Source organism: Nipponia nippon, unplaced genomic scaffold (genome assembly GCF_047370975.1).
Source record: "Nipponia nippon isolate SJK-2023a ecotype South Korea unplaced genomic scaffold, ASM4737097v1 scaffold_6, whole genome shotgun sequence".
Lineage (NCBI taxonomy): Eukaryota > Metazoa > Chordata > Aves > Pelecaniformes > Threskiornithidae > Nipponia > Nipponia nippon.
The window spans coordinates 38,743,943-38,816,031 of record NW_028262380.1 but is presented as its reverse complement, the minus strand read 5'-3'; positions in this window follow the sequence as shown (position 1 = coordinate 38,816,031).

Sequence of the window (72,089 nt, the reverse complement as noted above, 5' to 3'; positions counted from 1 at the left end):
ATTAATGTGCCTTTGTGTATCAGATTTGCAAGAATGCAAATATTGCAGTTTTTGGTCGGCTGGTTTAGAGATTAATTTCAAACAAATAACTTTTTCTCCTTAAGGAAATGGGCTAATAATAGACAGGTCGTAAGTATGCAAACAGGGCTGACTCTGCCATAAAAGCAGAATAGGTTGCCAACTAGAGCAGCAAAATATTGAGGGCAGCAAAATTAATTGTGAACATGGTTTGTGGGTCTGCAGATCTTTTTCTGCATTATCTTGCATAACTGTAAGTCTTTTGGACTTGTGTGCAACTGTATAGGTCAACCAGTAGATCCAGTGAATTTTATTTAATTGGTGTTTTAAAACTACAGAGGTATATCTAAAAAAACTTAGTATTATCATAAAATTACTATCAGCAATGTAACTTTCTTTTAAAATTATCATTACCTAACATACTACTACATTTTCCTAAATTTTTGCCTAAAGGAAGAATGTCAAACACAAGATTTTCTTTCTTCTTTAAAAGAAGACCTCAGAAGTTTTGCAGACCAGATTAAAAGAAACAAAATGAAACAAAAACACTCCCCAACAACAAAACAGATGATTTGATAGTTTCATCTTTGGGTGTCTGTCTTCAAACATCCAAAAGGACTCAAGCTATCAAACCTTTGACTGATAATATCTTGTCTTGATCCAAGTGCATTAGTTTATATCCACCATTTACTGCTTAGCATTATGAGTTTATTCTGCAACTCTTTGGAATTAGTTTTAGTTTTAGCTGTCCTGAATAATTTGGTATTCCCAATAAACTTTGTTATCCCTAACTTTTCCTCCTTTCTAGAATGTATCTGTTGAACCTTAAACTGACATGTGCAGTGTGAGTCTGAGTAGTGCAAACCCTTCTTTATGATGCGGGACTTTAGTGTTTGAGTAGGAATCTCAGTGTAGGAAATACTGCACTGGTACAGTTCAGACCATCAGAAAGGAGCATAAAAAGCAAAATGATATAGAAAGGTACCATATGGCATGAGTTAAGGTACCGGCATCCAGATTTCCATTGTCTAAACTGAGGATACAACAGAAGGCCAAGCTTAGACTGGAAATGGATTCCAGATCTATGCATAAACAGCACTGTGCTTTAGGCACAGAAATATCACCCTTTCCTTGTAGTTACAGTATTTCATTTTAAGCTGTTGACATGAGTTGATGACAAAATGTTGATGTTGGAATTCCACGTGCACTAAGCCCAGCGGCACAGCTGATGTAAAAGAAAGAAAAAAGTCACAAATTCAAATAAATTAACTGGACTTGAAATGAAAAACTATAGTATTGCCAATTAATTACTAGAAACTCTAAGATCACTACCAGCTCACACCACTAGCCTTTTCTATTTGTGTGTTCTCTGACTCAGCCTTTCATAGGATGAGACATATTTGTACCTTTGCAAACTGACCTGATAAGCCTAAGGTTTACGTGATTTAAGGATACACATTCTACAAAACAATAGGAGCTGTCTTCTAAACTGCTATTGTAGAGCACTCCAGCAGTACTGAAAATCTTTGAAAAGAACCTTTATGAAATGTGAAGGAGAATAGCTGTAAGTTGTAAGGATACGCATTTTTAGCTTGCTTGCAAAAACCAAAAGATGGAAGGGAGAGAGGAGGGAGGGAAGGACTGGAAGAAGGAAGGAAGGAAGGACTGGAAGAAGGAAGGAAGGAAGGAAGGAAGGAAGGAAGGAAGGAAGGAAGGAAGGAAGGAAGGAAGGAAGGAAGGAAGGAAGGAAGGAAGGAAGGAAGGAAGGGAGGGATTTAGTTTTGTATAGAAGGATTCACTTCATACACGAGGTATGAAACAGAAAATGATGCCTGGTTGAAGAAAGCAACATCCCTGCCTCCCGGACAGAAACGATGAGGGGACTGCAGAATGAAAGAAAAAGAAACTGCAGAGCTATGTTTTAAAGAATTCTAGTGTTTTCAGTTGTTACTGTGAGGTTTAAGTTGGCAGTGACATATTATTTTGGCACATTCTCATTTTTACTTTCATTATGGTTGAGACTCAGCAGAGAGGTTATATCAATGCTGTAAGGGACTATGTTTATTAAAGGAACTTCAAGAGCACATTGTAGTGCTGCTGTATAGCACCATTTATAAAAGCATTTACATCCATCAGTGTCATCTGGGGTTGCTATAAAACACAAGTTCCAAGATTTGGTCAGTTTGGCACTGTATGGATATAATACACCAGTCATGATATGGCAATAGTAATTTGCTAATTAATCAGGCTGAGAAACTTTTTACTTACTTAAATAGCAACTGTAGCTGCTCTAGGTTGTAATCACCTTTCCAGACTGTCCTTAGATGCACATTGTATTCCCAATTTTATATGTAACTAAAATAAACCAAAAAATGTTGCATTTTCAAAGCCTATTTCACCTTTACATATCCACATATAATTTTCAGTCTCACACAGCATGAGCATTCAAAATAAAAAAGACTCCTAAAATCCATGTGAATATACATTTACAGCAGCTGCACAATCAAAAGTATTTTTAACTTCTAGCCTTCTTTTATAAGATGTAGACCACAACATTTGTAAAGAAGAATATTTGGACATTTATTCCTGGCTTTGAGCAACTTGTGGCAGAGGTTTTTTTGTCTGAGAAGAACCACAGTGGCACACATGTCAATACACTAATGGTTATTAATTCTCACAGCTTAGTATTTCACTCAATGCCATTCTAAATATATGTGTGTGTAGAAAAGAATATATATTTCCCTATAGGTAAAAAAATCCTCATACTTGGTTTACATTTTACTATGTAATAGACTACATCTTTCTAATAAAATAGGAATTAATGGTATTTTAAAAGAAAAAAAAGTTAATTTTTTTCCTGTTGTTTTTAATTTTCATATAAGCTTGCTTTTACTTTTGTCATCCAAGATTGGAAATAAAATTGCCAGAGTACTGTAGGAAAGACATTTTCCAGACAGTCTCTAACACAATTTCAATCTTTTATCCCACAGTAATAACAATTCACTTGATAGATGAAGCACATGACTGATACCAGTAAATAAATGCCAATATAGTGTTTGGACCCTTTAGGAATTGTTATTGACTAAGCAACATGAGTAAAACATGTATGTTAAATCATCAGCTTCTAAGAGGAACTAAAACTACGTCTCCTTTAGCAAGTTTTATTTACTGACCCTTTCCCATGCAAAGGAGAAGATCTTGTAGTCTATCAAACTATTACTAATCATTATATCTTCATTTCCATACCAACAACTTCATGCCTTGCCTATGAAGAAGTTGTGTATCCACTTTCCACCCTCTGGACAATTTGGATAAAAATTATCAGAGCTTGTTCACTGGCTGATCATTGTGTTTCTTGGGACTGAGCTGTTACTCCATGACCTCTGATGCCTATTTTAGATTTGTGTGTGCCATACAAAAATTTGTCTTCCCAATCAGAGAAGAAATTATTGCAATATTGTTGTTTTGTATAGCTGTTGGGAGCAGTACATAGCTCAGTTTATAGCAATGTAAAATGGCCACACAAGTGCCAGAGGAGTTCATCACAACAGTGACTCAAGTGTTACTGTAGTGGGACAGATCTGAGAGCCCATGTGTGATTTAGAGAGACCTGGAAGGTTAAAGAACAAAGTTCACTGCTCTGAAAAAAAAGAAAACAATCAGTGTGGAAGCAGATATAATTGATTTGGATGACATGATGCATGCTGCAATTTGTTGCCCTGTATTGAGGCAGAATGGTGGCAGAAGTTCTGTAATTGAAAACCAAGTGGTGAGAAAATTGAAGGGTTTTCTCTAGTGCAGCAGTGGTTGCTATCACTTTGGGAACTGACTATCCCAGGCTTTTATAGTTTGATATTCCAGACTAACTGTCAGAGACAACTGGTGATATTCTTGTGATGCTATTTACCTCAATATCTCAAATGCATCTGAACTTATAGCTGATTTTCATTGATTTGAGTTTCCAAATTGTGTTAAGAACATTGATGTCTATAAGCTCACTTCCAGCCCTTGGTCTGTTGCTGAAAAGCTTACAGAAAAAAAACATATACAAAAAGGCAAGTTATATAAAAGCTGGTTTTCTCCTACCAGTGTGTGAAATAACTAATGGAAAAAGCTTTTCTTTCATATAAGGTTGTTATGACAATGATGTGAATCACATGATTATCAGATAGTGCTGATGTACGTGCTGATGTACATGATAATGTACATGGGTGTACAATTTCCCACAGCATTCTCCTGGAGAAACTAACTGCACATAGCTTGGACGGGCATACTCTTCACTGGGTAAAAAACTGACTGGATGGCTGGGCCCAAAGAGTTGTGGTGAATGGAGTTAAATCCCGTTGGCAACTGGTTACAAGTCGTGTTCCCCAGGGCTCAGTACTGGGGTTAGTTCTGTTTAATATCTTGATCAATGATCTGGACGAGGTGATTGAGTGCAAAAAACCAGGCTCAGCCATTGGAGAACTTTATCAAACTTGCAAACATGAACAATGATTAACAAGAACGTGGTCAGATCTGCAAGCTGCAAACAACATATAAATGAGAGGTTTTAAACAGCAGAACAATTTGCAATCCAAACTAGCTAAAGCTCTTCATCAGTCTAAAATTAGAACATACTTTAAAAAACACTAAACATGTAAAGGTAGAATGCAGTTAGAACCAGAGATAGCAACATCTGCTGCTTAGCTAAGTTTTCTTCTCTTTTCAATTCTATCACGTATGGTGTTACACAACAGTAATCTCGAGTGAGACACCTAGCTGGCACCTACCACTCTCTAAAGTTCTCGGCTCGGAAAGGGCAAATGCCATTTCAGCTTTCTGCTGCCTGCTTTGCAGCTCACTGCTGAGTTCAGGAGAGGCTGGAGGAGCTAAGTCCCGCTGCCTTACTGGAGCTACTCCCTTACTAAAGGAGGATTTACATGTGCTGGACCTTGGCGATATACTACTTCACAGTGCTTGCATAGGCATTGTAAGTATTTTTTAACTCTGCCTAAGGGTATATCTTTACCCAGCCTTTCCTACAAGTGCTTGCACTTACATTGCGGACTGCATGAACTCATAGTATTCTCTGATCTTGATCCTCCCACTTATGTGCTCTATGCAGAAAGAATTGAGTACAGTATATCTAGGTGCTGTAAATGTTCTTTTTGTGCCTTTCCACTGATTTGGGGCATATGTGGGAAGTTTAAGGGCAGTTTTGTCTGTGGTGGTGTTGTTCTTTGTACACTATAAGAAACTCTCCCAATTATAGACTGTAACCTGTCTTAAGGTGTAAGACAGAGGTATTGTGACTGGACTGACTGACCTCACAAGAATATGTAAGCACAGACCTGTCTATTGTGCAAGTATGAAAAAAATGTAAATTATGGGACAGTGATAGAAGGTGTGGCTGGAAGGCACCTGAGGGGCAGCCTGATAAATCTGTTTGCAAACTGGTATTGGTCAACAGGATTTTTTTACCTCAGGAGTTTTCACAGGAATGAATAAATGAAGACAATTTAGGCTTTCAGTAACTTCCCATATTAGCAGATGTCAGGCAGCAGAACAGCCCAAATAATTTGTAGACAAATTAATAATCTCATTTTAGTGAAAAACGTTATTTACTTTTCTAATACACAGTGGTTACATGGGTCATAAAAATGTGTAAGGAGGGAGTGGTATGATTACCTGATGCCAATCAGAATGATAAAGTCAATATTACATGATGTTTATTAATGAACTTGAGATGCAAAAAATATTTTCAAAATGCCTTTTAATTGGTGACCAGTTGTCAAGAATGTGTGACGATATGGGAGTAAGGAACAGGTTGGTGTGAGCATCTTAAGCTGAAATAATATTGAGAGAGAAGCAAAAATCTAAAATCATTCTCCATACCTGTCCCAAAGGAGCAAGTCTGAGCTGCCCTCTCTTTAAGTCATTTCACACATAACAATCACTTTAAATGCACCCTCTGTGAACTTTGTCCTCGTGTTCCTATGCTTCTCTCTATGTCAAATAGTACCAACAACACTCACTTCAGTAAAGCTGTTTGAATTCCCCCAATGAAAACTCACGTGCATCATGAATGTCTGTGGTGGAATCCAGTTGCATCCCATTTGATGTTCCCTCTGTCTGTTCTTACCAGTAAGACAGAAAAATAAACAGAAAGAACAGTGTACAATTTCTCCTTAATCATATCTTCCAACATAATACATTACATTTGTTTTGAATTTTACCGTTATGTTGCATCATTTTTTCAAACCTTATGTTCCCCTTGATCCTCTTTACTTCCTTTTTGTCCCTATCTACAGCACCTCAAGAATAAAATTTTCATACACGCATAATTTGGAAGTGCCGTCTACAAAAGACAGTGGTTCAAGTACAGCAGAAATTTGCACATGAACTTTCTTCTTTCACTTCTCAGTGGAAAAAAGAAAGAAGAACCAATTGGAAATTCACACCAGGTTTTCTATTTCCAAAATGTCTCCCTCTGATTTAACCATCTATAGAAATAATAGTGTCCCTCTAGAAAGACCCAATAGGTTTTAAAGTTTCTTTCAAATCTTCTTGCCATAGAAAAAAATTATGATATTACAAAGAGAAGTTCCACACAGGAGAGCTTTGGTGCTGCCACTGTTCTTGTAATGCCAGATTGAATTCACTTCAGGAATTGCTCTAATCTATCTTTTTTTGCAAAAAAATGTTGATCTTTCTAAAGGATTTTTTTTTTTAGTACTTTTTCTCATTATTGTATCATCCATTCATTCACAATAGGTTGTCTTATTCATGTACTGGTTTAAAGTGTGTGGTGGCATAATTCTTATATAGAAATAAAATACCAGTTTTTACTACAGTTGAGAGCTTTCAGGTAGAATGAGTGCTCCACTGAATAAATGAAATCATTCAAGATGAATTCATCTTACCATAGTTTGCCCCTTTTCTTCTTTGATGACCATAAATAGATATATCTATGTAGATGAAAAAAAAAAGAAACCACAACATGTAGTATGATCTATGTGCAGAACCTGAAAAGGTACACAAGCAGCTTTTTTTCCTTATGTCCTCCACACAGTTAATTAGTACACCAGAAAACAACTTTTCCTCTTTGCAATTAAGAAGAAAAAGTCACTAAAAAGAAATGGGAATCTTAGATGAATCACCTCGCTCTTTCCTGCTTGGGTTGGAGCACTGAGAAAACAAAAGTTGCGAAGCAAAGAATCTTAGATGTCTGTTAAATATAGTTTCTTTGCCATTTTTTAGGGTCTCCACTTTAACAACATTGAATAAAAATGATCCAATTATATTTGCCTATGTAAACAGATGTAACGAGGTTTGGTTCTTCTCCAGGTGACTCGTGTACAGAAATGGGTGGCTCACATTCTGACCTGAAGTGGGACAGGTACACATTCAAATAGTCTTGAGTGGTATCAACAGAAACTGTGCTGAATCAGAATTATTTATTGGAAAGCTAGGTAAAATCAATCATGAATGTTAAAATAGATTGATGGTATCATTTTTGGGGTATGCTTGGTGCTGACTGCACACAGATATGCTCGCTTATACACTCACAGGAACTTAAAATACTACTATATGAATGAAGCACAACACCCTGTTGTCTGTCTTTCTGAGCCAAACTTAGATGTTTGGCTCAGTTCAAAGACTGAATGGAAAGTAGTTCAGTGACAGCCAGGAGATTTTTGAGGAACTTGGCTTAGGTTTTGTTTTTTTCATTTTCTGAAGTTATGTGCTATTTAGTGATAATGATAACTGAAAATGTTCTTTAGCCTGTTAAACTCCACAGTGTTCCATGCTTCAATAATTAAAATGGAAGCGATTTAGTTACTGTTATGGAAGACCTGTTACTTCTGTTGAGTATGTTGGAGGAAGAGTGAAAAGGTCCACAAACGAGTAATTAAAGAAAAAAAAATACAGAAAACAGCTTTACATGTACTAAATACATCTTGAGCAAACCACGGTGACCAGAACAGTCTTCTTTCTTTCTCTTGTGATTAAGGTGTCAAAGAAGCATGTGGTAAAGAAGGCCATACAGCAGTTAAGTACTCTTGTTATCACAGCAAAATTTTAAGCAATATTTTCATATATTACAGTGTAAAATAAACAATAATTCAGGTTCCATTGATCTAGTAAAAAACATTATTAGTTTGCATTTTTTAAGAAGCATGTCACAAAATTATCAGCTTGTCATGAATTGTGAGGACTGGTGGTATACCTCAGAAACCTACAATGAACTGAATGTATATGTTGCACTTGCTTATATTTTTGGACTCGTAAAGAAGTTTTTGTAGTTTGAAGACAAAAACAGTGGACAGAAATTTGGGGAAGACATGGAAGTGGCTGTAAGATGAAAGAATGAGAGCAAAGATCCCTGCAAATACCTGAGGTCTGTTATCTATTTCTGCTTTACTCCACACTCTCCCTTCAGGTTTTAGGTACCTGTTTGTAGATACTTGAAAGAGAGTTATCTTTAAGCAGAAACATTAAAAAAACATTTAAGGTATATAAAAATGACAAAATAATTATTTATATTAAAACCTGTCACAACCCATCAAAATGTTAGCATTTATCTCTACTTTGCATAGACACACTTCAGACAAATCTATGAAGCATTATGTATGTTGACATTTTTCTCTGCCAAACAGTTATTTCTTCCCTGACTTATCAGAAACATCATCGGTATTTGCTTTGGGGAAGAAAGAAATAAGTATTATTTCTGGTAATGCACTGTAGCACCAGGACTCAACTTTTTTTGACAGCTCCTCTTTTAGCGGTGTTTTGCTCTCTCCCTCAATTCTTCCTTTCTCTTGCATCCCTGAAATCCTTAGATACCTTAAATCTCTACATCCCTAACTCATAACCTGGAAGACAATAATGTACTGACCTCACCTTCCCCACTCCCCATCAAAAAAAGAGAGAGAAGGAACCCCCACACACACATACACACACAAAAAATTCCATTAAACCCATTCCGGATCCTGAAGGGACCCAGCCACACACATCCACACAAACTTCTGAACTCTGGATTTCAGCAAGGACTCCTTCCCTGTCCATGCTCATTCCCCGCTTTGGCAGGGCTGGCTCAGAGGAGGCCCCATTCCCCCAGATGTTCCCATCTTTCTCCCAGCCTATCCCAGCCCTGCTTCTCTGCCCTGCCCTAGCCTAGACAACTGGGTTCTTCACACCATCTCAAAGTCATGGCTTAGACAGCCACCCTGATGTGCCATACCCACACAGCCTAGCTTGCTTTGCAGGGGTAAGGGAAGGTGTGAGGAGGTGGTAGACCTCTTCCCAACATTTTGTGTACATGCAGCCCTCAGCAGCCTGTGCCTTTAGTCCCCTTGCCTCTGTTCCCCACAAGCTTCAAGCAAATATCTTCCGGGCTGCCAAAGAAGCCAAAACTTTCAGAGAAATTGGAAATGGGGGAAACAGAGAGGAAAACTGGGGAGGGAGAAGGCAAAGGCTTTGGCTGATTTTCTTTCACTCTCTTAAGATTCCTTTTACATTTCCCAGAGGGCTCAAATTTAGTCTGAAAACTGCTGTGTAATAGTATGTCTGCTGCTTTCTACAGGTCAGTGACACAGTATTAGCACTCAGATAAAAAAATTTCCAACCTAATAGCTTTGTCAAATGAATTGCAAACAAGGGTTGTAGGAAACTAATGATACCTGGTAGATTTATTATTTTTAAAACAAAAGGGATTTTCATTGAAACAGGAAACATTCTAAACCTGTTTATGTCATAACCTTACTATAAGCATATTATAACAGCAAAGTGACAGCTGTTTCGTCAGCATTTATACTTAATACTCTTTTTAATGTTTCTGTTAAAAGATAGGTATTTTAACCAAATTGCCACAGAATGCCACAGAACTGCCACATATGGTACCATTCTGTATTCTGACCAAAATTGTTAGCCAAAGTTTGGAGCCATGTAGATGAAAACATTCAAAAAATGGCAGTTTCCTCAAAGGAGGCATCAAAAAGCAAAAAATGTTTTCTGCTCACAGCTCCATTTCCTATTAGGAAAAAAACTCGATTTCCACCTGGCCTAAATCTCTTCTTTGCCTTTTTTTCTAGTATGTTCCCAATGATTGCTCATGTTATACCTGGTGTCATCTCTTCTCTTCAGTTCTGATCTACTGTACAGTTTGCAGTTCCACAGGATTTCCCCAAAAGAACTAGTGAAATAATTTTCCCCACACATGCCTTGCCTGTACTTCGGATCTGCTTTTCTTCAAACCAGAGCCTTCAGTGGTTTCAGCTACTTGGTGTCTGAAGGAGGTTAATAAACATCTATTAGGTTTAAATGGAGCTTTGGCACTGTAGGCATGGTTTCACTGAAAAACGCTACTTCATTGAACCCCAGAATTCTTGGTTTTGACAGCCTTTTCATGAGCTGGCCAGAAGGTTAATGTGGTAACCAGGCTGCCTCCTCTACAGCTCAGGGACGGGCTTTCCGGGATGTCACAGCTCCAAAGCAAGCTCCATAGTCCACTAGAGATTCCTCCATTTCCAGAACCTCAATATAATTGATGGCTCATCTGATTCAGATCCCTGACACTGCACACTTACCAAAGCTGCTCAAGAACTGCAAGCCCCAGAGATACCATGATTACTTCATACAACTATCTTACAGAATTTTGTCCGCGGCTCCCCTTCCTACTTGCTGTTCACTTCTCTGTGACTATCAGAAAGGTTTCAACCAGTCTAATAGCATATCCTTCAAATAAAAGCAGGTTGGCCCAGATGTTGCCACTGCAGATGCTGGTGTAAATCCAAATTTGATTATGTCAGTAGATACCTTTTATGTGCACTGCTGTGCTAGTGAAGATTAGGTTTGAACACTCTCTAACAAAGACAATTCATTTGTGCTTTTGAACATTTTCATTTCTAAATCCTTGCCATATTGCCTAATTCTAATTCTTCTGTGGACATGCATGTTGCATTTCTGCCACCCAGCTTTGATTGCAATTTTTCTTATCATTTGCCAAGTACAGCTCTGATTTCTGCATACAACCTTGCTTGGTCAGGACATTCAAGCCTGTTATTATTTCCATTTCAAAGCACCTTCAGCAAAGTAGCAGCAGCAGCAGCAATTCATCTCTTCACAGGGTGCCATCTCTGTCTGTAATGACTGTTTCATCAATGTCCAGGACAGAACATCTATAACCCTGATCAGTGTTTTTCTTTCCTTCTTCCTTCACTTTCTCCTGATCTTGATTTTTTTAGTTCTCACCTGAATTCATATTAAAGATATGGTTTTATTCTAAATATCTTTGGTAAGCTACAGAAACTTGCTTGTTTTAATTTGGCTTTCAATCATGTAAGGATGTTACATATTACAATGTTTGGTACCAGTATGTTTCTTTTTATCTGCTAAATGACCAAACAAATGTTACTGGTTTTAGAATAATTTTTCCCTACAAAAGGTATGGACACTGACACCTCAAGCTGATAATACCACTAACCAGGTACAAGCAAAAATTTCTAGTTCACTAAATATAATATGTAATTATTATTTTTTTTGCTTTTAGCAGCTTGACCATTTTCCTTGTAATACCCTTTATTAAAATATGATCATATTGTGTTCATGTTGTGATGTTGTGTTGATATTACGCTGTGATTGTATACAATCATTACAGTTTTTATTTATATATATATTTACACATAACATTTCTAATTTAATCAATACAGATTTTGCATTATATATATATATGCACTGAAATATTGTTTTAAATGCTATAACCACCATTAATTTGTACTTATTTGGGGAAAAAAGTGCATTCATTGCTTCTGTCTTTGCAAAAGTGATATAACCGTTGAGATTTTTTTAAAGGTGCTCCATTGAATATTAATGTCTAAAAGTGAAAGTACAATGACTGTGAACATATCCTGTGATATAGTGAACACAGCAGTAAGGATTAGATCAACGAACTCTCTTTTATATTCGAAATCACTAGTACAGGAAGATCCTTTATCAGATTCTTGAGTTTAATGATGTAAACACATCAATAACAATACCATAACAGTGTCAAAGGTTAATTGTATGCTTATTCTCTTTCCTGAAGCAGAAATGTTTGCTAGTTCTTTCTTTGTTGTGGGGTGCGGCATTCTGGGGGGCTAAGGGGGATAGATACCGCATTTCCTAAGTTTGTAAGGATTTACAAGGTGCTCCACTGAAAAGAGTGAGAAAAGGTTTAAGGAGACACAATCATAGAATCGTAGAATCATCTAGGCAGGAAAAGACCTTCAAGATCACCATGTCCAACCATAAACCTAGCACTACCAAGTCCACCACTAAACCATGTCCTCAAGCACCACGTCTATCCTTCTTTTAAATACCTCCAGGGATGGAGACTCAACCACTTCCCTGGGCAGCCTGTTCCAGTGCCTCACTACCCTTTCGGTGAAGAAGTTTTTCCTAATATCTAACCTAAACTTCCCCTGGCACAGCTTGAGGACGTTTCCTCTTCTCCTATCGCTTGTTCCTAGGGAGAAGAGACCAACCCCCACCTCACTACAGCCTCCTTTCAGGGAGTTGTAGAGAGCAATAAGGTCTCCCCTCAGCCTCCTCTTCTCCAGACTAAACAACCCCAGCTCCCTCAGCCACTCCTCATAAGACTTGTGCTCTAGACCCTTCACCAACTTTGTTGCCCTTCTTTGCATGTGCTCCAGCACCTCAGTGTCCTTTTGAGGGGCCCAAAATTGAACCGAGTATTCGAGGTGCAGCCTCACCAGTGCTGAGTACAGGGGCACTATCACCTCCCTGGTCCTGCTGACCACACTATTTCTAATACAAGCCAGGATGCTATTGGCCCTCTTGGCCACCTGAGCACACTGCTGGCTCATGTTCAGGCGGCTGTCAACCAACACCGCCAGGTCCTTTTCCACCAGGCAGCTCTCCAGCCACTCCTCCCCAAGCCTGTAGCATTGCAGGGGGTTGTTGTGACCCAAGTGCAGGAGCCGGCACTGAGCCCTGTTGAACTTCATACAGTTGGTCTTGGCCTATTGATCCAGCCTGTCCAGATCCCTCTGTAGGGCCTTCCTACCCTCCAGCAGATTGACACTTCCACCGAACTTGGTGTCGTCTGCAAACTTACCAAGGGTGCACTCGATCCCCTCGTCCAGATCATCGATAAAGATATTAAACAGAACTGGCCCCAACACTGAGCCCTGGAGAACACCACTTGTGACCGGCCACGAACTGGATTTAACTCCATTCACCACAACTCTTTGGGCCCAGACATCTAGACAGCTTTTTACCCAGTGAAGCGTATGCCTGTCCAAGCCATGAATAGCCAGCTTCTCCAGGAGAATGCTGTGGGAAATGGTGTCAAAGGCCTTACTAAAGTCCAAGTAGACAACATCCACAGCCTTTCCCTCATCCACTAAGCAAGTTACCTTGCCATAGAAGGAGATGAGGTTAGTGAAGCAGGACCTGCCTTTCATAACCCCATGCTGACTGGGCCTGATCCCCTGGTTGTCCTCTATCTGCTGTGTGATGGCAGTCAGGATGATCTGCTCCATGACCTTTCCTGGCACCAAGGGCAGACTGACAGGCCTGTAGTTCTCCAGATCCTCTTTGCGGCCCTTCTTGTAGATGGGCGTCACATTTGCTAACCTCCAGTCAACTGGGACCCCCCAGGTTAGCCAGGACTGCTGATAGATGATGAAAAGTGGCTTGGTGAGCATTTCTGCCAGCTCCCTCAGTACCCTTGGGTGAATGCCATCCAGCCCCATAGACTTGTGTGTGTCTAAGTGGTGTAGCACTAATGTGCTAAAGGTCCTACTTACAAGCCACTCTCCTCATCAAATTGTCAGGCCTGCATTTGCAGATGTCACCTTGTGAGAATACCACAGTGTAGAATTCTTATGGGATAATTAATCAACACATTTCAATGTAATTAGTCACTGCAATATGACATATTAATGTATATTTATAATTGAAGTACTTGAACTACTGTTCAGGTCAATGCATGTCATCTACTATTTTTCAAACCATTCATAAGTTTCAAAAATGACTGTGGAAAAATGTTTCTGCATAGCAGAAAAATTATGATAATCAAGAAAAACTTTGTTAAGATCAAAAAGTATAATATAATGTGATTTTTCAGGCTTTAAAGCTATTCAGCATCAGTTATAAGTATTCATTGTCACTAATTTAATTGAAGTTCCAAAGAAAACCATAACCAGAAGTTTGTCCCAGTCATTGCTGAGAAGGATAAAACAGTTAAGTAAAGAATCAATGTGTGTAGTATTTTAACACAATCAATGTAGGAGTCACTAATAAAATGTCAGCATTTGCCACCAATTTTCACGGTTACCAAAGATACTTCAGTCATTTGTCATTCTAAATAAAATTAAAAAAAATAAGATGTCTTATAACTGTTAGTAAATATTGACATCTTTATTGATGACTATGGACAAAATCTTGCCCCTCTGAAGGTCAATAGAAATTACTTCTGTTAAGTTCAGTGAGGCCAGATTTTCACTCCACGTATGTGACATTTCACATAACAGACAAAATAAATTACTTCAGACTATAAAGTCCAAAACCCGAATAATATTTTTTGTGTGTGGTGAATGCAACGTATAACAAATGAAATAATAGAAAAATGTTGACTAAAAAAAATCACTAGTTTTCATATAGTAAAACTACAAGGGAAGATTAGCAAGTTGTGGGTAGTGAGAATTCACCATTAAACAACCTCCTGGCAAATAAGAACCCAGAAACTCATTTGATGACTCTGTAAACAAGAGAAATCGTACTAGAATCACATGCTTGGGAATCTTTATAGGAAAGGTACGGGCATCATTTTGTGGAATTGCATTTCTTGATCAAAATGCTATTTCTATCTATGTTCTTGTTCTGTATAAAAAATAATATTTCACTCTATTTTTAACAGTATTAGCATAAATGATACAGTCTGAATGAAGTTAGGCCATGCAACTGGTCATAAAAAACTTATTAGGATGCTTGTTTTTTCTTCTACTATTTTCTGTTTTTCTCTCTTGATTCTTTCCTTCTATTGAGAATTTTGTTGCTGGGACATACTTTCACTCAATTTTTATGAAAAGAAATATTGCTACTGTAATTTGTCCCTCAGAAAAAAAAGAAAAAAAATCAAAATTATTTCCGTACAACTCTCACTTGAACGTGGGGACTTGTATTACACATTTGGCAGCAGAGATGTAACAGATGCCACCTGTAAGGTCTTGAACCTTAAATTTTGGAATTTATGCCTTTCCAAAACAATAAAACATTTGGTTTGTCGCTACAGTTTCACACAGAGACTTTTTTTTAGCCAGTTTTTCAAGCAATAAACTAGATATTCTTTTTTATTCTGACATCCATCATCTTCATGTAAATCCTCTGCAGTCTGTTCTTAAATAGTTCTGTGCTATAAATTTGAATCCACTTCAAGTTTGTATTGATCTTTTTATACATTTATTCCCAGGAACAATATTGAATCTCATGCTTGAACTTCATGTTACAGCACATAATAAAGGTTTGAAAGGTCTCAGATCTCCTATCAGTTCTTTGGTTTTAAGTGTATATTTTACTAACCTGTGTTTTAGTGTGTTTCCTACTTTATGTGAACTTTGGAGATAGGCCACAGCACTATTTTAAACTGTAATTTTATCATCTGGGCCTGATTTGTTCAGAAGTATAGGCAAAATTAAACTGTTAAGAGTATGAGAGACAAGCTCAAAGGTTAATCTGTGCCAAGCAGTAGAGGTTGGTCAAAGAGCTCACCAGCTGGGGCTGCCACTTCCCTGCCTTTTCATCCCTCTGTACCTTCAAGACCTAGTCTCAAATTCATTCAAAGAGGTAGGAATTTACACAAGGCTAAAATGCTCCTTTCATCACTCCTTCCCCTCATCTCCAGTTAGTTGTATTCAAAAGAGGTATCAGGTGTGTGGTCAGCTCTTATTCTGAAGTCCTCTTACCAAATCAATTTTGTAGGAGCTCAAGCTGCTTATTACCCAAGTCTTAATGTACTTATGTACCTCTCAGGTTATGGTTCCATAACTCAGCAGAAACACCATTAAAAATTTGTAAATCTGGCATTCAGTTTTTATCCTTGTACTTCGGGGCTGTACTTCAGGGCACAAGGTAATCTGTCATGAATCCCAAGTAATGGTAAGATTTTCATAGAATCATAGAATGCTTTGGGATGGAAGGGACCTTTAAAGGTCATCTAGTCCATCCCCCCTGCAATTGGCAGGGACACCCTCAACTAGATCAGGTTGCTCAGAGCCCCATCCAGCCTGTCCTTGAATGTTTCCAAGGATGGGACATCTACCACCTCTCTGGGCAACCCGTTACCAGCGTTTCACCACCCTCATCGTGAAAAATTTTTTCCTTATATCTAGTCTAAATCTACCCTCTTTTAGTTTAAAACCATTACCCCTTGTCCTGTCATTTTTCAAATTATGTTTCACTTGCACAGCTCAACAAGCAGATGGTGGATCCTTACGGAGTTAGTGATGCAACACTCATTGACCTCAGTAGTGCAAATAATGCACTAAATTCACTTTTTAAAGCTATACATCCCTTGTAAGATTCTGCATCTTATGCAAAAAATGCTTTCAGCTTTGTAACATATTTCAGGACCCACAGGCATTCAATACTGACTGTAGAACTGAATTATATTCTGATAGCCAAGAGGTTGTCATGCAATGCATTTAGAAGTACTATACACCTCATGAAACTTGTCTATGTCTGTAACTTTCAGAACAAATGATGAATGTTCTTTATGGTGGTGATGCTGCACCTCAAATACTGTGTTCAGTTTTGCACCCCTCACTACAAGAAGGACATTGAGGTGCTGGAGCGTGTCCAAAGAAGGGCAACGAAGCTGGTGAAGGGTTTAGAGCACAAGTCCTATGAGGAGCAGCTGAGGGAACTGGGGTTGTTTAGCCTGGAGAAAAGGGGATGTTTAGATTGGATATTAGGAAAAAATTCTTCACCAAAAGGGTTGTCAAGCTTTGGAACAGGCTGCCCAGGGAAGTGGTTGAGTCCCCACCCTTGGAGGTATTTAAAAGACGGGTAGATGTGGTGCTTGAGGACATGGTTTAGTGGTGGACTTGGCAGTGCTAGGTTAATGGTTGATCTTGAAGGTCTTTTCCAGCCTAGATGATTCTATGATTCTATGCAGAAGAATATTTATGCAATGTTTGTCACTCTGTGTACTTGCTCATCCTTACATATTTTTAAGTCTGCATCTAAGCGAAGAATAGGTACATTTCTCTAAACAGACAAATGGCGTGCTTTCTTTCATGGTTTCTGAAGTTACTGTATTAGCACAGTGCTTTTATTTTCACTTTTTAAAAATTCCTTTAATGAAAAGTATCTTCCTGATATCTGGCAAGACAGGTTTAATATCAGAATTCACTCTTAAGGGAAAGCTCCAGTAGAGAGATCATAATAGCCAAAGTCTTGGTAGAAAGTGTAGCTTCTTCAGCAATATTAAGAAAACCACTACTACTCATAGCTTATTTGATCTTGGCCTGTTATTCATCATGTGTTTCTGCTGTTTCAGCGTCTAGTCTCAAACATATTGTAAGCAGAGTTTGAATGAATTGAATATATTTGCTTGAAGAGAAGTTTTGCCAACTCGTTTTCATACCGCAGCTGGGTCAAAATACTTTGGCTTTCAAATAAGGGCTGAAGTATCCACAGATTCTCCAAACTGCATCCAACACAAAGCAACAGCTGCTGACTTTATCTACCAAACCATGGAGCAAGTGGCAATTAAACCACCAAATTCCAGCCATTCAACTGGAAAGTTAATGCACCAAAACTATGTTAGTATCCAAGCAAAAGAGACTTATACTGGAAAGGACGTTGATAACTTTGGCACGTTGAGTTTATTTGAAAGTAAGAAAAATCACAAGAGGCTTCATATTTCAACAAGGATGGTTTTACAAATAGGAAACCCTGGTTGTTCATGGCTCTGAATATTTTCAGCTACATTATCCCTTTTATTATACTCAATCTCTAGTATTTTAAAGAGAACTCAGCATTAATATTCTCAGCCAGAATTTCCCTGGAATTCATCTCCCATTTTTAGCATCAGAATAAGTGGTCTGTTTTCAGAAGACTTCAGCAGATTGAATATCTAGCAATTTTGAAAAATCAGACCATAAAAATCTATCCTATAATAGCATTGAATCATTTCAAAATATTTTCCCAGAGGATGACTCCAAGCAATTGGAAATCTGTCCCAACCATTTCGGAAGCCACTTATAAGTACCTGGTGATGACTTCTAGCACTACATTTCTATAATTAGGGTAATAGTACAGTAGAGGTAGACAGTGAAAAGCAAGCAACGTTTGGCTATTTTCTTTAGTAGTTGGAGAAAAAAAGATTGGAAATAAAAAAATCTTATAAGTTTGCCATATAGGTACTGAAAATGAGATTCATATCACTTAACTTTGTCCACTTCAAAGACACCTCTCTAGCTGCAGTTATAGGCGGTGAAGGAAGACCTACCATAGAATAAGTGCCCAACACAGATAGATGGTATAACCCACTCCTGAAAATATTTATTTCTGTGTCTTGATTGTAGAAATATCCTAGACTCTGAGCTTATATTAGACATTTAATTTTTGGATGGATGATGTCACAGAAAATAAACTGTATATGCTGGTGGGCAGGTTGCCTCTTTCTGTGTTTTGTTTTCCTTGTCTGTTCACAGAAGTGTCATGGAGTCTACTGAATTAATGTTTTAAAATGACCTAAGATTCTTACGTGAAAGTTGTTAATTAAATACAGAGGAGTATTATTATTATTATTACTACTACTATTATTATTATACAACTATTGCAAAGTATTAGTATTATTACACTAAATTTATTTTAGTGTAATGCTTTGTACCCTACGTTACACAAACAGATCTGAGTTGCCTGGAGAGACTCACTGGATTGGGGCTACTGTAATGTGTGATAATGGACAGAGCTAAAAGACGAACGCCTGACAGCATTCTGCAGACATGTTTGTCCTCCGTAACATGAGATGGCTACCGACCTTGCTATACCATTGGTTTTTTCCTACTATGCTCTTTTGTAGGAACTAGTTGCATATATATGAGCACTAACCAAAAATGGTGTCATTTCTGCTATTCTCTTTTCCTAATCTTCATTTGACAAAATCAGAGTCCTCCCATTAATTTTTTTCTCAAAGCTCATACACAATGAGAAAATTATGGAGATTGAGGTATTTGAGTGTAATAAGTTCTGGTTGTGGTTAACACAGAACAATGTGGAAATATAAGGGAAACTTGCTACTTTTATATTCAATTTCTGAATTTCTGTATTGACCTAAAATATTCTTTTTTACTTGTATCTGCTTCTCCTTAAAATTCACTGTGCTTTGAAAACAACATTATTCTCACATTATTCCAACATCCACAGTCATAACTTAAAACATTATAAATTAAATGGAAGAGGGAAAATGGAAAAAATTGTGAGGAATGCATTGTACACATTCCCATTTCTTAGGAAAAATCTTAGCTAAGCCTTTTCAAAAAATCACATCTTTTTTTTTTTTTTAAAAATGGAGAACTTTTCTATGCAAAGGAGTCATTCTGCCAGAGGGACATGGGCAATATTATACAACCTTTAGCTTCACTTGCTATGGTCAGCTGAAACTAAAAATTGCAAAAAGATAAAGTGCTCCATTAAATCCCTGTTTTATTGTATAAGTGCCCTTATGAAATTGTATGACTATACAATAGCATTATATCAGGCTAGAATTAAGGCTTACAACAGACGTTAAACCACAGCATTACAGTGACCAGATGTAAGGCTTATTTAAACTGGATTTTAGAGTGAAATATTTATGAACTGATTTAAATACTAATGAACAGACACTCCTCCAGCTGTCACGGTAGCAGAATGATAAATGTGTTACATAGGAATCTCTATGTCATATAGCTGGCCATTTTTCAATAGTCATGGACACATGTTTCTTAATAATACAGGCAGAAGATGGGCAATGAACTAGGTGAGTGAAAAGACAGTTAAACAATTAGAAAAGTTTCCTCCCCCTTTCCTCAGTGACCTTATTAGCTCCCTGAGTATTTTTCCACTGTTTCCTGATTCCTCTCCCCTTTTTTTGCCTCTTTCAGAAATTCACAGTTCCATCTGCGGAGGTGTCAATCCTGTCAATAGGACTTATTCCTAGTTTTGGTCAAGGCTGCAGTTTCCTTATCCATACTGCATGAATGTTAGTTCACTCACAATCTCCATTGGGACTTCTTCCCTCCAAGAGGAAACAGTGGCACAGTGGACAGGAGAGCCGTCTACTAATTGCTAACGTCAATTTTTGCTGCTTCAAAGAGGGACAGTCCTCCAAAATCCCAGAAAATCTTGCACCTCTCCAGCATCCTCATAACCCTTCACAGTGTGCCCCACACTTCTCTATACATATCTGGGATATCACCCTAAAAGCATTTCTCTGGCACGCCTCAATACTGCCTAACTGTTATTGATGGCACTTAGTTCTAAGAAACTTCAGGACATAGTAATTATGCCTCAGGGTGAAAGGCAAGTCATTTGGGACACAGAATAGTCTCAAGTCTACTTTTTATAAAGTTTTCAAGCAGGCAGTTTACGCCAGAGTGTTAGGAAATGAGATAGCCTGCCCCAGTTTTCTCTCAGATGCAGTGCACAAAGACAATATTGACATAGCAGTAGACCGGCAAGAACAACAGAAAGTCTAGTACAACTGATCCAGCAGCTCTGCTGTAAATCTCATCTTTGATTATGTTCCACTGTTGTAGGAGTAGGTCAATAAGGCCAAGTCTTCTCTTTGTCCTGTACTGGTTTTAGTCTTAATCTTACTACTCTAAGGAAATACAAAAGTGATTTTTTTCAGTTGAAAAGTAGATACATAAAATGTAATATAAAGGATAACCTCTATGTGCAAAATGATTTAGGGGAATAAATGTCAATTAAACTTATTGGTTTTTTTTTCTGCTCTCACCTTTTGGACATTTCCTAGCTTCTAATTTAAGATCATGATTCTTGAATTATAAAATTAATGTTTTTTCTTTCAAAATAATTGAACGTAATTAAGGAATCAGCTAAATATTACAGCTGCTATTAAATCCTTCTTCAATTTTACAATGCATCCTAGTAACAGAAACTAATGAATTGGTAAAAATAGCAAAGTAAGCAAAAAGTTTACAAAACATATGCATGATCTGTCAAAAGTGCAGGCAGACTAATTTAAAAGTTTTAACTCACACCTGGTGTCAATGACAATATACTTATGATTCTGAATAATTTAGTTGTCATGTCCAGATCATTTCCATCATAAAAATAGCTACTTTATTAAATAATGAATATATGTAGTTAAGAACATCATCATGAGGATAATTCTTAGTGATAGATATACTGGATAAAGACTGTTAAGGAACCCAAGTGCCTTCCTAAGAGGAAGGTAATATCCTTGCTTAAAGAAGGGTATAAAAGTGTTTTAATTACTGGATTTGAAATATTGAGCAAGGTATTTTCATATTGATCGTCACAGAGATTTTGAAATAGATTTTCATGGTGCACAGCACTGCACACACACTGTGTGAAGGTTGAGAGCAGTGTGACCTTTGAGCATATGTGGTACTAAAGTCAAAATCTCCAACAGGATGGTTTGTCTTCAGCACTCTCTCACTTATTAATCTTATGAAATTAATTAGTTTTATTGTTTAATAGAAGAGAGTGGCTTATGATCAATAAAGTACTGGTTTCATCTTAATTATTGATCCTTACTCATTAATATAGAGTTTTCCAGGTTCCTATTAACTCTGCTAACAGTCTTGGAATAAGTTTGACATGCCTTAAAATTTTGATAATCTCGTAGGTTACATCAGTATCCTGAGAACATACTTTGTTTAGACATTGTGGAAATGCTGCATTCTGTTGTCTCTCCAGTATATGGTATGAAAGCACTTTCTTTATGCTAATGTTTTGCCTTTAGCAGTTTTTTATCAGTTGGTAAGCAAACACATCTTTGTGTAAAATGCAAATGTCCATATGAAAACATTTTAATGCCACTGTGTAACCATTTGCATGGCTGCAAAATGGATGTGAAATAATGTTGTTTAACATTATTTTGGCTACTCCATTTACAGGTGTGAACAAGTATGCAAGGGGCTAAGCAGTGGAAATATAGCATCTGGTTTAGAAACTCACAGACATAGAAATAACTTGATTTTACAAACCAGGTGTATTCAATCTTTCTCATACCTGCATATTTAGTGAGTTCTTATCAATTTCAGATTAACTTATTTGATCTCATGAATTTGTCACTTGGTGTGTTCAGCCTGGAGAAGAGGAGGCTGAGGGGAGACCTCATCGCAGTCTACAGCTTCCTCACGAGGGAAGGAGGAGGGGCAGGTACTGATTTGTTCTCCCTGATGACCAATGATAGAACCCAAGGGAACGGCAGGAAGATATTCCAGGGGAGGTTTAGGTTGAACATTAGGAAAAGGTTCTTCACCCAAAGTGTAGTGGAGCACTGGAACAAGCTCTCCCGGGAGGTAGTCACGGTGCCAAGCCTGACAACATTCAAGAAGCAATTGGCCAACGCCCTCAGACATATAGTATGATTTTTGAGGTTGTCCTATGCAGGGACAGGAGTTGGACTCAATGATCCTTGCGGGTCCCTTCCAACTCAGGATATTCTATGATTCTATGATTCTATGATTCTATGATTGTTCTTGTAACCCATTTCAAATCAAAACTGCACGCAGACTTCTCTGAGCAAGTCAGTCACCATCTCCTCTGCTAACTCCTGGAGTAAAAATAAATGTAGTGCTGGGAGAGACACTTTTGAGTTTTTGTTGTTTTCAGGAAGAATGGTGATGATTCCTTAATCACCGTTGGGGAGGAAAGGGATAGAGTACTGTGTACCTGTGTGAAATGGGTCTACGTGAACAACAAAGATGAAAGGATACACCAGGAAGTTCAATGTCCCAGCTAAAGGAATATAGGAAGGAGGAACCAAACTTTAAGAATGGAAGAGTTTAAAGAATGTAAGAGAAGGACTGAGAGTAGGGAAATATGAGGAAAAATAGAGGTAACTACTGAAGAACTAATTAACAGGACACTGAAGAAGCATGGAAAAAAGAAATGAGACATCCAGCTCCTGGAAGATCAAGGGATGCTTCAGTGGAAGCCACTTCAGGCTGAAGTGCATATTTCTTTGTCTGCAAATTATCCCAAAGCTATTCATAGCGCATGATGAACAGTGCGTGTTTTGGCACTGACCCCCATTCACAAATACCCATTTAGCACCCTCAAGGAAAACACCTCATGTTGTTAAAAGAGAAGCCACTGCCTGAGCATTCACACACTATTCAGGGAGCCGCACACACATCACCCTAGACTTTATCTGCTAGGACTGGAGTCCCTTCACAGCGGGCAGATCCATTGAGCTGCCAGGTGCCCCTTTACGACTCCTCGCTTACACACACACACACTCACTCTTGGGCGCTTTCTCTCCCCTCAGGCTCAACCCTAGGTATCCCTGAAGAAGAGTCTCTGACATGATGTACACCAGATTAATTTACTGAGTGGTACAGTGGCAAAAAACAGCTTGAGCTGGATGCCTCCAGAGTGGGACCCTGAACAAAGGAATCCCTGGGCAATTACACCCTTACAATTTAAGTTCCCCTCCCCTCATGCAATGGTTCTGTTCAATAGCAATATTTGGGTCTGGGGTCTTCTTGTTCCTCATTGGATCCTTTCTCTGTCTCCAGGCGGGACATTCCTTTTCTTATCTTAATGATGCGGCTTCTGCTGACAGTTGTGGCTACCTTATCTTTCTGGTTTGCACGAATTTCAGGGCCTTCCTTCATGTAGCTAAGTAAAAGTTCAGTATACAGTCAGCGTATCTAGGTGAAAGTTCACAGCTTGCAGCCTCAGGCTTTAGCAAGCCTTGCTTGAATTCCATTTGAGCTAGAAAGTGACTTCTACAACAATCTTGTATATAGGACATTCACATGTCTGTTTCTGTACCAGTCTTTGAGAAGAGCTGCCCTCCATCACCCACTTTGTCCCAAAATGGGTGTCAAGCTCATGTGTGTGGTTGTGGTACAGCAAGAGAGACTTCAAAGAGCTTTCAACAGAAGAACGGGAAAACCTGTCACCACTGAAGCAGGGTCTTGATGCTCACAGCAGAAGTATCAGGCTATCTTACATTTTTTGGTGTACTCAGCCTCATGGCCGTCAGTCAATAGCAGGCTGAGAATAAAGCTGAATTGCAGGTACAATCCTTTCCAAGATCAGGCACACCCTGTCACAGTAGATTCATACCACCATCCAGTGGTGGAATTGCATCGTCATTACATGTAGGGTGGCCAGCAGTTGGCCTGTTCATTTCATGGCAGAAATAGCTATTTTCAGTTATGTGAGACCTATGTGGAAGTTGGACAATTCAGACAATCAAAGAAATGTGGCAAGTTTTCCGTTATCAAATCTGTGTCAGCCACTGCCTGTGAGAAGACACAAAGGGCTATACGTTAGTTGGCTCACTTCCATCTGGTTGTCACCTAAGATGTCCCAACAACTTTCACTGCTTTCCACAGAAATATTACACCAAGCTGTGGTGAAATCATCAAAGTACACACACAGTGTCCACTAGAGAGGTCCATAATTGTTACAGGTTTAAGGGGCATGTAAGTTATCAGCAGTTATGAATGGACAATTTATATAAAGCAGCATCAACCCTGTGGCTTTTTTAAAGAACGAGATTTGTTCTGAAAATTTATTCAATTCCTTGTGAGCCATGCTGTCACCTAATTCTGATTCAGTGATAGATGGCTGTCAAGGCAATTCAGTGGAAATGGATCTTGTAAAGGAACAGTCATATGTAAGGCCATCTGCAGCTACACTGTTAGTATCACCTCCCTTTCCAGATCCCAAACTATTTTCACCTATTCATACTTATTAATGTGAATCTCAAATCCTCTTTACCACGTTTTTACATCTCTTTCCCTCCTGTTTCAAATATATTACTCTGGTGTTCTAACTTACTTTTATTTCTAAATTTATTCTGCTTCTATAACTATATGTCACATCTTGGCCATGGCAACTCTTTTCGGCTGCCCTAAACGCCTAATATACACTCCACCTCTTAAGTGTCTGCATGCCCCATAATCAAGCCCTGCTGTGCCATTTCACTTCCACAAACACACACCCTCTCCCAGCTTTTTGACACATGCTTAATTGTTATTTTCTTTTCTGTAGGGACTATGGGCAAATTTCAGATTTAGCACATGCTCCTTATCCAAGGGAAAAGACAGATGAAAACTCACATTCCAAAACAAAACATATTGCACTACAGCAAGAAGTTCTGTTGGTCAGGTGCTTCATATTTGGCCATTTTAACTATTAACTATATATAAGCTAAATATACAAAACTGTCGTAAGCATGTACAAGATTGTCTCCAGGTCATTGGGGGGATAAATCTTTACCCTTCACCAAGTTACTAGAACTGGTTTAGGATCAAACTGCAGGAAGAGCATATGCTGAAGGAATGGAAACAAAGAAGTAGTCAAAACATGCTACCATTTTATCCTTTGCTGTAGTTCAAACTATTTCAACTCAAGATAATTAAAAGAAATCTTCTTCCGTAAGCAGTTAAACATTTATGAACAAATTCTGGGAGTATTAGATTCTTGTTTTATTTGTGAATATTTCCAGACTTGAATTCATTGAGTAATTATCTTTGTTTAAAAAACAAATTTGCTTTGTTTCTTATTTGTTTTTCTGTAACAAGAAATTGTGTAAGTACTGTGCTATTATAAAATGAAAACATCGTAATTTCCTTGAAAATCTTCTTCTGTAATTCAAATTAAAGATTGCATCTAGTTTTTCTATTAGCGTCACACTATTTTTCTCACCTTTTAACTTTTGCTGTTTCTGAATGATGAATGTACCAATGCTGGATATGAATGAAATAATTTTCATAATATTATATGTCAATAGTCTTAAGGGCAAATGTCCTTTCTCATCTTTTTCAATTCCTAAATACTAGTTCTTAAGCAATATTATTTAACTCAACTCCTCTTATTATTTTGTTATTCCACTATTAGCTAATTCCTTGAATTTAACACACCTTTATCCCAGTGCACAAGCAGATCTGACAGTATCTAACCTCATCCCAGCTGAATTCAGTTCCACTTTTCTTCTATACTTCAGAAGGAGTAGAGTAACAGCTACTGCAGCTTCTTTAACATCTAAGATTTGTGTGGGTTAACATAATCCTGACTGCAGAATCAGCTCCGTCAAAGAAAAATACATTGAGTACTTCACTGTTTCCCAGCTGCTTGATGAGGTGCCTCACCCATGAATGCAAATGACAGTCTGTGAGTCAGAAGATGTATACTTTATGAAGCGGACATTATTAGGAATATCTAGTAAAAGCGAGCAACATGTGCCTGATGTAGTTTTCCAGATTAAGATTTCAAGGATTATTGCAATGCTGAGATGTATATCGATCACTTGATTTTTTTTTCCCACTTAAAAAGCATTCTTTGACGTTTTGAAATCATTTGTTCACTGAATGAATATATCTCAAATATTCATGAATATATATGGCCTTTGGAAATATGTCATAAACTATTTAAATTTTAAATTTTTTTTCCACTTTATTCATTCACTACAAACTGGTCTGCAATGTCATTGGAAATCTCATGATCACCAAAAATGACAGGTCATAATCCTTGAGTCTGGTTGAATTATATTCAGCAAAGAACTAGAAGTTTGAAAGAGGCAAAAATAGTTCAGCACAAATAACAGAACTTTCTAGGTCCCTCAAGCTACCAAGGAGTCTGCCACTCCTGCACAAAGCAGGAGAACCTCTGAAGCTGCTCTAGTTTTAGAAATCTGTAATCTTTGGTTCTTGAGAATCCACTGAGAATGTGGTGATTCAGACACAGCCTTTTACACACGTGCCCTCTTTACTAGGGAACTGTAAGGCATGGGTTGTGTGCAGCCCATTGAAGGTGCCAGCAGAGACTCTGTTCCAGCAGAGATTCCTTTTCTGGTCCTTTTGGGTTGGATTTTGATGCTTTTACAGCAGTGCAAAAGAATCATATCAGGATTAAAGACCTGCCTCATTCACTTTAGTGTGTCTTTATAGTTTACCATATATCATCCTTCCCAAGCTAATACAGGTGCCTAGGGCAGAAACTACATCTTTCTCTCCATTATGTCATTTTCCTGTGCTTTCAGCTGTTCTGTGGTGTTGATATTGATTGCTCCCCCTGCCTGCTAATACTCCTTTTCTAGTTCTCTTAAATGGCTTTTTCTGTATATACTAGCTGGTTTCCACTGACAGCTTCACTGAGAGTGGGTATCCTATTTCTGAAATGCGTGTCCCAAACACTTACTTTCTGTTGTAGGCATGGTGGTGATTTTTTAAAACTCTTCATTAGTGACTGGTATTTTCTATATGTTGCTCAAAAATCTTTATTGTTGTTTCTACCTGCAGTTATCTCCCTCTCTCCTGAAACAGAAAACTTGCAAGCACTGCACGTCTCATACATTAGCACTGAGGTAACATTTAAGACATGTAATTCATTTTTTTCATGTTAGTGATGGCTATCTTTTATTCCTATATATTGCTTTCCTAATACTAATATCACTTCATTCTTAACAACTCAATTGGCTAGCACACTGCAGAACAGGTAGGTTAACTGTTCTGTTTTCTCTATATTTTTTTCCTCCCAGTGGGATATTGGTGCTTAATCTGCGAGTTGCAAGATTTGTTTCAACCTAACTGATTTAGAGCTTGCTTGGTCTGTTACTCTTGTCAGATTGTCTTTGTTTAAAACTTTTCAGAGATGTCACTTACTGGCATGATGACTTCTAGGCACTTGCCTCTGGCTCTGCCTTTCCTTTTTTTCTTTTCTTCTTTTTTTTTAAAAAGCCTATTCACATCTTCAGTAGTCACTCTGATGGTTAAGAGTGACTTAGTCCTATCGAAGCTTTCTTTGAAACAATCTTACCAATTTTTTGCTGCTGCTGTTGTTATGTCTGCTTCAATTTTAAGCATTTGTTTTCAGTTTTATGGTTCTAGTCATCTGATCCATGATTTCTAGTAAAGTCTGTTTTAATTGCTAAGGCCACAATGTATTTTATCTTTTTTTCTCATTGCACAGTTTTGTTTTCTTATTCCCCATATGCTTTTTCCAGTATTCAATCATTGGTTTTAACATTTGAGAGTCTTCTCTTTAGAGGAGAAGCTACTTCTCATATTTTGCACATTCACAGCTTAACCTATCCCAATATATGTTATCTTTCCTGCAGCCTGACTCACATTGGGAAATGTGTTAAAAGTCACATGCATAATGAAAAGATAATTGTTGGCTTTTCTTTACTACTTGGCTTTTCCTTACTACCTCCTCCACTCCAGAAAACATTTGGACATCTAATTAAGGAATTAACTAGAGCACAAGCACAAAACAGGGTCTCTAACTAGTTTTCTGACCAGAAGAGGTATACGTTGCTTCAGTTTTGGATACGAATGGAGTTAACTGCCACCTCACACAAGGTATCATGGGTTGGGTCTCTGAGGAGTGTTCTGGCTTGGTGTATTTTTTCTAGTTTCAAACCATGTCTCACCTTCTTTTCTAAATAAAATCAGAAAAAAACCCATGAATAGTTACCATATATATTTTAAGAAAAACATTGCAGTAAGTTGTTTAAAAGGCTATGAAAACATAATAATTTTACTGTGACTACAGAATTTTACATGAAGGGCAGTAGAGAATGGAAAATTTCATGTACAATGAGCTTTGGATCTTCTTTTCTTCAAATGGACTGAGTAAAATTATACTGACTTATCAAGAAGCTAAGCAACATGGTAATAAAAATTCTCTTCTAAATTAAATTCTGTAATTTCTCTGTGTTAGAGCTGGGAGCATTCCATAAATTGTATTCTGTTACTGCTATGTACATAATAATAAAATTAGAATTATCAGTTATCAAATTAAAGTAAAAAAACTGGAAACCAAAACCAAACATCATTCAAAACAAAATATAAAACTTTAATTAAAGAACTCGGCAGGTTAGGCCTTTTTCATGTGCAAGAAATAAAGGAGCTTCGAACTCATCTTCTTATTTAACCTCACAAAAATGCCTCAAATATTGAAAATTGGTTTTGTTAAAAACACTTAGATAAGTAAATTCTTGTCTCTAAGGGATAAATTCTGTTAGGGACTGGTTAAAAATGTTTTTTATTAAAGAACTTGTGACAAATATAAACTTTTTATTGCTTTTGTCTTTCTTACTGCTTTGCAAAATGGAACTGATTAATTTGAATTTTACAAGCAGTTAAGACATGAAATACAATTTGTTGTAAAGCAGTAATCTATTCATAATATAAAATTGCATTTAAAGAGCTTACAATGATAATAGATTGAATTATTCATTGAAAACAATGTATCCTTTGAATTTGGCCTCTGAGTGTGGTTGCAAATTGTCAATGAGCACTCATGAATTTTACTAATGCACTTTGTTATTTAAAATTCTTTGATGGATTCTGCATATGAATATATTTATGCATATAGATTATTTGTGAACTCTCTGCTGTATTAATTTATTTAAGTGTTCATGATGCAGATTTTTTTTTTTTGCTTTGGTCATTTACAAATCCCATTTGTTGTTGTCTTTTATTATTGTTGAACAACTTTATAGTTTGATCTGCATTTTGGAAGATTCAGAATCAAATTGAATCAATCCATAAACTTTCTGTCTTAACTTCAAGGAAATTATTTACCTTGTCTGGTTTGTTTGTTTGTTTTTTTGTTTTAAAAATGAAGATAATATAACTTCTTTACTACACAAGACTTACTTATGACAGTGGTAGAATACCAGTATAAGTAAAAAACATACTGTAACTATACTTGGGGTTAAGATGCCAAAGAAATATATTGCAGTCTTTTCTCTTCCATGAGAAGATGGGAAGTAATATAAAGACACAGATCTAATATGGCAAAAAATACACACACAAACAAAAAAAATCCCCAAAACCACAAGTGATAGGATTTCCTGGTATGTTTACCATTAACATTTAGCTGTTCTTTGGAAACTGAAGGCTGGAAGAAAAAAAAAGGTCAATACATGTCTTATGAATTTTCTTTCTTTGAAACTTTCTAATTTCTTTTTGTAAGAGTCATATAGATTTGCACCACTTATGTGGCAGACAGCCATCAGCTTTTGTCTCCGTTTTTCCAGTAATGTGAATACACAGTCTCATGGACAAAATGATAATGGAGTTGCTAGAAGCCTACAGACTTTTTTATTTTTTCCTACCAACTTCATGAATTAAATGAATGTGATCCTTTTTTTTTTATTTTTTTTTTTTATGCTATCACTAACCTTTTGCCACCTTTTGTCATTCATCATATAAAATTAAACCATTGCTGTCTGCAAAGGCTATGCTTTCCTAGCCTTCTCAATTTCTTTGTCATACCACCCGCAAACAGTGAACTGGGTGCTTGCTGTGTTATGATAAGCAGTGACCAAACAACAGCATTTCACACATCGAGCATTCACTGAACTTATGAAACTTTTACTTTCTGTCACTATTCTCTGTATTTTCTGTCACTTATAAATTTTAGGTGAATTATTGGTCCTAGCTGAAGAGTAAAGTAATTTTTTGTTAAAAACTGTCATCTAAGCTTATGAATTAATTATTTACATATTTACTGACGTGATATAGTTATGATACTGTTTGTCTCATTAAGTGCTTAAGTTTCCAGGCTGTTAAGAAACTTCTGATAAATGTCATGTGTGACATATTTCACATATCTAAGAACAACATTTCTTTAAACAATTCATCTCTACATTTGCCAACATCAGTCAGTATTATGTCAAATTATCGACACAGTGGCTTTGTCTATTTGTCCTTTTGTTTTGTAGGAACATTGCATTTATCACACAATTAGTCTCTTCTTTGGTGTTCTGTCCCGGTTTTCAGGCTCATTCACAATGCAGATATTCACTTGCTGTTGGATCATACACATTCTCCTGTTATTTATACTTAATCATTAAAAGTCATCAGAAGAAAGATAAGGATAAAAAAACTATAGTCATTTATGCCCTAGATAGACACAGTGAAGTCTCTGTGCTTCTTTTTCAGTACTGTATATAGAATCATAGAATAGTTTGGGTTGGAAGGGACCTTTAAAGATCATCATAATATAATGATGATTATAGATATATATATCTATATAGATGATATAGATATATATATCTATAATCATCATATATATATCATATATATCATATATATATAATAATCTATATATAATATATAATAAATATATAATATAATATATTAATATAATACTGCAGCCAACTACATATAAGAATTCAGACCTATTTTATTAGTACAAAAACTGAGTACAGAATGAATCCCAGTAAAAACCACTACCTATTCAGTCTATACAATTGCTCTAGTGTCTGTAGAGCAATAAGTCCCTCCAGAGGTGGCAATATAATGCCAATATAGATGTCTGATACATGGATTGAATGGCTGAATTTAGGTGAGATACGGCACATACATAGGATTTTCTGTGAACTTTCATTATGTCATACTACAGCTATTGCAATATACTTCTGCCTGGCCTCTATAACAAATGTACGGTTTCCTCACCTTCTGTCCAGTACACTGCTGCAAGGGGTAAAGACAGCTATCTACCCTCCATGACTAAAACACCTGAAGTCCGAAGAAATGAGAGAATGTCATTTCCCAGCCATTGATTTATGATCACCTTTAATTTTTTTCTGGTGCTGGGATGCTTACTAGAGTTTTTTTCTTTCTTGGTTTTATTTTTTTCATGTAAAACTTCCAGGATATTTGAAAAGCCCTGTGTTCTTATCAGAGGATCTTGGGTCAGCTTAGAATCACCTACGTTATGCTGATTTTAGGAATTGGAGCAGGAATAATGATCGCTGTAGTACTCCTTTATATACACTTCCATTTACCTGATTTTACTTTCCCTTCCTTCCCCCCACTCTTTAACACATCCACAATGACCTGGTGCCACAATCACTGCAATTTAAGTATTTAGATTTCTCAAACAGTGTTTTCTAGCCACTGAACTCTATACTTTACTGATGCATTTACTCTATGCAGGCGTAAAATAAAACTTATAAAGTGTTTGTGGAAAACATGTTTGGGGTTTTTTTTCTGTGGAAATAGCACTTTGAATCTTTTTCTATGTTGCAGTCTTTACTTAAAAGCAGAAAATAAAATTAAGAAATTAAACTACCTCTATACTTCACAGAAGAGTGTGGTTTTATGGCCATTTAGCATTTTTTAACCTGTTTGTTTGTTTGTTTGTTTGTTTGTTTGTTTTTCTTGCCAAGTCTTTCCCTGAGCCACAGATGCCATTTCCTATTCAGCTGTTGCTCTGTTTCTTACAGACACCCTGCAGATCATATGGGTAACATTCCAGCCCAAACTGGATCATTTGAGTAAGAAATAACTTCTCAAAATCTGTTACTGTTTCCTTTACATTCTTTATTCAGTCTGTTGGCTGTTTTGTTGGTTGGTTTTTTTTCTTTTTAACCTATAGTTCAGATCCTTAATACAAACTAATAAATATAATTGATTTTAAAACTATAGTCTCAAAAATGTTGTTATAGCTAAAATGATAACCAACATCCAGCCCCACCCAGCCATTTCTAATTTTTATTGTTTCATGCATGATGTCGTTGCAGTTGTTCATTGCTTTAGCTTTCATTGCTTTAGTTCATTGCAAAAAGGAAAAATTGCCACTGAAGTAATATATTAGAGAGAGAGATATTATTTCAGTGGCAATTTTTTCTTTTTAAACAAACTGAATATTAACACTTTAATATTCATTGTAAAGGAAAATCTTTGAGTTTCTCCCCTTCACAGTATTTAGAATTTAGAATCAATAGTACCTTTTCATGTGGCCTGAAGACAATTTATTGGAACCTTTTAAAACTCTCAATGCTTTTTTCAATGCAAATAAATAATTCAGTGTGGTAGAAAGGAAGAGATTGAAATATTGCTGGCCAAGGGCTTCCAATTATCTTTGGGCAGGTTTGAAAACCAGACTTGTGCATACTTTCTCAATGAACCTTTAAACCCAGAGAAGGTTGATGTAAATAAAACCACCTTAGTTCTTAATGATTTTGTTTATTTTACAGTGCTAAACAAGTTAGGAAAGAGATCTCCAGCAGTACAAAATGAGACCAAACATGGTGGTTTTGTCATGGTGTTTCACAAAAGACTACTCCTTCCCCATCACACACACATACCTTTTTGCACACCATTATTAGAAGTATTCCCAGTGCTAAGTCGTATACTTACACTTTAAACAAACATAAGCATATTTCTTATCTCATCAAAAAGACAATTTTTCTAGCCTTTCCTTTGACGATTCTGATCCTGTCCACTTTTGTTGTCTGCTGGAAACCCTGGAGGGTCTCTGAAAGAGAACACGACAGAACTTTGGGGACCTGAGCAATTTGAAGATTTGTTTTGCCTTATTTTTCTTGACTTTCCAAGAGCTTCTAAAATGGTGAAGTTGTTCAAAGGCCTTACAGTAAACGCTGGGTCTCAGAAGACTCCTGCTGTGCTTTAATGACTTAAATTTATCACGATGGTGTCTGCAATTAGTGAACACAATCTAAAATGACCTAATTCCGTAAAACTGTCTATGATATATATATATACACATTTATTTTTTTTAACAAACGGACCCCTGATCTGTGAACATCATATTATACTCTAGTATGATACATAATATATGTTGTTTATATTCTTCATTAGACTTTTAAGTGTAATATTTTAACACGGGCATTTTATAATTGTATGGACATGCACCTTAGAAAGATGAATGAATCTTCGTGGGTCATTTCAGCTTTCTGGTCACCGCTCTATCATGTAGCATCCCTGGGGTTCAAGTGTTTCCTATATCCTCCTTCTGGCAGGGTTTTGTAAATTGGAGAATCCTTACTCTCATCTGCTCATTTCTTTACTGTCATAACAATCCCATTTTATATTGAAAATTGGTCTACTCTGAAGTTTAAATATTGTTTTATACTTTTTATGGTTTCTATATTCCAAGTGAAAACTAAGATTTATGATGCCCCAGAGAGACCGCTTGGTTTCAGTCCTTCAAAGAGAAATGTTACATTAAAGGCAGTGTTGGTACCCCTGCAGCATATCAGGAATTTATTATAAAGTATAAACTGCACAAGAAACAAGAGATAACAGTGAACATGAGAAAGGAACTGACATATAGTGTATTTATTTTTTGTTTTAATGTAGAGTTATGAATATTTATTGCATTTGTGGAAATTGCAGTTTCCGAGCATAAGACAATTTTTAATAGTTGAGCTACTTTTGCCAAAAAGTAACCCTCCAACTCGTGTCAAGTTCTCAAAGCATTCTGTGTATATCATCATTCAGGAAGTCGCTAAACACCTCCAGGGTGTTCATCAACTGTCTTGCAACAGAAAGATTTGTCTTTTCTTTTTTTATATAATGCTTTAATAAATTCCACTTAATAAATGCAGCGCATTTTTTAGCATCACTGTAAACAAAAGCAGCAAAGATTTTCAATCAGTTGATACTGTGTAGTTTATCTTTCTCCAGCAAAGACAGCTGTTCATGAGCATTCTTTGATTAATATGAGAAATCCCTGATAGGGAGCTTTCATCTCTGGTATCCATTAAATTACAGGGCCATGTAGTTGGAATTGTGTCTCATCATCTGAGGCTCAAATCTGGGCTTTCAGTACTGCATCTACAGATGGACAGTCAACAGGTGCACAAATAGAAAATATCAAGGCAAATGGAAAAAACTGGCCACACTAGATCAAACTGGCAAGTGCATCTGAAAAATAACATGTTAAAGTTTAGAGAACAAGATTGCTAGGCATCAGCAGAACAGCCGCAGAGAGAACAATTGGACACATCCATGTAGCATTTTGGAAAGATTCGACATGGCACGGTTAGAGCAGGAATCACTAGCAGCTCATAAATGTTGACGAAGACAGTCAGTGAAACTGGGTGACTGACAAGAACAGGCCAAACTATGTCTCTTATAATTATGTGAAATAGTGATTCAAGCGTATATGTAGGAAGATAACTGTCAATGAATTAAGAAAATGAACAATCTTTAAAAGAAAATAACAGCAGTCTAGACAGCAAAGAATGTTGAAAGCCAGTGTTACAAGAATTAAAAAAGACAAAAAGTAAACAGACGTTGCTTTTAATAGTGTGGGAAAGAAAAAGATGGATCTGTTTTGTGGATAAGATGTTTTAAAAGTCTTACTACTACTACTGGCTCTGATTATACTAAATTATTGTATTCAACTAAACCTGTGTCTGCACTGAAATACCAAAAACTTTCTGGAATCTCATCATTGCAACCTAGGTCTATAAACTTTTTCACCCTCTGAGGCAGAGTCTTACAAAAATTAGGGTGCAGGGGGTGTTGATTATCACTAACAAAAGGTTAATATGTATATTTGAAAATTATTTCTTACATTTCAGAGACATGTTTAAGAATTAATGATGACTCTGGCATAGCAAAACCTGAATAATGTAGCCTAATATGACGTGGCCAAATAATACCAATCTGCCAGGTTTTTTTAACTTGTTATCCCTTTGCTATACAGCTATAAAATGTATGTTAATTCAATATCTTCTTTTACTAAGAAATTGTTTTCCTACTACCATTATTTTATTTCTTTATTATAAGATTAGAACTACACCTCTTTCAGATTTAGTCATAATGGTGAGAAGATGCTATACGAACAGAGAATCATTTGCCACCATATGAACAGACCCTTTGGCGTAAAGGAGTCCTCCAAAAGTCATAGTGATCTTTTCTAGTTGAATGCTGACTGGGGCCTTTATATAAATGCAGTTATGCTCAGTGAATCAGAGTTCAATTTCATAAGTGACCTTAAAATAGTAGGCAATGGATTAGTTATGATACAGAGAGAATCTAAAGGGAGTGCCTTTTTTTTTTTTTTCTAGTCTGGTTTCTTCCAAAGGTATCTTTGTAAACCTTGACAAAACTGTGTGATAAAGAATCTCAGCTGTGTTAAAATACCTCTAATTAGCAGCCTTGCAAATCCCTCATATAATGATAAACTGTCCCAAGATAATAGCAAAATACCCCGATGGAGTCTGGTCAACCAGCTTTTACTCCCAGGATCCATTCTGACTTACAGAGGCACTGTAAAAGTCTTCTATACTCCACTGGAGTGCAATTTTAAACAATTATTTCCATTATTTCAGAAGGAATTCTGCATGCAGAGTGCCTGCAGAGTCAGACTAAAATCAGTATTTGTAGCAAGTAATTCACCACGATATTTAATTTCTCAGAAGAAAGTGGTATTTAGCCTTACCATCAAAAATCCAAAGGCAAACATGAAAGAACCAGGTAAGACTGTCACATTTTCCCCACACAGTAGTGTATGGCTGTAACACAAAAGTATTTTCACACAAGAAAGAACCAGGACAGGACCTGGTGGAGGACAGTGGAGATCAGTGACAAGTGGCATTCCCCAGGGGTTGGTACTGGGACCGGCGCTGTTTAACATCTTTGTTGGCAACACGGAAAGCAGGATTGAGTGCATCCTCAGCAAGTTTTCCAATAACACCAAGCTGTGTGGTGCGGTTGACACGCTGCAGGGAAGGGATGCCATCCAGAGGGACCTTGACAGGCTTGAGAGCTGGGCCCATGCAAACCTCATGAAGTTCAACAAGGCCAAGTGCAAGGTCCTGCACATGGGTCAGGGCAATCCCAAGCACAAATGCAGGCTGGGCAGAGAATGGATTGAGAGCAGCCCTGAGGAGAAGGACTTGGGTGTGTTGGTCAATGAGAAGCTCAACACGACCTGGCAATGTGCGCTTGCAGCCCAGAAAGCCAACCATATCCTGGGCTGCATCAAAAGAAGCATGACCAGCAGGTTAAGGGAGGGGATTCTCGCCCTCTACTCCACTCCACTCTCGTGAGACCCGACCTGGAGGACTGCGTTCAGCTCTGGGGACCCCAAAATAAGAAGGACATGATCTGTTGGAGCAATTCCAGAGGAGGGCCACAAAGATGACTAGAGGGCTAGAGCACCTCTCCCATGAAGACAGGCTGAGAGAGTTGGGCTTGTTCAGCTTGAAGAAGAGAAGGCTCCTGGGAGACCTTATAGCAGCCTTCCAGTACCTGAAGGGGGCCTACAAAAAAGCTGGAGAGGGACTTTTTACAAGGGCATGTAGCGAGAGGACAAGGGGTAATGGCTTTAAACTGAAAGAGGGTAGATTTGGATCAGGTGTAAGGAAGAAATCCTTCACTGTGAGGGTGGTGAGGCACGGGGACAGGTTGCCCAGAGAAGTTGTGGATGCCTCATCCCTGGAAGTGTTCAAGGCCAGGTTGGATGGGGCTTTGAGCAACCTGGTCTAGTGGAAGGTGTCCCTGCCAATGGCAGGGTGGGTTGGAACTAGATCATCTTTAAGGTCCCTTCCAACCCGAACCATTCTATTATTCTATGACCTGTGTCATGGTAATTGTACTTTCTTCAAATGCTGGAAGAAAACCCCTGAAAAACTTACATGGCCCTAGGATTTCCCTATTTATGTCTCTTCTAATAGACTGTCAGTACCTGAATGGCCCAACAAAATCTCCAGAACTAGTTGAAACAAAGATGCAGACTAGCAGTGGAAAATTTCAGTGATTTTGTCACCAGCTGTCAATAGAGTAAGCATTTATGTTTTCCTGTTTAAATCCTTACGTGGCTCAGAATTTCACCTTAAACTGTTCTGCTGCTTTTGCCAACATGATCCTTGTTTCAGAGTATTTTAAATAGCTATCATTTTTTTGTTGCATGTTTGCCGAGTTTCCTTTAATTTCACGTCATGTTTAAATTCAGACAGCAACAGCAAACACAGACATTTTGTTGTTTTAGATTATTCATATAGCCATTCAACTGTTTGAGAAGATGCTATCTTGTATGACCTTACTGCATCATATGACTCAATACTGTCTTAAAAGCAGTTACAGGAATTTTCATTTAGTGAAGAAGTGCAGACTGTATTTCTTTTATTTGACTAAGCTGTTTCCTATTACTTATTGTACTCTCTTGACAGTAATAAATTTCATAATGGTTGCTAGATTTCAAATCAACTATTACACTATCTAGATGGAACAGTAAATCAATAATGGATGATATACAAATCATATCTAATAGCTGGAATGCAGGGGTTTTTTGCCTTAAGGTGTCACACACAGTAATCACTGTAATATTTATTGAAAAAATAGCAAAATGCTATAAAATCAATAATAAATTGGCATGAATATATGAAGACATTTTCATAAGCACAGAGAACAGAGCTGGGAGGAGAAGTAGTACTCTTATGCATGCACTTACAGATCCTTATTTTTGAAAACCTGATTAATTAGTGTGCTTTATCACATTCTACATTTCTTTTGAATCTCCCACTTTCAAAACCAGATAAAAATGGATTACAGCTTGGTGAAACACACTAATAATAGGTGTTACCATTTGTATTTCAATAGATCTGGGTGCTTCATAATTTTACTTAGGAGAAGTTTCTAATGTGATAATTTCTCATGTATTCATTTTTATGTTCCACTCAAAGAGAAACATAATAACTGCACAGTAAACCTTGACATTATGGTCAACATGACTAGAAAATTAAATGTTGGTATAGACGCAATAAAAATTAAAGCTCAGTTCTGATTCTATGCTTCATGTTTCACTTATTCTCATTGGGTAAACAGGAGATTGGAATTTACAAGTAACACATAATCAAGCCCTAGATTGCTTATTGAAAGATGATACCTAAGTATAACCCACTTTTCACAGGTTCATATAATCCTAGCTTGAATTTTATTGAAAATTATTGAAAATGCAGTAATATCCTATGAGGTTCTGTAGTTAATTGAAGTTTTAGTAGTCAAACAGGTATCTTGTCTTGTCTTTTTTTTTTTTTAAGGAATAATAGAAAGAGGTACAATACTTACTGCTGCATTTTCTTCAGATTTTGAGAAAATAGATTTGGTTACAAAAAAGATCAAATCAATTAATCAGAAGTTAGCTGAGGTATCCATGAGGTATCCATGAGGTATCAAGGGAATGAACAGTCATAGTTTTGATGTCCTTGAAACATTTCCTTCCTCATCTGGCTAAGATTCTCCAAGCCTCCTAGATTAGTTAGCTGAACAAAATGAAATGAGGGTGGATATAAAGCCTCACCAGCTTCCTGCTATTGTCCAAATCCCTGTTTCTCTGCTGAGAAAGAAGGAAGAGGTGTGATGCTTATGATTTATTTCTGTGGCCGGTCAGAAACACCATAGAAGTCAATGAAAACCTTTTTTTAGTAAAACCTAGAAGCTAGTTTTCCAATACACAGAAAAAGGAAGGAATGTAATTTTTGCAAGAAAAGTCATCAGCTGAATCATATTTTTGGTATGCATCTTGAAGAGGTATTAAATGGTCTGCTCTCACGGGTTTCAAAGATAAATAATTTTACTCTTTCTATTCTGTTCTAGGAGCCAGTAACTGTTATCACATACTAGAAACAGGCAAATTAAAGCAGGAAAAGGCACCTGTGATTAAGCAAAGAGCAGAAAAAAATCCCATTTTGCATTAAATTGTTTAAAATAGATCTAATTTCCTCAAGTATGAAATATGTGCAGAAATATAGAAGTTCAATGACCAGTAATGACTTTTTGGGTTTTTTTCTTCGGGGGTGGTACCTGCTAAATTGATTTTTAAAATAATACACAGACTATTTATTGCACAAGATAAACACATATATATAATTTCACAGAGTTCTTATTTCATTTGATTATTATCTTGTTACTTCTTTAAAAATATTATGTATTGAAAAATGTATGTGAAATTCTGCATATCATAGTATACTAAAGTCTCAGAAGTCTCTTTTCTTTGAATAATCTTCTTTAGATTGTATAGATGAAAGCTGAGTCTCACCTGGCAAAAGAAGCTTGAAACGCTTAAGTATACATCTCTGTCCTACAAGCATCATGAAAAGAATCTGCTTTTGCAAGTTGTTTGCTTCATGATATAATGTACCAAATGGCTTGCTGAAAAATTGGACAAATTCCAGTTGAACAGCCACTATTCAAATTGATAGTGACAGCTCATTCTGAAAAAAAAATGTTATTTTCAAATGATTGATATGAACTCAAAGGGGTGTGAAGAACTATAGTGTTCATATTGCTCATGAGCTGTTGACAGTTTGGCACATCTCTAATGCTGATTAGAAACAAGCCAGGACACTGCAGTTTGCATTCGCATTAAGCTTACAGACCACATTAAATTATTTGATTCACAGGAACACTCAATATACTAAAATGTGCCAAAAATTTCAAAATCAAATGACCTATGTATCGAGTATCTCAGTATCTATGAGGATAGTATTGAGTGATAAAAAGTTAGTAGGAGAATATTAACAGATATTAATTAAACTGAGCAAGTGACCTTGATGACATTCAGTTCTCTAGCGAACTGCAGATGTTTTTAGAGATATAATACAATGAAAAAAACATTTGAAAATGGAACTCTAAAAAACTTGTGTACGTTGTCCACATTTGACCTGCAAATAGAGGAGCTGGTACTTGAGAATGCTTTTCTAGTGTTTATTTATACATTTCTCATTTCACCTGTGCAAATGTTAATGCTACTAGGATTATTTTTTTTAAAAGCCCTTTGTCTGACATCCTTTCTCTATGAGACTGCTGGTACAGGCAATCAAAAGAAAGTGTTAATGTAACTTCTTCAGCAGGTCATTATTTTTCAACTGGCCTCTGCAAAATGTCAGCATCAAGAAAGGCAGCCCTCATATCTACCCTACAAAAACTGCTGGGATTTCTGTGGCCAAAGGCCACTGTGATGTATTCTTGTAAGATATCACATATTTATTAACAGATTACTACTATTATTTCATATTGCCCATACACGCCCCAAAATATGACGATCATTTTCAACTTGCATCTGAATTCCAGGCTATTCCACTCCTAAGTGCATACCAGAGAGACTCAAACATATGTCTTTTTCCTAGATGCCAGTTTTTCTAATTCTCAGTCATATAGGAAAGGAAATACAGAGAAAATGAGATGTTTCCCTAGGCTGAAGAAGGTTCTCTTCCCTCTCAAAGCAACTGGCAGATAGAAACCAGCCCCCAGGAGTCAGATAACATGCACAAGACCCTGCCACCACATACTGATAGAGTTCAGGAAGAGAATCACTATCTTGTCTTCTTAGATGCCAAGTGGTGAAGGCAGCCATCTTTTCATCTGCCAAACCTTCCAAAAAAACCAAGTGTACTTCTGCATCCAGAGAGACAATGAATGGATGCTAGGCTACAGCACAGTAAGCTTGCACACTTTCTCTAGGGAAAAAAAAAAGTCCGGTGCAGGAAAATGCAAGGGATGGTGGGCTTCTCTGCTTTAACAGAACAAGTCAGTATCATACCCATGTTCTCAATGTCCCCAGTGCAAAATGTGCACCATATTTATTGTCAACTTTACATTCACCAGTACAGCAAGATTTGGGGTTTTTTTTGTTTTGCTTTTGATATGGAGCATGAAACGAGGACCGATCTCCATGCTGTGAGGCAAGGTACAAGCTGAAACTGACCCACAGATTCAGTAAAAGGGGAATGCATTACAGAATAGGAATGTTCATTCACAGATCAAATTCAAGAACTAACATAAAAAGGATACTAGGCAAGTTATGTTGACCCAGGAGAAAGTTTAACTTACATTTCCAATATTTATGCAGCAGGTAGCTCAAGCTCTCACTGACCTTGGCAGAATTATATGGGTAATATCATAGAATCATAGAATGTCCTGAGTTCAAAAGGACCCACAAGGATCATCGAGTCCAACTCCTGTCCCTGCACAGGACCACCCAAAAAATGACACCGTATGTCCGAGGGCGTTGGCCAAATGCTTCTTGAATGTTGTTGGCCTTGGCACCGTGACTACCTCCCGGGAGAGCTTGTTCCAGGGCTCCACCACCCTCTGGGTGAAGAACCTTTTCCTAATATCCAACCTAAACCTCCCCTGGCATATCTTCCTGCCGTTCCCTCGCATTCTGTCGTTGGTCACCAGGGAGAAGAGATCAGCGCCTGCCCCTCCCCTTCCCTTTGTGAGGAAGCTGTAGACCGTGATGAGGTCGCCCCTCAGTCTCCTCTTCTCCAGGCTAAAAAAACACCAAATGACTTCAGCTGCTCCTCATACAGCTTCCCCTCTAAACCCTTCACCATCTTCGTGGCTCTCCTCTGGACACTGTCTAGTAGCTTTGTATCCCTTTCATACTGTGGCGCCCAAAATGCACACAGTACTCAAGATGAGGCCGCACCAGTGCACAGTAGAGCAAGACAATCACCTTCCTTGACCAGCTAGCAATACAGTACTTGATGCACCCCAGGACACGGTTGGCCCTCTTGGCTGCCAGGGCACACTGTGGGCTCATGTTCAACTTGCTGTCGACCAGAACCCCCAGATCCCTCTCCACGGGGCTGCTGTCCAGCCTCTCGTTCCTCAGTCTGTATATACCTCCAGGGTTGCCCTGTCTCAGGTGCAAAATCCAGCACTCGCCCTTGTTAAACTTCATACGGTTGGTGATTGCCCAGCTCTCTGATTTGCCCAGATCTCTCTGCAGGGCCTCTCTGCCCTGGAGAGTGTCAACAGCTCCTCCCAGTTTTGTGTCATCAGCAAACTTAGATAGTAATCCTTCAAGTCCTGCATCCCAGTCCTTTATAAAGATATTAAAGAGCACCGGCCCTAAGATGGATTCCTGTGGAACCCCACTAGTGACTGGTCACCAGCCCGATGTAATCCCATTTGCCATAATCCTTTGAGCCTGACCCGTCACCCAATTGCTCACCCATTGCATTATGTGTTTATCCAGCTGCATGCTGGACATTTTGTCCAGGAGGATACTGTGAGAGACAGTATCGAAAGCTTTACTGAAATCCAAAAAGATTACATCGACTGGCTTCCCTTGGTCAACTAGGTGGGTAACCTTGTCATAGAAAAAAATTAAGTTTGTTAAGCAGGATTTTCCCCTAATGAAACCGTGCTGGCTGGGACCAATGACTGCATTGCCTTTCAGGTGTTTTTCAATAACTCCCAGAATAATCTTCTCCATAATTTTTACCAGGCACAAAGGTGAGACTGACAGGCCTGTATTTACCGGGGTCATCCCTGTTACCCTTCGTCAAGACTGGGACAACATTTGCCAGCTTCCAGTCAACTGGGACCTCTCCAGATTCCCAAGGGCATTGAAAAATCATTGAGAGAGCTCTCGCTATGACATCAGCCAGCTCTTTCAGTACCCTGGGATGAATCCCATCGGGTCCCATTGACTTATAGGGATCCAGCTGGAGCAGCAAATCCCACACAAGTTCAGGGCTGGTTGGGAGTTTATCATTCTTACAGTCATGGTTCTCTAGCCCAGGGCTCTGGGGGTCCCAGAGCCCATCAGTGTTGAAGACCAAAGCGAAGAATGCATTAAACATCTCTGCTTTGTCTATATCCCTGTTTGTGAGGTGACCAAGTAATGGGCCAATGTTATTTCTGGCCTGCCTTTTGCTATTAACACATTTAAAAAAGCCCTTTCTATTGTCCTTCACAGTACTGGCCAGCTTCAGCTCTAATTGATCTTTGGCCGTGCAAATTTCCTCCCTACAGTGGCGAACAGCATGTCTGTAGTCCTCCCATGTCACCTGACCTTGCTTCCACTGGCCATATACTTTCTTTTTTTCACCTTAGTTCTACAAGAAGATCCCTACTTAGCCAACCTGGCCTTCTACCTCGCCTGCTTGACTTCCGACGTGATGGTCACTAGAGTGAACTGCCATGGATTATTGTTCAATGTACAGTATTGTGTTCTCCTTTTCAACATTACCTGTTTTATTGCTTCTCTGAATATTGTATAATTGATTGAATTTATATTTTTTTGCCACTGCATACACAATGCATGCACACATAATCTTACCTTGGATTAATTCCTTGACATAATGTCCCTCAGGTAGAATGTAAGAGCTGTGGTGAGACACAGCAATCCCAGTTCTTATTAGTACTCCTCCATACTCCACTACCAAAGAGGAGCTTTGAGTGTACAGTGACCTCCTACACCAATAGCTACATCTTGTATAAGCAGAACTGACTTTATTAACTCTATTACATTAAAATTCAAAGTACATAGCTCTCTCTGTCACTCAGTCTGAACAGTAGATCCAGCTTTAAAGGATATGTGAGTAGCAGTACAGCTTTCATTAATTTTGTGGTGCAATATCTCAAAAAGCAGCAGGAACAAACTGTTAGGACAGGAGCAAAGATATGGTAAGGCCAGACTGTTCCTATTCGATTCAGTGCCAACAGTAATAAAGTCTATCAGAAAGATATTATATTAGGTATTGAAAAATCATAGATTTATTCGTGAAGTGTTACCACTTCTCCACAAGATGAGATCTAAATACCAAAGAGATAGCTAAAGCCATTCTAAAAATTGTCTTTCCCTTCCTTTAATAATTGACATCATGTCTATATGACAATGGAAGATAAGTAGTGGTAACAGGCAGGTTACTTCTCTGAAAATGCCTTCATGTTAAATCTAGATGCCTAGATAAAAGTCTGGATCTCTCAGATCCCACTGAAACTTTGGTTTACTAGCTGGTGTGCACAAGACAACATTCTGCATCTATTGTCCACCTAGGGTTACCAGTTAAATGTATCGCTACACAATGTGCATGGTGGTCCTAAGTCATGTAAACAAACCCAGTCTAATATTGATGAGAGTTGTCATTTACAGCTCAATCAGGTTTATGAGAATAAGTTACAAGATGAATTTATATAAGGCTTCCTGTGTATACAGTATACACTGTACTTGCAGTGTGCATTTTGTTTCAGCCTAATGCATCTTTTAAAAATTTTTATTCTCTAATAAGGTGTGCTTATTTCAAAAAAGTCCAGTTAACTTACACTTTGTAGGTAATATGGATTTTTTTTTTCTTTCTGCAGATTCTTTCACTTTTCAGTAAGAAATCACTCTGCACCTTTTTTCAAAAATGAATGAAAACACACAAAAGCTGAAACTAAATACAGAAGACTACAAGAACAGCTGATAGCTAAATATATCACAGCTACTTTTATTTGTTGCTAAAAAAGCAACAAGAAAGAAACAGAAGTCTTTTGACTGCCTTGAAGATATCTGATACACAAAAAAGCAAAATAGGTAATAAAAATGTCACTTTTGTGTTTTCTAATTTTTAATTTTTTAGCTTATTTCCCAGGTAGTGGGAATCTATTCTATAACATTTGTGCTGAAGAGTTCTCAGATAATATTTTACAGCCTCATCTTTTCTCCCCCTTTTTTTTTGTTTTTACTTATAAAAACAATTTTGGGGTGGGTGGGAAAAAATTAAGTATAGAAAAACACAAAACCATAACTTTTTAATGCTTTTCAAGTTTTACTAAAAAAAACACACTAAGAAACTTTGACATAACTTTTCCCTACTTTGGTTGTTTACACCCTGCTTTACACAGGATTAAAAAAACCCAAACAAATTAAACAAACAAACAAACAAACAAACAAACCCCAAAGCAAACCTTTTCCCTTAATTAATGAGAATGACAGTTTTGCTTTGTTTTTTTAAAGTTCTCATTTCCTTCATATTTCCTGGTTGGGGTTTTTGTTTATTTGTTTGTTTGTTTTTTTCTGGTAGTAAAATTGTATTAAGGTGAATATTTTTTTCATACTTATTGAAAAATTAGTTGTTTCTTTTCAAAAGAATGAAAAAATAAAGCTTTTTTATATTTATTTATAAGTATTTTAATAGACTTTTTAAAATAGAAAAAGGAAAATTGCTTTCTCCTGACAAAAAATGGGAGGTTTTGTTGGAGATGATTGTTTGAAGAGAACCACTGCAATGGAGACTAGTTGTCTCAAGCTGACAGGTTAAGATTGTTTCCATGTTTGATTACATATAGTACACAGCAACATATGTTTTTAAATTATCACAAAATGTTTATTTTAGTCTGAATGCTTTTGTGCCCTGTTATTTCATCCAGAATTGTCACAACCAAACACGCTAATTGCACATTTGTCTAGGAAGTTGCAATAAAAGAGCTCATAAATGATGACCAAAAAAGAAGTGTGTTCCTATCTCAAGAAATACTTTTTGAAAATGTAGGTCAATTTTACATCAGATAAGATAATTTCTTCTTACTTATAACATGACATGTAATTTCATAAAAAAATATAGAAAGATAACCAACTATACTGTGACTCTTCTGTGGTACAGCATTTCATAGGAAAAAGAGGTATTGCGGTTTTAAGGCAATATGAAACATTTTCTTCTCATTGTAATTCAGTTATGTATTACCTAGCTCTTCACCCAAGCACTACTCCACTGTGGGAGCTTTGTGTAGACCTGGAAATGAAGAGGCAAACTGAGACATCTCTAATAGTTCTGATTACCATTCTTTATACTATTTGCTTTTGGGTTTATGTCTTGAAGTGTGTCTTTAATAGCTAGAGAGATATGGGGGAGATAAGCACTTTCATTAACAATTAGCAGTCCAAAAAAATTCACAAATATCTTGCTACTTGTTTGAACTTACTGTACTTAAAAGTCCTCTGTGCTTTAGAGTTTGTGTGTGTGATTTCAGGTGCCTTTATTTTGGAGATTCCAGCTTTAGACAGCTTGCCCATACATAAAAAAAGAAACATTCAAAATAACAAGTTTGTTATTATGAATTAATATTTTAGGGCAGTACTGTGCCTAGAGGTACCTGATCCAAAGCCTTGCCTTGAAATAATTGTAGTGGCAGATTTCTGGAGTGCAGAAAGATCCTCTCCTTTGTTGACCTCCTTCAGTCTGGAGCCAGACTACAATTCTTGGAGTCTCCAGAGTATGGGCTACTCTAATTTCTGTACTCATGGCATAAACCATAAAATCCTAATGTACAGTAGCGGCATTTTAACTCTTCTTGTAGAGAAAAAAAAATGGGACTTACTTAAACATTTATGGTAATAAAATACTGTTATTACATCAGTTTCAGAATTTTTCACTTTTATTCATTTATAGCTAGGATCGTACTGTGCATAAGACCCATCTTTTTTCATCACAGACAAAGACATACTATTTCTAATTTAATGCAGAATGAACCACTTTCTGCTTTCCAGATCTTTCTTTCCCTTAGTTATTTATTTCCAAGGCACAAAGATATTAGTTCAACATGTAAGATTTTTCTCATAAATGTTGTGTCTAAACAACAGCTTGTCAATTTTTCTGAGAAGGGTCAGACCATACATATGATGATAAAGTTTCTAAAAAGGTTTCTAAAAAGGTCTAGTATAAGCTTTTTGTACATGATGGTATCTAAGGTTACTTGACTGCTTCTGGAGTGCATCTTTAGTATGTCCTGACTTCATGTTAATGTCTCTAGGTATTGTTTGTTCACTTCATCTACTGTCTTACAGGGAAACTCAGGCATAGCTTGGAAGGAAGCCATTGCATTCTGCAGTTGTGAGCTGTGTGCAGCTATAGTTATTGAATAGTTTAAGTGGAAAATGGAATTATTCAAATGTTGTGAAAGCTAATATGCCTGATTGCAGTCATATTACTTATTTAGATATAAATAACACAATCATTTCTAAAGAAATCTCAGCATACCCCTGCTACTAATTACCACACTGATAGAAAGAAGTAGTTACGCTGTCTTCATTGAATTACAAGAAATACATGTGTAGTTAAGACAAATTTTTGCTCTCTCTTGAATATTACTGAAGTCAAAGGGAATTAGGTATGTAGCCCAATACCCACAGAAAGGAGTTAGGTATGTTAAGACTACTTAAAGAGGAAAACTTTATAGTCTAAACATCCACATGATCTATAGTTTCAAGCTTTATCTAGCAATGGTTCTCAAGGACAGTATACAATGATCCCTTCCCTGTCTTAAGAGCACAGTTTTTAGAGAACTGTGATTTTCAAAGTAGGCAGTCTCTTTCCTTTTGAAAGTTTAAGCAGCTGGCCTGGTCTGAAAATAACTACAACATCCTAAAAGCACTGAACTCTGGACAAAATATGCACCTTAAGATACTTGTATTGAAAAAAAAAAACCACCAAACTAGAAAGAACTACGTGGGTGTCATCTTCTTTTCTTGACACAAAATTCTGGTTAGAGAATTTGACCTGGTAGAAGACAACCTAGATTCACTGTTTTCCTCAGCTTTAGACAGTACAGGCTAACAGCTGCCTTCTCCCCAGCTGCAATGCCTTTTTCTGCTCAGCAGCAGGGACCCTAGCTAACCTGCCTTAGTCTAGCAGGGGGGTTCTTGGCCTCATTGTAAGAGTCTCAGCTTTTGATCCTTCGAACAAGTGCATTTCAGTCTTTTATCGAATGTTTTATTTGATGAAAAATCGCACAAACTAGCTTGGGGGAGAAATCCAAATCCAAGTCTATCCTTCTCTCAGGTAAGTGCCCTACTCACAGAGCTAGAAAGTTATGGTCTGATGAGTCTTAAATTATTTCTGCACAGTGGCACAGCTTTGAGAGGAAAATCGCCTGAAGCCTGATCATTAGGTACTCTCCTAGGAAATGACGGACTGTTTTTTTAAGATCCTAACACAGAGGAGGGCACTGAAGTGCATGTGAGAATGGTCTAACACCAGCTTGTTCTGCAAAAGGGTAAGTTGCACTACCTTCCCTCAAAATCTTTAAAAGAAAACAGTGAGTTTCTGCTTTCCTGTGGAAAGAACAGATTTACATCACACCCCATGAAACTGTATGAATTCTGAGCTAATCTAACAACTCCTTACAAGGTCTTGCAAGGCAATAAAGTCAGCCACAGGAAAGGGAAATTGAAAGCCTCCTCCACCTAACACCTGTTCATGTTTCCAGATAAGATAGCTTAGACACTTAATGCACTGGCTCTGAATAAGAATTGCATTGTGAGGACTCACAGCTCTCTGCATGAATTGTCCAGAACACTTGGAAACCTAACCTGGATGTAGAGATTCCTTTTTGGAAAATGGATGCCTGAGAGTCAGCTGATGCAGTGCTGAATTTTACAGAGACAAGTGGATAATTTTAAAATGTTGCTAGATGCTAATCTCAGGTGACTTCCTTTTTTGCAAAACCTGGTTCTTCATTTCCTTGGAAGTATTTCCACCTGTTTTTCTAGTTCTTCTAACTTGAGTGAGACACTGTATTTATTTAAACTAAAAATATTTTAAAGATAATGCTATTATATAATATTTTATTATCCATCTTATCTACTTAAAATAGGTAAATGAATGTATCTGTAGAGTTTCAATTTCCTCTGACTATAAAGTATCAGGATGAAATTAGAGGCAGGAAGAGATCAAGTCTTTGATCTAGTAATGATTTAAGTGCTGTACTTTCAAATCACAATATGACTGGTCACTTTTTTCCAAAGGGTACGGTGAATTTTATGTTTTGTTAAAGTAGTATAGTATTTCAAGAGAAACAAAATGTGAGTTAAAAATGTGCTTTTGGGAGAACAAAACAAAGATCACGAACTACTATTGTTTGTTCTATCATCTTTCCAGAATCTATTGCAACTATGGAATTCATTTCTAGGAGGAGAAAATCCTGCAAAATGGTTGCCATGCTACTATGTACCTGTGAAATATACATTTTGCCTTTTTGTTAGAAATAACACACATTAAAGCTCCTGACTATATGCGTATACATACGAAGACACACAGGTATATAAAGAAACATTCATGAATAAAGGTTAAAAGTAAAACAGGGAAAAAGAAATCAGAGAAGTGCATTTGAAATAAGATGATGCTGCCTAATTTAGCTCTTACACTTATAATTACAGCAACTGGATTATTTTCAAAGCCTAAAACAACTTCTTTTTGCAGATTTCTTTAGTATTTATGCTCTTTGCATTTTATTTTCTGTTAGGAAGCTTTCCTGGCTAAAACTGGCAAAAAGGTACTTTCTCACATACCTCATCTTATGGGTATGGCCTCACATTTGCCCATGCCTCTAAGATGAATTTATGCTCCCCCAGAATGATATGTAGGTATACTGTTTGGAAAGTGTTCCTACATTCAACTTTAAAAATGCCACACCAGAGCAATGAAGCTCTCTCTCAATCATTTACCTTGAAAACTTTTTGCATACAAAAGCCAGTAAGGAAAAAGCAGTAAAAAACGTAAATTTACAAAATACAAAATAGAAAATAGTTAGTCAGACCTAAGCCACAAAGAAGAAAAAAAAAAAAAAAGAAAGAAAACCACCTTTGATCTGCTTACACCAAGATTTAATTTGAGAATATTTCTTTTTCTTTCTTTTTTGTACCTTGCTGACAAACTGTATATGCTTGCCAAATGCAGAAGCTAAGGTTTAGGTTTTGTGTGTCTTCCAAATGTCCTCTATGTCAGGTTCTATTTAAAGGAGATAATTTTAGGCTGAAAACCATAGCAGGGAAGGCATTGCTGGTTTTGTTCTTTTAGTATAGTTACTCCTTTGTATAATGGTTTACGGTGATTCACTCAAATGCAAACACCCCCTCCAGGATCATTAATCCTAACTTACCCAAGAAGCAGTTTTGACCTTTTCTTCTTCGTTTAGATATGATTGCAATTACTACAGTGTCTTTCCAGCTATGTGAAGATATTTCTTGAGAGTTATTGAAATATTATTAAGCTGTTAATCTGCTAAAACTACAATATCATTTCATAACTATTAAGGCAAGAGTCAGCTCTTAGGATGAAAACTTTCCCTATAATAAGTTTTAATTTTAAATAAACATAAATGGCAACCATACTTCAAGCAAACACAGGAAATATGCCTGCTGCTCATTACTGATTTGCAAATGTGACAAGATACAACATCATAAACATCAACAGAGGTATCAGTCCTTTATGGTAATGAAAGGCTAGAAGTCTCTGGGAATGGCCAGAGCTGTGAGAACTTTTCTTTGTAGTAAATATTTTAAAAAAACCCTAAGAGGATTTTACACCTGAAGAAATCAGATGATACACAAATATAACCTAGAGTATTACATATATTTCAAAAGTTAATTTGAAAGAATTTGGAAAGACAGGACAAGAAAAAAAGAGTTTAAACCTGTATCCCTCCAGGGAGGTCTTTTTTTTCAAGGTCTGGTTTTGGTTAATTTGTTAACTTTCTGAGTTTCAGAAAACTCCCCAGAATCCTCCCTCATTCTTAGGCACTTTTCTTTCCATCACAACTGAGGCCTGTGTCTCTGCTGCATTCTTCTCTCAGCAAGGATGCTGCATAAACTTTGGGTTTCCAGCTCTGTACTGTGCCATACTCACACCTTTCAGTATTTTGAACCTTTTCTTTCGAAGCCTACATAACTGCTCTCAGCTGGAATTTCTCTCTTTCCACTTGACCCAATCACTCTTCCTACTTTTCTTACTCTATGTTCCCATAAGAAAAAAAAAAAAAAAAAATGGTAGCAACCATCACAACAACACATGGATACAGTGAAATTGCCGAATCTAAAATCTAATGTATTTTAAGACCCATATTGTTTAGTCTGAAGAAGAGAAGGCTGAGGGGAGACCTTATTGCTCTCTACAACTACCTGAAAGGAGGTTGTAGCGAGGTGGGGGTCGGTCTCTTCTCCCTACTAACAAGTGATAGGATGAGAGGAAATGGCCTCAAGCTGCACCAGGGGACGTTTAGGTTGTATATTAGGAAAAACTTCTTCACCGAAAGGGTAGTCAGGCTTTGGAACAGGCTGCCCAGGGAAGTGGTTGAGTCTCCCTCCCTGGAGGTATTTAAAAGATGGGTAGACGTGGTGCTCGAGGAGATGGTTTAGTGTTGGACTTGGCAGTGCTAGGTTAACAGTTGGACTCGATGATCTTAAGGGTCTTTTCCAACCTTAATGATTCTATGATTCTATGATTCTATAATTCTATGATTCTATGATTCTATGAAAAAGATCCTGTTCTGCAACTAAGGACATGCGGTAATGTGTTGCAGTAATGGGAAGTAAAACTTTTTAGTCTATACTAAAACAATATTTTTACCCCCTTTTGTAGCTCAACACATGAAATCATACATTGCTTAGAAGATATATATTAGGAAGTGTGAGTTATATTTTAATTTTGTAACAAATTTTGCCTTAACACAATTCAGAGAATGTTTAAGTATCACATATAGAGACAGAAGTACTGAATGTTATGGCACAGAAGAGGCGATTCAAAAAGCAAGAATCCCCATGAAAATATATATTCCACTAGAAAAATAATAGTATAACAATTCTGCATTATAACACAAGGAGGAGACGGTATGTATCGTTCTTAGAAATGGCTATTCGTCTTTGTATTTCCTTCTTACAGCAGTCTTAGCTACATTTTATATACTCAAAATGGAAAAAAAAAAGTATTTCTCTATTCTGTGGTAAATGTTCAATCTGTACTGTCACCCACTGTGTACAATCACTGGTAATTTCATGCGTTATTATTTGTAACAGTGTGGTAGCATAGCAGTACACAAAGTTTTTCAGCCAGTAGAACATACTTAACACAAAATACAAAACTTACTGTGAAGAATTCTTCTGTGTGTTTAGAATTCCATATTTTAGACCATACTAAAGTTTTACACAGCTTCTTAATGTACTAAAGCTCATTTTTTGGAGATACCTCTCCTGTGAACTTGCTACTGAGGAAGGGTACGGTGTATCTCATCCTTGACAAACTCTTGACAAGCTTTCTTGAATGGGCATAAAACCATAGGAGTTTTGTAGATCTAGGCAATATAAAACTGGGTTTTGAAGATATCTTGTGCATATGTAGCTGCGTTGTCATGGCAGCTAACACACAGCTCATATACAGAGGTGAAATGTCATTGCTAACCTTTTCCAGTAACTTCTGTTCCTAAGTAATGTTTAACAGGAAATCCCAAATGGTGCCACTATTCAAATATAAAGATAACACAGGAACTGCTGGCTGAGATAACTATTTTAGTGATTATCTGAACATAATTTCGTAGCACTTTTAGTCACAATTACAGTTGGGAAGTCAGGAAGCACAAAGATGTGTGCTTGTATGAATGAATTTCAAAATAGATCGACAGACTGTCTTCTGCTGCTCTTACAGATGTCATCTAGGCTAAGAAAGAAGCTATTTTGCAGTATCTTAAAAATAGCACATTTACAGTGCATGGCATAGCCAAGGTGTTGTATTCATTAATAAATACTAATCTAGTAAATGAAAGTCCAAGATTTAGACAGTTCTATCATGGTAGATGCAATGTGCCTTGTCTCTTCTTGACTTTTAAAATCTTAGTTAGATTGTTTTGTCTTTTAGATTTTTGTCCCTCTGTATCTTCAAAGCAACCAAAGAACCGACATCTGTGTGTGTCTCAGGGTTAGAAGCTTTTACTTAAAGCCCATGCTTGGAGTCATAGTTTAGAAGAAACAAATTCTTTTTGTCTCTTTCTTCCTTAGTTGTGGGTTGTCTTCTGACCTGAAATCATTTTTGTTTTCAAACAGCTACTGAATTGTCAGTCTAAGCTTTTATGAAATGCATGAAAATAGATATATTTTTACAGTGCAGAGGTTTTCAGATATACAATACCAGAGGTATTACACAGATAGAAAAATGAAGTCTTAGTACTTCTAAATAAGAATAAAAGAAAGAAAATATATTAAGGGTTATGGTGATAAAATTAGGGAGTGTTAAAATATTTAAAAAGAAACCCACAAGTTTGGACAAAATAGTGTCCTCATGGTTGATATCTCTTCTTCGTGCAACACAGTGCTTGGATTTTAAGGCTATACTAACTGAGCGAGTTGATCACTGACAGAGGAAAAGGAAACAAGTACACTAAGTAATGTTCTGTGATAGCTGTCCACATGAAATTGTACACCTACATCAAAAATTCCTTAAAGGAGAACAAAAAATATTTTTGAAGTTACTTTTATTCCCTAATGCCCTCTCCTTTACTCAAAAATTTCTGTCTTTAGGAGCATATACAAAGAAGTGTGTTCAAAAGATATAAAATACAGAGTTACTGGGTCTAGGAACAGTAATAAATATAAAAAATGTGAAAAGAATACGTATACAATAGTTAGGAACTCAATATGCAGTGAGCTCAGCTATGATGGATAGACTTTTCCATCTGAAAAAAAAGCATCTCCTTTTTAATAGAAGCATGCCAGATGGTTTAGCAGAACATCCATTAGTCAATCTGATAGCAGACTGTGTAATTTACTGCCTGTGATGCTAACGATAGTGCCTAGATCTATGAAAAAGGTCGGAATCATTTTTATACAGAAGCTTGGTGGGCACTGAATTCCAGCAGAAGAAGAGGAGAGGAAGAAGTCTTGAGATTGATGGTGCGTATCATTCTGTTCTTTCAAGAGATGATATGGCCAGTGTGGTTCCATTGTACTAGACTCAGTGAACCAATTTATGAATTAACAAGTTGCAGTGTGAGGAAGCAGTTACTAAAAACAGCATGTGTTAATCAATGATTAAAGAAAACATTTGTGCATATGTAGAGTTCCATTCATAAAGAGCAAATCATTGAGGCTGAGTTGGCTGAAAGAATAAATCAGTATATTTACATCTAAGTATTCATCTTCTCCAAGATGCAGGAACAAACAGCAAGATGAATATAGGTACAATCTGTCAATCAAGTGATATTCAAAAGCCAAATTAAGTACAGTCTTGTTCTAGTAACCCCACAATGTGGCATGGTAAAGTTACCTACATATAATAGTTATTAAAGCTGCAACCGCCATTCTCCTTAACTTCATCATTCTAACCTCAAGACTAAAAAGAAACAGAAGAGAGAGAAGGTATAGATGCCTTCCACCACCATTTGCAATGGCTTCTTAACACTGTAATTTGGGATTTGGTTAGTCCCATGTCTGTTTTGCAGCTGTACAATAGTAGCTATAAGAATATCCATGGCAGGGGAAAAAAGAGTAATAATGGATAATTCTATTGAGTAATTCTGAGAGTGGGAGACTTACGCATATGAACACATATTTCAGCTACTCTCTAGAAAATGAAGGAATCTGTCCTGCTTTAAACATTGCAAATAATAAAACATAAGTAAAGCTAAACTGTGCTTTAAAATATTTTAGTTCTTTGCAAAGTTGGCAAATCATTGCAAAACATCACAAATATTTTCTCCTACTCGTCAGTATTAAGTCAAAGCTCCTTTTTTCACAACAGCTTAGTTCAACATTATAGTCATGCAATGAAAAATCAAAATTAAAACCCCATATCATCTGTCTGTTTCTACATATATGACTTCTGCTGAAGTGAATAAGCACTGTACTTACATAACTGATGAGGTAATTAAGATTCTGCATTTTTTTCGTGTGCCTGCTGGTTAATTCTAAGATTAGTGTTCAGTTTAATGTTGAGCTTCACACGATGTTTCAATATCATGCTGTAGAGAAATTGTTGGAGTCCTGAACATTAAATCAATAGGTCTTCTGTCTTGTTCAAATAATCAGGTTTCCCTTAGGTGAGACCCATGCTGATCCCCAGTGTGAAACTCATTATGTTTCTTGTGGACTAAAATATGACATGTTATCTAATAAATTATTAATACCACAGGTTATAAATACAAAGGAGTTTACTTAATGAAAGAAGAGCTCAATTTTTTATTGTCTTAGACTTTGGTTTAAAGTAAATGTTAACTTGGGACAATAAAAGCCGTTTATATTAAAAAAGAAAGTAAAATAAAAAATTAGAAAGACCAGATTGGATAATGGAAAATTACTTACAAGAAATACATGTAAAAAGTTAGACATGAAGACGGTGGTTGCACATGCAGGTTAAAATATTTCTGTAAGAAAAACAGGAAGAAGAGTGAGAGGAATGGAAGGAATTACAGCTAGAGGCAAGTTCTCATGCTAAATACCAAATCTGGCAGAGACTGTCATGAGTAGTGCTTACCGCAATCAATAACTTTTGAAGAATCAGGCCCCAGCAGAGTAAATGATTACTTCAATTATGATTAAAATAGTACTTTAGGGAGAACAGACTAGATTCTTCATATTATTGCTCCAAGTTGCAATCCAATTAAAAGCCTGAATTTTGACAGTACTGCTTGCTCTGAACTCTACTAAAACTGCACTATCATCCCTCAAGTTTTGTCTTAAATATATTTATTTCTGGAAAGTCTGAAGTGAATGAGATAAAGTATCATGGAGAGAAGAGGGTACAGAAGAGAAACTACCCATTAAGAAATGGAAAGATGATTCAAGGGGAGAAGAGCTGCAGAAAGGTGATTGTCAATCAGAAAATAAATAACTGAAAAGTAAAGAAGTTTTATGGTAGTGGAGACAGACATAGAAGCTGATTTGGTGTGGAAATTACCCTCTTCTAAAAATCTGCGGACTGTTCATAACCAAAATCTGTTATAACGCTTCTACTTCTTTTCATATTCTATTTAAGAAGTAGAGTACAAAACAGAGAAAATTATCCATAGGGAACTATTGATTCCCTATAGAAAGGGAATCCTTTCCACAGGAAAGGACACACATCCTTGGCAAAAACAAAACTAAGGATAAAAGGAAAGAGGTCATAGGAAGATGTTCTATCAATGGGAGGCAAGGTCTTACCATTTTACCATTTGAGATCAATCAAATTTCTCATGCACTTTAAAAATTCTACAAGATTTTCTGCCAGTGCTCAATTCTTAAATGTGTTACATGTTCAAAATGTCCAAGGAATTATAGGAATATTTATCATTTCATCAAATTAAAGTATATGAAAGGAAAACAAAATATTGCTTTAGTTAAAACTGTTAAGAGGCTGGATATGACCTTAAGCAGCCACATACATGAACAGATTCCTTCAGTGCTTTTTCATATGTCTCCACCTACTAAGCAAATGTAAACCCAGTGTTAGTACTAGCCCAACAGCTATGCCCTTCATCATAGCCTCTGACATCCATTCTAAATGAGTGACCACTCATTTTCATACAAAGAGCCATAGTAAATAGATTTAAACTGTACTGTATGGTTTTTAGTAGAAGGAAGTCTCACAACCTTTTTCCTCCCCTTGCTCCCCTTCTGTTAAGTTAAAGACAACAATAGACAATTCAAAGTTGTGACTGATTTTCCAGTTAAATAGAATTATTTTATCTGAGCTTCAAAAAGGGAGTCATTTGGTACCACAGTGAGTGTGATACATGGCCTGTAATTCCTTTCACACTTTATTTTTGTTTACCTTTAAAACAAAAATGAATGTAGTATACAGTGTTTTGGTCTCAGAGGAATGACTATAACATTCTCCATATTATATAACACCTAACATCATGAATCCTAGGCTACATTACAGATCTAATAATAAACCCCAGTTTTGCCAATGGTAGGCATGAACAACCCCATTAAAGTCGATACAATTGTTTAGATTTAATTTATACAGAAATATTTGGAGAATGGGAGCCATAGACTGCAAATCTTATTGAACAGAAATCTCACAAAGGTTTCCTTTTGTTGCTGCCTTAATTGACCACTATCAGCTTAAAAGTCAAGCTGGTAATACATACTATATTTCAAATAATAAACAAAACACAGTCAAGTCTCTGGCATTGCCATTTCTCCTCCAAGAGTAAAACTCTAAAAGAGAAGGAGTTCTGCCCTAAGATTTCCAGTTTTTACTTAAAATGAAACATAAACTGTTTGAGCTTAGCATGAAGGTCGCATTTGCGAACTGCTGCAGGTCTTTAAAGTCCTGAAGAATGTTGCCTGTGCTGAGTCGAAATGCTGCCTTCAGCTTCTTGCGATTGAATGGTTATGTTTCTTCCTCACTGCTGATGTGTGACTTCTAATTGTTTTCTGTCCATTCTGTGAAATACTATACCATTATATGGAGATGCTGGTGATCATAATCAGATGTCAACCCAGTAAAGGCAGATACTAGGTGCATGAGCTGCTTTTTGCCCACTCTGCTAACAGTAAAGGAATTACTATTCCAATAAGATCTCGTGTGCATTCTCATTGCCTATTCCCTACAGGACCTTGATGGAGTAGCAAAGATAGTTGGTGTAAAAAAAAAAAATGAAGACAAAATCAAAGCTGTAGTCACAGAATCCCTTTAGAATATCTGTTGGTAGCAAGCAGAAACAAGTGGATAATTTATGGCCAGAACATAAGAAAAAGTATTTTTCTTTATATTTAAAGCTTTATTTTATTGTAATATTTTAGACCTTCTTTCCATAAATGAATTTTTGCCTTATCTTAAAATGGCAATATTTCTTCATACCTTGATGAATATTTACAACTTTTGCTATGATTTAATAGAGTGATTGAACTCGGATTGCAGCTAGACTCTGATCAGGATTATATAGGATCAATTGTTCCATGTTGCAAAATAAAATATTTTTCAGAATTTTACTCCATAACCTTATGAAATGCTTCAGAAAGAATCTAACTGTTCACTGTGATCTTCATTTTTTATTGTTTACATTAATTCAATTTCTTCACAAAAGCCATCTTTTAATATCAAGGCATCTTTAATTGGCTTTGAAAGTGTATTCTAATGGAATTTTCTCAGATAACCTTTAACAGTTTAAACAGGTTAAATTTTAATGTCATTTATGTTGGAAAGGTGTTCAAAATATTATGCTATTAAATATTTAATGACATCATTATGGAAAATTTAGCTATTTCCAAACTAGACTCAGGAGGCTAGAGGTATCATTCCACGCTAGTTCTTGAATTGTTAAACAGGTCTGTTGAGATTTGTACTCTTTTTCAAAATTTAATAATATGGTTTAGGTTGCTGCTAACTTTGCAAAATATAGTATTCTTGCACAGATGTGACTTAATTAAAAAGTCTCTTGTGAGTGTGAATGGGTTTCAGGGTGAAGTTTTTGTTCATGTTTGTATCATTTAGGAAAATTTGGAGTATTCAAGTATTTCTGTATTCATAAACATAATGTACATAAAAGACTACAGTCAATCCTAACTACTGCATAGAACTATAAGAAAATCATATTTACATGTAAGTGCCTTCAGTGGCTTATATCTACAATATTGCTGTTACTAAAAGAATTAATCTATGATTCTTGTCAATCAAAGAGTTCAGTAATAACACTTGTACTATAACTCCAGTGAAGTACTCATTTTTTGAAATATCTGCAGACTGTGTGTATCAAGTATCCGAAAGGGAAAAAAAAAGTTTATTTTGTGAGTGATTGAGAGTGCTTTAAGCAAACCTTCCCATTTTCAATGCGGGTTGGAAATGGGCAGGATGTTAGCAGAAATCAAAAGAAGAACACAGCTATGTTATAAGCTACCCTCCATTTCCTTTGAAGTGAAGAAATTTTAGAACACTTAGGATCATAATATAGGAATGTGAGTTAAAAATGCATTGTCACCTAAGAAATAGTAATTGTCAAAGGATACAGAAACAGAAGTCTTACACGTTATAGTGATTGTTAGAGGAGAAGAGAGAGATGACACTAGTTTCTTACCTCATCACAATGCATTCTTTTAAAACACACTGAATTTTCTTCAAAATATACTTCAAAAGAACAACTCATTCTCTAGGTCCCATGTAACTGTGTTGAAACATAACTCTAATGTAATATTTGTAATGCGTATTACAGTTAACTCCTGTCAAATTGCTCCCTTCAAAATTTACAGAGAAAAGCACCATAATAATAATATACCCTGTAAATTTATCCAAATAAGTTCTCCTATTTAGTGATTCTTTTAGATTGATCCAGTGCTAAAAGATGTAATTTTTATCCCACTACTTAAAAAAAAAATAATCTCAAAACTCTATTTTAATCACTATTCGGGGAAGTATTAAAGTAACATACTGAAAATTATACAGAAGAGAACAGAAGTCATGAGCCTAGGAAACTTTTAGTCATTTACAAACAGCATTTCCTGCCCTTTGTATTTCTTTCTCTCTGAGGTGAATTTTGGATTTTAGAATATTTACATGCAAACAAAGTTTGCAGATTTGAAGAAATAACTAGTTAAATCAGTAAAACAATTTACCTGTGCTTAATATGTTGCCAAGTAATATATACTAAAAAATTATATATTATCAACTTCAAATACAAACAGAAGCCTAAGCAGTATTTGAAAAAGTCAATTTCTATCTGAGAAATACTAGAATAAGGGAAATGAAAATTTTCTGTAAGTTTTACATTAACCACAAGACTGATATTTCTATTGCTTATAACTTAGCATCACTTAAATTACTGTTTTAAAAATCACTTTGATTCTTTCCCCCACATAACCTTTGTGAGTACAGAAATGAAACAACTCAACCATTTCAGAAGAAAATGTAATTGAGAACGTATTGCTAATATCCATTTTACTTTGTTACCCACTGGTATGTCTGCATATATGGGAATACATATAATTCAGAAATTGATGGCATAGGCAAAAAATGCACATACCTGTCTGTACAATTAGTGCACCATTTTCAGTGCTGGAAATCTATTCCTTTTTCTCTAATTCAGTTGATCAGAAAATAACTGAATTAAAAAGATAAAAAAAAAATGATATTGCAATCGATCAGGAACACATAAAGAGTGTTGAATAATTTTGAAGTATAGTGGTAGAAAACAAGAATGCAGAATTGAAAGTAGGCAGAATGAATAAATAAATAAAGCAGGCCATGCTATTTCAGACAACCAAAATTTGCTAATCCAGACAACTACAAACATGCATGAGAATAAAAGATGTCATTGCTGATGAACAAAAAGATGGCAGTGCTGGTGTATAAAGCAGAAATATGGCTTTTGATTTGTAGTGTCTACAAAGGAAATTAAATGTTAAATGAGTGATCAAGGTTATACTTCTGGAAACATGTGGACAGATGTTAGACTGCTAGTTACTATGGAAAAAAGAACTTACTAGGTTTGAGCATGTAGCAAAACCAGAAATATATGGGATTCCAGTTCATGTAGTACATTGAAAGCTGATGAGGAAAACAAAGCCATAGAGTCTCCTGACAATAAACATAAAGGTATAAGTGAACTGGGGAAAACCTGGGAAGAACTTTAAGACTGGGCAGGAGACTAGCTTCTGAAGAAACTCTCTCTTTGCCTTGTTTGTCCTGCTGCCCAAGAAGAAAAAGAGTAAGATAAAAATTTCCGCAGAGCGGTGTAAACAGAGCATGTTAGACTGAGCCCACTGTACGATAACATTAAAGTTTCAGTACTCTGCTACAGTTTTTGTTTTATTTATAAAAATATTTCTGAGATTTAAATTATTAAAAGCAGTAGAAACAAATTCAAAGGTATTTCCTTTTGACATTTTGGATAGATAGGAAAATTCTGCAGATGTAAAGAAAGGTAATATAGTTTTTTGGATAGTGATTCTCAATTTTTTATCAAGTCCACAGGGAAAACTGCAATTGCTCCCAGCCTGTTCTTCAGATGTTGATGTACTGTAATTACTGCACAACTGTGTGCTAAAAAATAGGAAGTATAGCAAAAGACTATCTCATCAGAACTCTTAGGCAAACAGTTTCACCAAGCTTTTACAATAACACTACCCAGTCCCAAAAAATTACTGAATAAATTTACGTGTTCATTTAGACATAGTTTTAGTTTAGTGAACTAGAAAATTCCATTTCTGTAAGTAACAGTCCGGTAAAACAGTATAATTTCTGGCATTTTCCAAATGTGTAAGATTGTTTTAGGAATGGTATTCTCAGTTAGTGAGAGTGAACGACCGGACTTGGAGTCTAACTTCAGCTCTTTTAGGTAAAAGAATCAAAAGCTATATCACGACATAAAAGGCCAGTGTTAACACATTTTACTCAACACATAGGGCAGTATTGTACTAGAAGGAACAGCTCTACTGGGTTGAACAAAAATAGAGTAACAAAAACGTGCCATTTGTTCCTTGGATGTCCTGTGTTGATGGTACTTCCCCACAACACACATCCTACATTTCATAGAGCGGCTTACACCTCACTGTGTGTCTGCACAGCTCTTATGATAAGTACTAGAGGTTTTTCCTGCTTCTGTCTTACTAGTTCAAGAGATATTTTTTCTTCCAGAGTTAACCACTGTCTCAAAAGGGCTAAAAGTCACTAACATAGCTCAGTAAGAAGGCTAGCTTTCTGACCCTAATTCTTTTTGATGTAACACTTGTCATTAACAGTATCATAATTAAAGCCTAACTGTATTTCTCTTGTAAACCTCATTTCAAGAATCTTATATAAATCTCCATTTACCATAATTATTTCTCTAAAGTAATGTAATTTTCATTTCCTCTACCATCCAACTTGACATTCAAACTTTCTCAGATATTTCTCACAGTTATTGGGGAAATGTATGCCCACATTTGAGAGCAGATTAGGAGCATTTCTATGTGTAAGTGTGGATTGCAAGTGTGGCTTTACCTCCACCTTGCTATCCAGTCAGATGTAGAGATTCGTAGTGGTCATTGGCTTAAAGAAATGTTTATCACACATTTTTAGCATTTTACAGATAACATCTTACAATTTGAAATCAGTCAATTCAAAGAAAATAAAGAGGGAAGTTCTTTTATAATTTTAAATTATAGTCCCATAATGCTTCTCCCATGAACACAGGTGTTAATTTCAACAATATTGCTTTTGTGGAGTTCATTTGCCATCAGTCACCTGTGTTTGATTATTCCTGCTTTTAGGTCATCCTCTTTCACTCAGCTCTCTCTATAGCTCAGTAATGTATTACAGTCTTTTCTCCCAGTATTGATCTTTCTGTTGCCATTCTTGCATTAAGGTTATAAGACTGCACTGTAAATCCACACCGAGTCTAAAATTAGTGGTGAATACAACTAACATGTTAAGCAGCTTTGTACTACTTCACACTCATTTCTTAAATTACCACTGATTTTTTGTGAGTATTGAGTATTCAGTGTAGATTTAGGATGCTGTTAGGAGCTACACAAGTGTATATGGTTTGAGAGTTGCCTCTCTGAGATCTGTCTCTTTCCCAGCATGATGCTGCTGGAGCTAACATCAGCAGAGTTGTCTGAAATATCTTGGTATGAAAGTAAAATCTTTCCATTGAGTCATTCTTCAGTAAAATTCTTATCCATAGTACCATACCATAAAATAAACTAAGAAAGTGAGTTTTGTGGACTACATGTTACAAATTTCAAGTACCAGCATCACTGGTTAAAATATTCTACAATGACAGTTTCTGCTGCCCTGTTCTCACACCCCTCCGGGATGGTTGGGTAAACTCCAGCATCCTAGCTTCAAATTCTACTCTGTTGCATTACTTTGGCCCTGCCAAGAATTGACAAAACAACAAACATAAATAACATAAAACAAAGCCGGCTTCCAGAATGCAACAGTGTCTCCCAGCCAACCAGATCTGATAGGAAGCATTACTTTGGAATGCTGCTCTGCCTTATGTAAACCTTAAACTAAATTAAAGAGCTGCTTTTTGTGCTTTCTAAACAGGGTATTAGACCATTTCTGCAATTTTTCTTTCCTCTGTCTTCTGCTATAATCACCATCTTGCTAAGGTAGTGCTTCAGTCTGCCATTCTTCATCAGGAACAGCTTTTCAAGCACTTTTAACCATTCTTGTGATAGTGGCAGTCTTATGTGAGATAAAGACAAAGCAGAGCTATATGTTATCATTATAATGTGGGCACTTGACTGAATGTCACTTGAACAGTTCTCCGACTGCCTGCATGTAGACATTCAATACAACAGCCTAAAATCATAGATCTCACTTCAGAGTCCTACAGAAGAGTCTAGTGGTAGATAATGCAATTTCTCATACCTGCATTCTCCTCTAGGGAAGCAAGGCTCACAATGCTTTGTAATATTTACCAGGGTCTTGGACATGTCTCAGACAAGTCAGAACTACAACTTGAACAAAATTGTAAAGCATAAATCATCTAAAATTGTCATATTATATTGTATTGTATGCTCTTATAGAAATTTGTTATACAATTAAAAAAATTGCTACTTTGTGGCAATTAGCCAAAAGTAAATAGCACATCCTTGATATGTATGTTAGTTTGTACTGGAAAGGAGGGACAGAGGAAGAGGAAAAGCATGATCCTTTTGCATTGAATTAACAACTCTTTGAAGAGGGAATGAAGCCAGTCTATTTCATTGACGGTTTAGGGAAATAAAACAGCTGTCTGATAAATCTTCTCCATCCTGTTCAGTGAAGTAGGAAGATCAGCACCAAATATTCAATTGGCACCAAAAACTGGCAGAATGGTTTAATTCTATAGTTCACCAGTAGGTTTACTGAATGATGAGGAAAATATTTTTAAGGTCTCAAGAAAAGTCATAGCCAAGGAACTTGGACAAATTCTTCATGTTTGACTGTGTCTGTATCAACCTTCTTTTTCCATCAGCTTGAATTCAAACATTACCCTTCTTTGTTCCAGAAGGCATAGCCAGCTGGCTTCTTGCATTTAAAAACCCAATGTACAGAAAATGGAATGAGAACTACATATAAATCATGTCTTGATTCGCAGTGTCGCATTTCTGAAACTGCTCACTAGTTATACATAACACAGTTTCTTCCTCACCACATGTTTTGTGATAGAAACCTGTTCCTCCTGCAATAAACTGAGGGTGACTGCTTTTGTTTGAATTTATCTTTGTAAAATTAGGAACGAGAAGGGCTAATTTTAAATCCTCTTAAAATCAACAAGAATCTATTACTAGTTTCAGCTAGTCTATATTAGATACATGCAGCAATATAAAAAGTGGATGGAAAAGTAAGTCAGAGCAACAACATCTAAAATCATTTGAAGATATGAATCACATCTTACGTGAGATAGAGTGTAATTACAGTATATGGTTACACAGTACTTTAAACTCCTACTTGCATTTAAACTCTTTAAAATTTTACTGGAAACATCTATATTTACAAATTACAAAACCAAAGATACTAAACATGTGTTTAACACACATCATACAGAACACTTGTCAGTTTAAGGTTTGAAGCCAACTTGCAGCATGTAATGAATTTATATCTGGGGTATGAAATAGATATCTAAAGTGACATCCTGAGGCACGGTTAATGAGATTGTCTTATGTAAGGCTATCTGGTAATATGATCATCCCTAATGAGATTACTCTGAAGTAATCCCTTTACAAATTAAATTAATGAATGATATACATTCACGATGCAAGAATACAGAACTAAAATGTGCTCAAAACATTTTAAGGTTAATATCAAAGGATTTCTCTATCCCTCTTTGGGCCAAGTTATTATGTATGTAATAATGTATTGCATTAAATCAGAGGAGGCAAAAAACAAGGAGACCGACAGGAAATAAAATGTTGCCAAGAATAGTATACTATCTTTGTGAGAATCACACATTTTTTGAAAATGATAACCAAATAATTAAACAGAAAACACCTCCTGCCTGAAGCCCAGTACTGGATACTGCAGGTATGAGAATCAAAGGGAATACTAAGATTTAGTATTGAATCTGCTGAGTTAGAGGGGAAGGGTAAGGGAAAATGATTTCCCAGCCTGCTGAAAGAAAGACACATAAGGAGAAGAGAGAGTAAGTATCAAAAAAGTACATTGCAATGAGAGGTTGCATTCATCTCTATCAATCAGAAATGGAGGTAAGTGGGAGCTTTAAAATGGAAAGTTAAACTGGAGGTAAGGGGGAATAAAAACAGGTCATTAAACCTTTTATCTAGATGCTGTTTGCTGTTATTAAAAATGAACCTTGCTATAAGTAGCTTCTTTCAGCCACTTGATTGTCGTGCTATTAGGAACTGTAGAGGATACCAGGCACGCTATGGTAGGGATTTTGTGAAGATCTTGTGTTTATCTCATTGATAAGCCCAAATAATGATTAGGAGACATGGCACAAAGCGTATCTCTTATAAATTTTCTGTAATATCATTCAATGATGCATTTAATTGCCATAAAGACAGGAGCCAGCATACTGTGAATATCCTGACTCGCCTCTAGCTTTGCCTTATTGGGAAATATTTAGCAGCATTGTTGGTTTTCATGAAATAACTGCACACGATCATTTCTGCCCTGTTGGGTAATGCTTATTCCCTGCCTATTTCTGTCAGACTGATCCAAAAGTGCGTGGTATGAGAGACTTTTTTCCCCTGATAGTAGAGGCCTTTATGCAGCAAGTGAGTTAATTTTCCCTCCAGTTGAAGCATTTGAAATATCATTTAATCTTGCTTTGAAGAACTTAAAACTAAGCATTGAAGTGAACAGTATCACATAGCCAAAGTCAGACATCTAACAATATTTTAGTTACTAGGGTGCAGAATCCCCTTTCTTCTCCTTGTCTTCCTTCCAGCTGCCACAGAAGCCATGCTCTTCCCTATGTGGGCAGGAGTGCCAGTGGCAAGCAGGACCCCTGCTATTTGGCATCCCGTTCAAGAGTCTCTCTGTGTAGGTGTCATCGCCCTGCCTTTGCAATAACTTTATCTTAGGTCCTCTGGTGTCTGCTTGATCAGAGAACATTGTTTGGTACTATATAAAAATGGAAGTTTTTAAAAATCCCCAAGTGAAAGAAAAAGTAGTTAATAAAAGAAGCACAGGGTAACAGTAGAAAAGAACATATAGCAGATAGCACTTTTTTTATGTGCCAACTTCCACAGAATTTGATGTGCTGAGTCACTCTAAAGGGCAGCAGAAAAGGCTAACTGCAATACTGCAATTTGAGAAGCTGAGGATACTGTTCTCCACATGAAGTGAAAGATTATGTGGAAGGAAAGTTGTGAAATCTGATCGTGACTTTGAGATGTGACTTTTCCAATTGGGAGAGGGACTTGTGGAATACCATCTGAAACAAGGCAGTAGGCAAAGGACATTGCTTTCACACATTGGCATTTGGTAAAGGGATGCCAAAAGGATACTAAAGCAGCAGATTTTACCATGTAACCATGACACCTGAGAGGAAACATTAAAGCCAGTAAAAGCATTATAGCAAAAATGGAATCAAATTAAATCACTTCAGACTAATGCCAGCCTGGTCCTGTGGATCGACTGCCTGTCAAAGCACATTAGGCGTGCTCCTGGAATGTGCCCTTCAGTTTAGCTTCTTCCTGAAAGAATCCAGTGCATGTGCTCTGCAGCTGCTGGGTGATGTGAGACAAAGCACAGTAAGCAGGATGGTGGGGACATTTGCTGCATAACCACACTTCTGATCTCAGCTAAAACATTAGTGTAGACACACCCCTAGGACTGCTAAGGAATGACCAGTTAGGTTAGCTCCTTTTCTAATTTTAATGCATTAGTAGAAAAGAAAAAAGCACATCATTACTTCTAGTACAGGGAAGTGACTGACTCTATCTTCCCCCACAATTACAGGACTATTCTGATGTCAGTTGTGCCTAAATGCTACATTAAGTAATTTTCAGATGTCTAGAGCTGACTCGTAAGCCAATTTTGCATATGATTTTTTAAAGAGAATTGGTCAACAGTATTAATTTCAACTAAAGCAGAAAGATTATAAAACCAAAGCAGAATTTTTCATTCCCGTAAAAGGATGTTTAATATGACAGGGTGGATCTTCTCCCTGAATAGCAAAGGAAAGGACTAGACACACACTCTGTGTTTCTAAAGCCGATGGCATTAATAGTACATGTCAGTCATGACTGCAGATGGTATTTGTATAAAGTGAACTCAGTAATCTGTAGATCATATTCTTATACAGTCCTAGGCAATAGGCTGCTGAAGTAGTGGATTCTTTAGGATGTGGCAGAAAATGGTAAGACCTCTCTGCTCAGCTTCCTTATTTACTGCCCATTCTGTAACAGTGAAATCATGGCAGGCATGGTAAGTAACAAGACTTCTCCTTAATTGAGAGCTTTCTCTATCTAAACCAAGTCAGCTTGCCACAAAGCAAAGTAGTTGCCTAAACCAATTACATTTTGGCTTAATTTCTGGCCCCTTGCAACTACTCAAAAATCTCATAGAAAGTGACTGTAAACGTAAAATATATCTGTGAATGGCAAAAAAATAAATAAATGCCTCTAAGTAATAATCAAGAACAATTTTCTACTTGTCTGAGAAAATCCATGTCCAACCTGCATTATTAGGAACCCCCAAAAATGTGGTCCATTCTGGTATCATATAGGGTTAAATAATTAGATACCTTTGGTCATGTTTATGGCTACTGATTATTGCCTTAAGAGTTCTTGCACTTACAGAGTGGCCAGAAACAGGACCGTACCTCAGTTCTCATTGACTGTTACAATAAAGCAGGCATGATTATAGAGCAAACCTATGTCCTACAGCAACTGGATAGCCATTCCAACAAGTTGGATCTCTTCTGAACAAACAGAAAGCAACTAACATGCCTATGTTTCTTTAGAATGAACTCATGCTGACGTTATAAAGGTTTAATCCCACTTGCAGATGTTTCTTCTCCATAGAAACTAAAATCAAGAAAGAGGGGTTTTGTTACAGTGTGTAAGTTGACAGCTGGTGTCCCTGAATTTCTTGAGTGTCAGAATGGTACAGCAGTCACCTAAATAGATATTTACTGCCCCTTTACGTGCTAGATTTTTGTATATCTGATAAAACTTCCCATTGTTATGCATACCATAATACTTATACTCATGGTTCCGCCCAAAATATCATTTACGGATACTATGGAAATCATGTACCCTGAGTGTGCCAAAAAATGACACTGTAAATGCAAAATGAAATTATATTGGTTTCTGCTATAGTTACAGCATTCGTGCTGTTAGTACATGTTCAGCCAGATGTTCACCACTGCAGGATGACTTTTGTCTCATTCTTGTGCCCACCTCTTTGGACAGAAACTTGCAAGCTGGTTTTGAATTGCTGTCCCCAGAAAGTGTCTGGGAATGCCATCAGACAGAACTAAAACAGAAAGGTCACCAGCACACTCAACAGAGTGGAGGGTGCCAAGCTTTTCTTTAGAATGTTGGTCATGCAGTGTGTTACCTAAAGAGGTCACCCCACTACAATCCTTCTTGCTCTCTGAATTTCAAAAACACTTCCATGCTAGATTATTCTCTTCAGCACTCTTGGGGAAGACTCTGCCTCCTGCTGTAACAAGATTAAGCTCATTCCATAACTGTCTGGACACTACCTTGGGATCCTGGCTGGCTTCCTGCCATCCTGAAATCAAGACGAAGCATCTGCTGTGCCATTATCCAGTCTTGGCATATGCATCCCTTAAGAAAGGATATTGTGACATAACCAGCGGAGCACAAAGGCCCTTACTGACTTAAGGACCCACAGGGCTATTGCCATCTGTTTATTAATTAGGTGCACTAGGTCCTGATACATATGGAATGAACCAAGCTGTTGGTGGCTCAGTCCACCAGAATGCTATGGTTATAAGGAAAGGATCTTCAAGAAATAGGAAAAAAAATGTCCTTGTCTGAATTGCCCAGTAGAATGTCTCCCAATGTTTTAAATCCAAATCATTATTCCACTCCTCTACGAAACGTGTCGGATAAGCCCTCTGTTCCTGTCTTGCTGTAAAATCTATATTTCATAAGGGAATACCACTGTAGGGTAGATTGATAGTTTCAACTTTCTTCCTCATAATTTCATGTTTTCATTCACCATGACATGTTGGTGGTTTTTTTTGTTTTAATCAGTCAAGACCATCATTACCCCCCATGTAGAATCTCCTACTGAAACCAATCATTCAGCAAGCAAAAAGTAAAAATTCCCTAAGAGCGTCTTTGAATATTTCAATACATATCATTATATATTCTCTGTTTGTTTCAAAGAAAAAGCCACAAACAATCTGTGTGTCTCTCCTGGAACACTGTAAAACTGGCAGTGTGGTTTTTGTTAGGCTTATTATTATTAAATTTAAATTCCTTATATAAGCATATAATTCCCACAGTTCACGATATACCCGCTTTGTATCTTACATCTTCTATCCCTTGGAAGAGAGGATCCTCTACTGAAGAGGTTGTATCTTGACTCTTGAGTCTTTTTAGGAGCACCCTTTAGTGCAACAAGAAGACAGTGGGAATTTCCAGTTGGCCCTTCCTCTCTGTGTTCCTCCAGGTCAGACGAAACTTCCATGTGGCTGGAAGGCAGATCACGGAATCATAGAATCATGGAATGCTTTGGGTTGGGAGGCACCTTTAAAAATAATCTAGTCCAACCCCCCTGCCATGGGCAAGGACATCTTTCACTAGTTATTAAGTATACATCTATTGCACACTAAGAGCCTAAGAATTGCCAAATGTTTTTTTTAATACTTTAAATAGTAGAGTACTTCCTTACAGCACCTCACTAGATAAATAGATATGTTTCTGCATTACAGTTGCATAATTCCCAAGCATCAGCCCTTCCAATAAAAATATTTCTGCATCTGACAAAATATCAGTAATATGACAAATACTGCAGAAAACATATATGGTACTGTAGAAACCCCTAGACAATTCCTTCAGAATGAAGGCAATTTTAATTATTTCAATGTAAATGCGTTCTGACCTCTAAAAATTGAGTGGTTTAAGATTCTTAAAGGTGTTTCTTAACTATCACACTACACTATTTCAGGTAGGACAGATTATTGAACAAACTGATCCATACTGCTACCTACAGAGTATTTTTGTTTTCAAGATCTAAAACAGTTCCATGGACCCTGGAGCAAAACAGAAGGAATGTTGCAACACAGCAAGTTTGAACTTTAAACCTCTATGGAAATGAATTATGCATATGGATTGTATGTACACTTTAAAGCTTTAGAAATAATATTGTATACTGCTATTTATGATAGAGACGATGCTCCAGAGCATTAATGTGAGTTAACATGAGTCTATGGGAGTTAACATTGCTAAGGAAAGGGATGAGACAAATAAACGAAAACTGGTAATAGATAGGCAGAAGTTTTTTCCTTGCAATTGGATTAGGAGATATATGGAAATAAGGAACTTTAAAACAAGGGGAAAAAAGATATCCTGCTAATTCATCAGCTGTCCAACATGAACATGAAGTCTAAACTATCCAGCCAAAAGAAATAGTCAGCACGCACTCTAATTTCAAAGAAGCTAATTACCAATAAAGAAACCAAATATAGGATTTTTTTTCTGGAGATTTTTGCAGTGAGGGAGATAAAAGTACCCTGACAGATTTGAATAATTTTATTTGTTGTAAAATGGATGGAATTGAAATACTTACTTTCTAGTAAAATATGAAAGCTGGTGTATTGTTGTCAATACATTGAAATTTGAATAATAAATCCTTTCAGGATTAACCCTCAGCCTCTCATTGCTTTATTTAGCATGTGAAAAGGATTTTTTTGCAGAGAAATGTTGCTGTACAAGCTGCTTGTTCAACAGCTTCTTTGAACTAGTATACATTTAGTAAAAAATATAATTTTTTTAATGTGAATCAATGCCTCTTTTAATCAATGTGAGACTTTTCATTTTGTAAAATAACTTTTGTTCAGCCACCATAAGTGATTGTGTAGAAGGAATAAAGCCTGAAGTGTCCACAGTGTGCAAAAGCAATTGTGACAGAACTGTGAATTTCAGTAAGAACGTGGCACTGATTTCTTTTCTTACAATGGAGTTATCTACCTGTAGATAGTAGTAGTAGTTTGTCATATTTGATCCCATGCTTCTTATCTGTAACCCAACTACAAAAATCCATTAGTGCTCAAGATTTATCCCCTGCCTTAGACCTTTCCATAGACAATTAAAGATTGTTCTGTATCAAACAGTAAAACTTTCCAGTCTTTAAAGCACTGGGAGAAACATTCTTAACATCCAGTAACAATTATTAGTTAAACAAAAAAGCTTTATATGGCCATACCATGATACGTTTGAGAATAGTGTTGCAAATTTAAAAGCATATTCTACATCACAGCATGCTTTAGGCAAACTTAAAGTATTCATTTTACTTGTAACTATTTATGCATTTATACATATATATAACCCCTTATAGTTTTAAAATAGATTATTTATAAAACATTGTCACCTTATAGCAAACTAGTGATTCCAGAAAAGTACATTTGCAAACCTTCTTTAATAAGGAAAGCAATTTTTAAAAGTGTATTGATTTGTCTGAAGTGTTAAATGACATAATAGCCATACAC